The following is a 72,089-nucleotide window of genomic DNA, read 5'->3' as shown; positions in this document are numbered from 1 at the left end:
GGAGATGCAGGCATGGAAAGAGAGGCTGATATTTACATTACATTTGACTTTGAATCGCAAGGAACAGGGGCAGAAGGAGGGAGACATGATAAAAGATGATAAAATGATAAAAGAGAGATAAATAAACTCCTTTATAGGTTATTTTGGCAAATACAATTGATATGGTGACACGACTGTAAATGATACACTTTATGCCAGTCATTATTTTACTTCTAAGGGGATTTATAGAATTTGTCATGTAAACAGAACCCATGATGCACTCTACCAGACTGCATGTTTTCGTCTGCGGACCCAGGGAAGGTTACAGTAACACAGGAACTATCAGCCAGTTTGAACAGCACCAGAAATGAGCACCACAGTCTGAAAGCTGGGGCAGGTAGAAGTAAACATCAAGCTTGGCTCAAAAGTGACATCTCTGCCTCTCCCTCTGTTTCCAGCAGTGATCTTAGCGGGCAGTTTCGACATGACAGAGCGCTTCAGATTGATGCACACAGAGTCTGTCCTTCATGAAGGGGAGAGGTGGGCCAGCGCTGTGTTCGGGAGTCTGGGCAGAGAGAAGGGGAGCTGTGCCAGGGTTTATTTTGAGAGGGGAAGGTGAGAGCACAGCTTCCTGGGGATCATTACCCACACGTGCGCAGGTGTGTGAATGTGAAGACGCGGGCCTGCGATTGGTCGGGACTACTCTAAAGCGTGCGCGCGTTCATGTGACCAGAGCAAGAGAGAGGAGCCTCTGCAGCTCCTGTCTGGGAAGGGAGATGGCGAGCTAAGACAGCTGCCAGTATTGCTGTGACAGCCTAGCCCCCTCTGCTGGCCACCAACAGACTAGCATCTACAACACATCCACGAGGGAAGCTGTCCTTGACATTCAAAAGCACTGTTCTGCTGGTGTGAACCAAACGCGCACAATCCCTGCATCACCTTTGTTGAGGTTTAACGAGGGTCTGAAGTCACAGCGTTCACGCTACCGCCCACCCAGGCTAAGCGGATGAAAGGACAGTGGGCAGAGATCCCCCAGATGGGCACAGTCATTACGTTAATGAGAGCAGCAAAACGCAGAACAAAGGAAGAAAAATGGCTGATTAGCCTGTTGTGCATGCAATAATGGGGCCGGACTTGGGAATAGGAAACACCCGGCGAAGTCGCTCGCCGGCTCCACAGAAGACAAACGGAGCTCCGATATCACCTCTGCAGGACTTGAAGACGGCATGATGACAGAGACTGGCTGAACATCATGCAAATGACCATACTGCGCCCATACATGAAAACAAGCACCTGGCAATGATGAGACAAAGAGGAAACAAGCGTGTTTTGTTTCAGAAAGACGAGCTGTAAGCATCTAGTTCCTTGAACATCTACCATCGCAATTAGTATCAATCCGACAGCATTGCTTTTAAGTGCTATTAATCCACAATTTGCAGGTATGCAAAGCAAGGTCATAATATTTCTACCCCAATGATGAAGCATAATCACTTGCAAGCTTACAGTAATAGGGAGTTGTAATAAACAACTCGGCTTTTGGCTGGTCAATATTAACACATGACAGAACAAATGAAGTTTATCACAGATATATAGCTCTAATCTCTGTGAATACAAATTAGAAGTTTATATTACATATGAACTAGCATTTCATGCATTAATATACATATCTACTATACATAACTTATTAATATACAATAGGTTTAACGCCCTGTTCTTGAGGTTACAGTAGCTTTTTATTCCTATTACATGGATATATTAGCTATTATATATTAAACTATTATTTTTTTCTTCAGAACATGACAAAGAGGAATTGCTTCTTCTTTCACTTCTTTATTTTTATGGTTAGCTGGTCATACATGACTTTCCCATAAATGCTCCAGTTTAAACATCTGTGACTCCTTTCAGGCCATTTGAAGAAAGATGAGAGTGTAATGCTCAGAAAAAAAAATATTTTAATAAGCCACTCACTGAACAAAGAGCAAAAAATGTCATTTAAAATTATGGCACTACCTTTATTTTGTCTGCTGATGTTTGGTTCCCTCCATTTTCAATGAAATTTTGTAAAAATCAATGTCACTTTCTCGAGAAGTGTCTTGCCCCCAGTATGTATAGATCAGCTCTCCAATTATGAGCAGTAAGTGGAAACCAACCAACCAAGCAGTACCCTGAAAAAGGCATCACATGGCTACCTGTAAAAAAACAGCATGCACATACTTTGTCTGGGCACACACTAACTAGGGAAAAGGTGCTAAAGGAAGTTCAGAGTTCCAGAATCAGTGCCCACAATTCTGTGGTTGAGGCCCAGTCTCTAAAGCACAGCAGTTTTTTATATCCTGCTTCCCCCATAACACTTTCGCTTCATTCCCCTATTGTAATATCGCTTAACCGTGTTTTCTGGGCATGTTCAGTTACTCAGGAGAACTCCACTAAACCGAGAGCAAAACAAACACAGATGGGAAAAGGGCAACACAACTTGTTGTTGGGCAACAACAGGTCTGACAATAGAAGAGGGACACACCAAACTGACTCCACTGACTAAAAAAAGCCTGAATATATGAGTCACAAGGGACAAAGCACAACAGCTTCATTTGAAGAGGAACAAAAAAATGTCACAGCAGAACAATGAGTGAACACATAAATAATGAGCGATTTGGTCGTGAAGAAGTCAAAGCTACCTCCTTTGCAAGTACATAAAGGACGAAATAAACCTTGTAGACAACAGTATGTGTCAGTTCCTCTATCCACCAGTGTTTACAAAAAAACACGCACACGAAAACAGCCACACTTTTGGATAAAGGAATCAAGGCTTCACCTCCTTGCAGCCCTGAAGCAATAAACACAACCACATGATCTTTCACTGCAGCCATTTTTTCACACTGGACAAAAAAGACATTCAACTAAATATATCAGTCTTACAATTATCCCTAGCACGCCTTGCAGCAAAACAAACACCATGTTCATCTGTAATTGGATTTTTGCATTATCTCCATCATGTCTGGTAAATAAAGACTTTCCAAGGTTTTTTTGTATCACTACAAATTCATTTAGAACATTTAGAACATTTAGAACAGAAGGTTCTTCTTGAAATAGGACTTGAAATAAGGCATAAGAACACATCAACGCTATATCAAAATGAGATATACTGGTGTACTGGTTGTACTTGTACTGATGTACAATATGCAATAATGCTTTTATAATAATCTGTTTGTTAATTATTTTCAACACACAGGTGATTCACATTTAACCAGTTCTTAACAAACAGTAGGTATCTGCCTCGTGATCACATACACACAGCTGAGAATTCTGCAGCAGAACACAGCCACATTTCCTTAACACCAAAGCATTTGTTTTAGCAGTGACAGACACTGAAGCCCAGAGAGGTTGAAAGGGCTACATCTTCCTCGACTGCCTGTTTCAACCCCATCGAGTTTTCCCCCGACACCACAGATTAAAAAAGGTATCACACTTGTAAAGGCGGCCACACCGGAATGACTATAAGGGGACACTTGGCATTGGCCACAGACAGTGGTTTCAGAGCAGACAGACGATTAAGAGTGGTGACTTACTCCACGCTCCTGGCTGGTGATCAGACTCTGCACACTGAAAGAGATGAGCTGTCACCTCCACAGAATCCTGTCTGTTGAGGAAAGAACGCTGCCCACCCACCCCCCTCACCTTTAAAATGATGTGTTTCTTCTCCAATGGCAAAACAAGCAAAAAAAGACTTAATCTGTCTGTCACACAAACACACAAACTGCTCACCAGAGCAGATGTGCTTGTGAAATGAACAGTGAGGCAGCTCTACAGGGGCTATAAATAGGGTCCTTCAGCCTCCACTAATCAGAGCGTGATGCCGAGAAGCAGAAAGGAGAAGAGCCGTTTGGCCATTTTCAGTTCTTAAGTTTCCCTTTCGGACTGTATCAGGCCCTGGTATAAGTTTCATTGTCCTTCAGCTCTTCGATCGCGGTATTGGGTTAGGACTTTTGTGGGTTTGGCAGTCCTGTGGTCTGCATATGACTTTGCAGAATGGGTCGGGGTTATGATCAAGGTAAAGCCTTCATAAACATGTAATGTGCAGATTCCTAAGGTGAATTGTACACTGCACATATGTTGTTTTCCACACTGCATTGAATGGCACTGTAATATGAATTGGGCTTCCTATTGCTGTCAACCAATTCTCAGCTTCATGGAGCCTGAACAACATACAAGGCTACATATGCTTGCTGCTTGTGGTTATGCAAAGTACAATGGCCTCTTGGGCCTTGAGTGATTATTAGCCATGAATGGTTTTCCTGTTCTAGTCCTTGGAGGATGGAGCCCCCAGACATATTGATACACTGCTGCTGAACCCTCTGGACAATCACTTATTGATTAGAGCATTTTAAAGTCAAGGAGGGCAAGGGAGAGGGAGAGAGTTTGTGACCAAAAGAGAGACAGACAGAGAACAGAGACAGAGTGAAGGGAGTTGTAAAAACTTAATTTTGTCATTCAGGAAAAAAAAAGTATTACATCACATTGTTTACAAATCAGCTTATCTTCTGGTGCACAGCATATTGCCTCATTAGTGCACTATGTTGCAGTAAACTGCAACAGATTTTGTACAGCATGTAAAGATTTAAATCAATTATCAATCTCGCCTGTGCCAACCATCTTAACATCCACAACACATTCTGGCTGCTGTTGTTTCCCATTATGTCTGAATTTGATACATAGCTGTTTTGAGCTCTTAAGAAGTTCACAAGAAGCTTCCCCTCATATGCTTATTGCAATTAACACATACTGTAATGAATAAAAGCTGGAAACTGAGGCAAACAAGAAAATGATAGACAAGGAATGAGATGGGCAGAGAGAGAGAAAGAGAGGATAGGTATATAGAAACAAAATGGGCATACTAGACAAACAGATGTCATTAGGCTTCACTTCCAGTCCATAACTTCAGCAAGAACAGTTACAGTAGACACGCAATCCCTCATTATCAAGCATGCACCCACAAAATGACAAACCTCTTGTCCAGCACTTTGAAACAAAGCCAGCTCATCGCACCTGTGTCCAATTGCGCCAAGCAAGTAGCAGCAGCATGCAGTTGATGTCACCCATTCAGGCTAGCAATCTGTACACTTTTGTCAGAGCCAGTTAGCATCCTTTAGATGTGTAGGCTTAAATGGTGAGCACCCAATGCAAGACAAATATGAGAATCATTCGCTCTACTTACAGCGCAGCACCACGCATCCTGTTGTTCATTCACTCCGGCGTGAAAGACCACTTTGTATGCATCCCCGTCTCCGGCTATAACTTACAGTGACACGCGGGGAGCTGTTGCTGAGACCGGCAGGCGACAGCACAAAGGCGTGAGATAGTGTCTAGACTTTAACCTAGCGTGGGGAGTCGCTACTTTCTGTGAGTGTCTTTCGCAGTGTGGGGAGCACAGGGGGGGAGTGAGGGAGCGGGGAGGAGAGGGGGGTACGTCACAGTCACGGCCCGGGCTGCCTCGCGCACGCGCCCCCCAACCCCCGGGCACGCTTCGCCCCTTTTCTTTCTCCCCTTAATCGGGAATGCCCGGCAGCCGCCGCCACAATGGGGTGCTTGTGCCAGCGTCACCCCAAAAGGCCACCGCGGGGGCCGCCCCCACTTCCTTTCAGCGCATTGACTGAGGGAGGGTGATGCAAACGCGACCATCTGTGCACACGAGGAGAGAGAGAGAGAGGGAGAGAGAGGTAGAGTGAGAGAGAGATAAATACAGAGAGAAAGAGAGAGAGAGGCCCGGCCATCAAAGAGCCAGACAAACAGGCCCTTTGAGACGGACGACGTGAAATACTTGTTTGAATAACAATTTGGTCCTTGGCTGCTCCCGAGCTGAAAGGCAGCTAATCTGCAGGGGCCTTGACCCTCGCAACACATCCGCCTCTGCTCCCCTCTCCTCCCCTGTTGCTCAGAATCCCAGCGGGAGACGTTATCTTCACCTAACTTCCTTCTCCTTTTCATCCGGCCTTAATGCCATTGTTATTGGGGCCTCATATTATCGACATGTCAGCTGTTACTTTTAGGTGGACATTGATTTACAGAAAGAAAGAAATCGATGGTGTATAACACCAAGCTGTGGCTGCGCACATGGTCACGGGCCCCTTCAGAGTTCAGAGTTTTTTCACCTCTTTCACAAAACAAACTCATTTACGCAGCCTTCATCTCAGTGCTCCCAAATGTCCAGACCTATTCTTTCATAAACAAATAACCGCAGGAAAGGGGTTGTGTGCTTATTGTGAAAAGGGTACCCATGGTGCATTTTTAGCTATCAAGCACCTGTACACTTGAAGTACTCAGGGTTATCACTAAACACAGAGCCCTGTGGAGACTTTTTAAATAAAGACATAAAAATAGAAATGAACAAAATCTTGAAACTCAGGAGTGAATGTATCCTTGTTACAGTGTATGGACTTGTATGTATTTTATTAAAAAAAAAATAATAAGAGAGAAGGAGGATCTGAGGATTCATTCTAAAATCTTCTTGAGGCACCTAACCCCCTCTTACTCCCCCAAGGCAGCACAGCAGGTAGCTGGAGTAAGCAGGGGCCACAGCTGTCGGACGGGACGCAAATGAGCCAACGCGCGTTAATCAAACGTTCCCAACGGAGGCTCCAAACTCACCCCCCGTCCCCTACCTCCTCACCCGGCACTGCCAGCCATACCCTACACTACATGTATGCGCGTGTGAAAGTGATTTTAGAGGGACTAAAGTAGCCAGTCATTCATTCATTTGTAACAGCTTACAACAGCAGACATAAACTGAAATAGTTTTACCGTTACTGTTACAGGTAGCTGCCCAGTGTGATGGTTTATACCACATGCTGTGTGCTGTTATTGTCAGATATCATTACCATTTTATTCTGATGTGGTTATTCTCTAGGCCATATAAGAGTTTTCCAGAAAGAGGTGCCATGTTTTCTCTCCCAGTCTAACATTGAGAAGAGAATGCTCGGTGACACTTATTCAGCCTTATCTGTATAAATCCACTCAGCTGTGCTCTGTGAAGATACTGTAGGTATTATCTGCGTAAATGATTTTGTTGCAGTTGTGCCAATGCAATGAGCTGTAAAAAAGGTATTTCATGATGCTTTGAAAAATGGCCCATCAAAACAGCACCAGTAAGTGAAACACATCCCACAGTGGTAAACAGATGTGTGTGTGTTTCTCTTTCCTGTCTCTCTCAATCTCTCTGCCATGTCTCTGTCTCTCCCTTTATTTCTGTGCAGGCAACACAGGGAAAGCAAAACACTTTCTCTTCCTCCAGATGTATAAGTATGTGAAGCTATGTGCTGCATCCTCATTAAAATGTGACAGACCACATTCCAGCAAAGGGGGTGGAGAGGGGTCATCCAGTTCGGCCGTCTGTCACTCAAGGGAGACTCATACCTCCCTGGACCCGTCACCTCAATCACTCACCTCCTCAGGGCGATGCAGCTGCATCAAACTGTTCAAAATTATAAGCCGTCTTTTCCCAGGAATGGATGGACAATTTCTTGTTGTTCTTAGCATCAATGGGAATTCAAGCTCTCTTTTTTGTTAGTACTTTGCACAATAAAGAAAATCAAAATTGCACCTGCCTCTGATGTTACCTAAGCTGAACTTCACCAAATCGTGCTAATTTTTCGTCAGCTGAAAAACCCATGTAAGGAGGTGAGGTTTATACCATTGATAAAATCGAGACGGAGTCAGAGTTCATTCACAAGGCTGGCAAAGAATGCATGGCAGAAGAACAAAGGAAAAGAACAAAGACCTTCCTGTGATTGCTCTGTATGACCAGTGCATGATTTATAAACCCCTGTTCTTTATAGAGTCAGTCCATGTAAATATTCACTATTGTAATAGTGACATTAAGGAAGAACATTCTTAATGTTTCAATAAGAATTACGGGCAGAAAAATAAAGATTACAATATGCAAAACTGGATACATATGTTGAGCGTTCCCATATTCCCTAGGGCTGTGTGTGCCTGAACCATAAGGAGCAGTTATAAGATGCTGCAGTCAGAAGATGAAGACATTCATCTAAACGTAAGATAATAACCACCAGACTGCTCCTCCCAGCTGTGTTGTATTTGGCAGTGTCAGGATTCACTAAACAACCCAGGGAAACGCCCCTGCTTGTTTATATGGTAGAGACTATTTTGTTTGACTTTTGAAGAAATGTTGGTAATAATAAATAATTTTTTTTCCAAACGAAAAGTTTCAGGTCTCAGATGAGGTAGACTCCCAACATTTTCTTGATGTATGATTCACGTGATGTGAGAGAAACGGTGCCCCCACCCTGTCTGTGTGCCAAAGGGTCCATTACCAAAGACAGCCACGTGATGGAGACAAGGAGCAAGTTGCGTTTCTGTGTCACAGGCATTGATCATTTCCAGAATTTTGTCACTCATTACCAGGTAATTTCAAAGTGTATTGAACCTCATAATTTTGTCACTGCTAAATGCAGACTCTAAAGTAATGTAAACAAAAAAGATTACCATGGGTCCGAATCAGTGCTCACCCATATCTCAGTTCACATGCATAATTATATGAGATATATGCCTCCCATGATATGCATGTATGGTCAAGCAAAAGTTAATTACACTACATTATGCTACTTTCTTATTCAGAAGGACTTATAAACTGCATCTAACAGAGTGGCATGAAATCTTGTGTTAACCACCTATGAACAGAAGGTCACAAAAAGAGAACAAAAGTTACACAATGTTTTTATAGTATATGATTTTTCTTTCTTTTCCTGTATGTGGTTTATTTCATATTTTAGTTCATTAATAGCCCTGTTTCAGAACAGAACCTACCATTGTAACTAAAACCTTGACAAGTTGAAACTCTGGTCAATAATTAGGAGTATAGATACTGAACTAAAATGGAGGCCAGTTCTCTCAGTCTAAGCTGCTTATTATAGTATAATATAGCTTAGCATACAGCACATTGCACATTGTACAGATATTTGATATATTGTACTTGTAACAGAGTGCATGTCCGTTCTATGGACCTTTTAAAAATGAACAGGAATATCCTGGACAAACGTACACAAACACCCAAGTTGGAGGAAAAGACATTTTATAAGACCTCTTTCACTAACTCCTTTGTTTGCCTCCTCCCAAACGCACCATGGACTCTACAAACAAACAAGGAAACGGAATGAAATATCATAACATGCAGGGTGGCCAACTGGATATTTAAGAATTTCTAAATCTTAGACATTTTTGTCAGTATGCACCTTTTGAACAGCTAAAGTAAATTAAATGTTTGTGGTTTGGGGGAACATGGCCTACCTGTTCATTACAATGGTACCAGCGAGACAAATGTCATTCAGCCAAATGACCTGAGGGCTGGCGGTTGATGGGATTTGTAGTGTTGGGAAGGCACCAGCAAATGTTGCTGAACAACATGGGCTGTGACGGAGTTTCCTGTGTTTGCTTTTAAATCTTTTATAATTGATTTGTATTGGGTTTGAAAGAGGCAAAATACATATGAAACATTTTAAATATGGTAGGGAGATGCTTGTATGCCAATATCTATTGCTTTATTGCCATTCAGTTAATTGATTTATTTGATGCTTCTTAGATTCTAAAATGGCTGATTTTCTTTATAAGAAGCAGCATTCAGTCAGAAAGAGGACAGCTGGTTAAGAGTGCCTTGGTGTCTAGAGCAGCTGCATAATTGAAGGATTCTCTTTTTGCCTTCCTTAGACAATTATTGGTTGTATTTTGTTTGTTTCGTCTTCTTTTTGTTTGCACCAGCATTTTTTTTTCATTAAGTTTAGTATTATTTTTGTTACATTCACGGTTTTGGGTGAATAAAACATCATCACGACATCACCAAACCTTTACTCTCATCAGTTTTTTTCCCCCATTATCTATTGGCTATTCTACAACAGTACTGCACAGATGGCTTTTATAGATGGAGAAGGCAGTCACTCTCCTTTCATGTACTTCAAGCATGAAAATCAAACTTCTGCCCTGCACATGGTATTTAGTGGAAAAGAATTCTAATTGGAAGGAATCTGGCAGACTCAAGAATACAGCCATTTCATTCCATTTAGAAACTCCCTTGTTCCTGTCGAACTGCAAGGATACAGGCTCTCTCTGTCAATATTGCTACGGTCGTCTTCAAGCCTGACAACAGCAATTGACAGCAATGCATGGAGCCTCCTCAGTCATTCAGAGATATTTATAAGATGGAACAACTAAACAACATGAAAGAGTTTGAACATTTGTATCCCTGTTTTTGTAATCCACAGGCATGGTGGGGCCACCACTGGGGTGGCGAGGGCCCTGACTCTCAAAGTCACGCTATGAAGAATCCTAATGTGTCTTTAAGTGTAGATACCAAATCAAGACAATGTCTAGCATAAGGAGCCTGAGTTAAGCAGGCGATGTCCGGGAACACCACTGTAGTGTATTATGGGAACTTTAGCCATGGTCTCAAGGAACATCCTGCAGCCAGAGAAAAGAGCACCTTCATTATTTATGGAAGGGATTCACTTGCCCTTTTCGCTTCATGGGGCAAATCGCAATTTATGGGGCATGACGAACAATTTCAGACCGTCTAACTGGAATGGCTTCCTCATTTAGGCCACTGTGGATGAAGCCATCTATCTGCCTCGCTTTCCCAAAGGTCATCGCAATCAGTGATAAACAGGCCAAACAGCATCATCTCACTGTACTACGGGCAGAGCTAAAGGAGAGATTTATTTGTCCCATAAGAAGTCCTGTGGTCCATTCAGGTGACAACCAGGAAATTAATGTAATTGTTCCCTTTCAGACTTCAGAGCCTCATGCTGAGATGAGAGCATTTGGCTTGGTATCTGTCTGGCTGTCTGGCTGCATCAATGGGATCGCAGTAGCAAATTTTTACCACGAGAGGTCAGAGTTTAATCAAAGTGTGAGGGTCTGCAATCTCTTCCACTGCCTGTTGCTCTCTGAAGAAGTCCTCTGTTTTTAAAGGCAGTCAAGATGTTTGCCTAGACTTAGTATAAGGCCATGGCTCTGAGCAGGGGTTACGTTTGCTTACACACCACAGAATGATTGTGTCCTAGAATCACTGAGACCAGATGTGTTCTATCACCACTAGGTCCCTCCAGTAAAGCGATTGATTCCTTAGTATGGTGTAATTTCAGGACTTCAGCAAAAAAACAAAAAAAAATCAGTTATTCGTAGCGTGTTAAAGTGGAGCCCATTTCACAATTTGGGAGGAAAGGGAAACAAAAGAGGTGGAAAAAAAGCTTTGTCTTGATCACGTCCGGCCTTGCGAGGGATGCCAGCTGCTGCTCCTGAGGAAGGGAAGCTGCTGAGAGCAGTGCTGTCTGTGGGCAGGACCTGCAGCTGTTCAGCCTGGCAGCAAGCTGCTGTGTTTGTCCACTTGGGTGTGGAGGATTCTGGCAAGGGTTTCTGTCCCTCTGCCCCCCCCCCCCTTCAATTACCCTCATAATGCCCCCTCTTTCCTCCTCCCTACTCTCTTTACCCTCCCTCTGGCTCCCCCATCCCTTCTCTCGCAATCGTGTGACTCTCTTTCTTCTCTGTCTCTCTCTCTCTCTCCTCCCTTCTTTTGCTTCCCGTTCTCTCTCTCTCTCTCTCTCTGTCTCTTCTCTCTCTCTCCTCCCTTCTTTTGCTACCCGTTCTCTCTCTCTCTCTCTCTCTCTCTCTCTCTCTCTCTTCTCTCTCTCTCTCCTCCCTTCTTTTGCTACCCATTCTCTCTCTCTCTCTCTGTCTCTTCTCTCTCTCTCTCCTCCCTTCTTTTGCTACCCCCCGCCCCCCTCCTCTGTGTGGCCCCGCCCTGCCCTGTGCAGAGTGAACGCAGCGTCTCTCTTAGACGTCTGTATTAAACAGGGAAGTTCAGCAGCCCAGAGGAGACACTCTCTGCGCCACAGCTGGATCTCCGGAAAGGAACGACCCGAAACCCTCACACCAGCAGGACCCCCATCTCACAGAGCGCTACAGGTAGGGGGGTAGCATTACCCAGAAACCACCTCTCTCTCACACGCGTTCTCCCTCTATCCTCTTCAGACCCTGCCCTACAGGGACACTTGACATGAGCTGTTGAGAAATCAGTTTACGTGAAAATTGAACCCAGGATGAACTCATAGGGCTACTTCCTTGCCAGCTGCTCGAAAAGAACACTGAGTTCTTATGAAGAGTGTCTCAAACTTAAATTATTAGGGGGGTGTGTGTTTGTGATAGAGATCTTGTTGAGACAAATGTGTCACGGCATGAACTTTTCAGCTAACCTTAATAGAATGTTAGTGAAAACAGCATTTAATCTAATTAATTAATATTTTGTTCGTTCAGTTCTCTCATATGTTTCATATGAATTACAAACAGCTACAGCTATAAATGAACGATGAAGGTTCTTTTGATAGGTTAGCCTATTAGGTAGATTCGTAACCGGTTGCAGTTCAAGGTTTGTGTGATTTGGCAGTTGGCATTTGTTAACATTAACCCTTGTGTGCATTGTACAGTACCTTGGAAATTAGTAGTTTCAGCTAAATATTTCTTTTGAGAGTATTGCAGTTTGCAATCATATGTTCACATGCGCACACACACACATGCACACACACACGTAAAACACACACACACACAAATGCACACGCAAGCTGACAGAATCACAGCAACACAGAGAAACCACACCCTACCTGTATGTTATCTGACACCCTAGCAAGCATCTCATTACTGAGGCATAAAACTCTTTGCTCCTGAGCCAGAACAGAGAGGTATTTTCTTCATCCTTCCCATCACTGTAGTAAACCTATGGAACTGCAAGGAACGACTGAGAGGAGAGTATTTACTTTCAGACAGCGTGTGTCAGAGTCTGGTGGGCGAATGGTGTGAGACTCAGCTCAAGGCTGGAGCCTGGAATTTGGTGGGAGGCGAACAGAGCACCCCTTCCCCTCCCCCCTTACGTCACAGAGATCAACTGTACCAGTGAATCTACCTCACAAACACAAAATGATTCACCAAGTCGTGGGGCAGCAGTACCCACAGATTGACTGCCAGGATAAATACCTGTGTTTAGCTTACCTCTGTAACTGAAGTCTTAAGAAAGGCTAATACTATACATTTCTGAGTAATCCAACAGTTACTGTTGGACGCATTTGGAAGATATTATTTTTTTGACTACAGCTGTTGCATCCATTGTAATAACAGAAAAGCTCATTTTACAGTTGCAGGTGTACAGACTTTTACAAGGACACATTTTTTTTCCATTCACAGCAGTGAATGAGTTAGTTACAGACAGCATCAACATTGCAACATGTAGGAGGTGTTTGCAAAACTGCATCCTGAGGAAACACCCAGCTGTCAAACTAGTGTTCCACACAGTGGTGTACTTCTGATACTGACAGTTTTTTTTATTATAATCCGATTTCCTGCATGATTTTGCCAGCTTCATTTTGGGCATAAGACTGACTGCCCTGAGGTGCATATTACATGGGAATGTTAATTTGCTAAACACAAGTCATGTTCTTAAACTCAATAATGTGACAGAGTAAAGCTAAACAAAATTACATTTCAGTATCAATGACAATTCTGTGTCTCCAGTTAATCTTATTTTCTCTACAAGAGCTAAGGAGTGGTATCAATTTGAAGCAGGCTGCTGATGGCGGGCAATGTGACAGACTGATAGAGACAAAGAGTCTGTGTGTCACTGTGTGAATGCAGATGTGTGTGTGCTTTAATTTATCAATTAAGCCACACATTGCTATTAATAGCACTGCTGTGTGATCGAGATTCAGTGTAAACCAAACTTCATCTTCACACTATAAGCAGAAAAAAAAACCAAAACAAAGAAGATAACCCAGATTCCTTCAGTGATGTGAGGGTGGGCAGCACTAACCAGGGCGCTAATTATGAGCAGGTAGCTGTTAGCACTAATTTCCATTGTTTGCTGTGGAGCCATTCTGTTTGCACTGTGCAATAGCTTCATGGCTACGGCCGGGCCTGTCTTTTCTGCTGTCAGTCCGCACGCCACTTCCTCTCTGCAGTATCATATCCGAAACAGAAAACAGCATGTCAGAACATGAGGTCACGCTGAATGTTTAGTCTGGGCTGTGGAGAAAAGTATGCAGGAAATTCGCCCTTGGACCTCCGAGTTTCAAGTCAGAAACTCTAAACTGGACCTTCTATGGCTCCCTCACTGTGGCTGGAACGCACATTCAGAAATCACCTCCATCAGTAGAACAGGCTGTACTGGAGTACGCTCTCCCTAATCTCTCCTGGGTCTTCAGCCTCAACGAGACGGGCCACCATTAATTCCACTGCTGTTGGGTAGAATCTGCTAGCGATAGCTGGGCATTCCATATAAGGGCATGGAAAGCCCGGCTCCCGTGGAAACGGGGATGGAAATCAGGACGGGGAGGGGCTGGAATACCGCAGGCAATGGGAGCAGCGACCGCAGCAGTGCCCGGCCGAGAGTGATCTCACTGCCGGATGATGGAAATGGCCATGATAACAACAGGGAAGGGAGGGAAACGACAGGCAGGGAGTTCCATTAAAAACACATCCATTCAGTTCCATTCAGCCCCCACCTTGTGTTAATGATTCCTTAATTTCTTTTACATTCAAGATAGGAAAAGACTCCACCTACATTAAACAGTTAGACATGAATATGCAGACATTCCTTAAGGACACTTTGCTGGAAATTACAGGGCAACATATTCAAAACAGAAGACTTTATATGAGGAACATATACTACATAAAACTATATAAAGCTTCACAGGTACTACAAACAAATTAACAAACTTATGCCAGCTGACAGACTGTTATACATAAAAGCAAAATTTCCATAAAAGCATCATCATCAAAATCCAACATCATTGTAATGTTGGTTATGATAAGGCATGGCAGGAAAGCATACCCCATTAAAGTCTATGATGACCTGCATACCTTTTCATGAAGGTTTATGTAGCTCTTACGAAGGTGTTATTTACTGCTTTTGATGGCTTTATGTAGGTCTAATCAATCAAAACTGTTGCCAGACTGTCTAACCACCCATCCAGTAATTCTCTACCTGTAATAGTTTGCATTACTGTTTCTGCTGTATTTTTTTTTACTTCACATTACATTACATTATTGGAATTTAGCAGATGCTCTTATTTAGCTTACATAGGTTACAAGTTTTACATGTTACCCATTTATAAAAGCTGGATATTTACTGAGGCAATTCTGGGTTGAATACCTTGCCCAAGCGTACAACAGCAGTGCCCCAGTGGGGAATGAAACCGGCAACATTTCGGTTACGAGTCCTGCTCCTTACCACTATGCTACACTACTGCCCCTTCACTATTCCCTACTTGTCATCCACGTGAGAGTTTAGTACTAGGCGTCCCATTGAGTGAGTCAGTCTGCTGAGGGGCCCACTGTAGCATTCGGGGTGAATCATTGCTGGCGCAGTATTGCGTAAATAAACCCCATCCCGCAACTATGCTCGTTGTCCCCCACCCCCCCAGCCTTCCCCCCTGCTCCCACACTCAGGCTAGCGGTTCTCTCTCTTTCGACAGGATGCCTTTCGGAGGAGGAAACAAGTGTGGCTGCTGCCAGAAGACCGTCTACTTCGCTGAGGAGGTGCAGTGCGAGGGGCGGAGCTTCCACAAATCCTGCTTCCTGTGCAGTAAGTCAGAGAGGAAAGCCCCGCCATTTCAGATTCTGTCAGCCACTGAGCTGCTTAGGTCAACCATGAACACTACCCGATTGAACCTTATTGAAATTTAATGCGATTATTTCCAAAAACAAGAACAAAACGGTTGGTCAAATAGGTACTTAAAAGGTAATCAATCGCATTCAGAGGTTATTGAATGTATTTACATGCATGCATGTGGCAAAATATGCATAGAATTTTTTCACAGTAACCTGACATGCACTTTGACATGTCAGGAATTTAGTCCTTGTGTCATATCATATTTGCAATATCTTACGTTAATATCCGTAATTATACTCATTTTAGCAGATGTTGAGATGATGTTGTCTGCATCCTTCTGTTTTGTGCTTGTACAGTACAGTAAGTGGTGAAGAACTATGTTGAGAGCAGTAAGATTAAGGTTAGAGTTACCACTGTGTTTCTTCATTTCCTGAAGTTCACTTCTGCAAAAGTAACCAGCATGCCAGTTGTCATGGTTTATCAAGAGATCATATGATTATCGGCAGCAGCATGAAGGATAGAACAATTGTTTATAGTTGATAGATTAAATAGGAAGCAATGGTACCCAAGTAACTCGCTAGTATAGTCCAAGCTCAGTTTCAGCATCTGCTAATTAAAATGCAATAAAAGCTAATTCAATTTCAAGGGTTCAAGTAATAAGGGGGTGCAACTGATCTTTATATGTCTGTAAACCATATATAGGCTAGTGGAGATTTACTTAGGGTTAAGTATTCAATGTTTGCAAGGTTCGTAACTTGACTTGAATTACTTTAGCAAATATCCTACTGCAAAAACGGTCAATATACACAAGCCATGTCATCCACTAAGTACATAAGTACTTAGTCGTGTCTGTACACCAACCAGCTGTCACCAATCCTGGCTGATTTGGCCTCTAGTGCCCCCTGCTGCCCTAAAGCTGTAGCATCACCTCATAAACAATGACATAATTGGACCAAGCGTTCAGTGCTACAATGGTATGCAAGGAATTCAGCTGAAAGTACAGGGAGGATAAGAGGAAAATATACATGCAGTACTTTTCAGTACAATGACATTTTGGTCTGAGAGGAATGAGAAAAATTTTATGAATTATGGTGCTATTCATTCATATCTGCTACTAATTAGTCTTTTACATCAGTAAGGACATTTCAGAAACAGTTCGTTCCACTACTGTGGTTGCCTACCAAACTAGAAAAGTTCCTGAATTGACACAGAAAACCTACCGTAGAAGTGCAACTAAATCTTGAAGGCACTAGTTCCTTCGTCTTGAAAGTACTGCATATTTGCATTTTATTGAGAGCATAACCTTGCATACTTGCTTGCAAAGATTTGCCAAAGATTTTCAAAAGCATATGAGGACATGGAATGGGGTTCAGTGGTTACTGCTATCAAGATCCTCACTGAAGGAATGTGTTTATTATTTAAAAAAAAGGAAGCAGAGCGTTAAGACATTATTCACAGGGGTTTCAAATAAGAATGCCCATATTTGGAGATAGAGGACGAAATATTACTCTGAATTCATCTCCCTTTTAAGGCAGGATAGGTACTGGCCTGGAATGCTCTGGATGTGGCGCTCTGGTTGTTGCATTCCAAACCACACCCACACTCCCATCAGCAACACTGATTTCATACCAGTGCGCTTTGAGGTCATGGAAGGATTTCACCTTGTAAGCCCTGATCAGTGATCAGTGCTATTGAGGGGAAAAGGGGTTGGTTTGTTATGTGACCCACATGTACCGAGTTGACCAGGCCAGACACTGACTAGAACACACAAACAAACTAGCATCTGTGCACACTTTATAAGAAATGTGTGTTGTCGGGGGTCTATTTCTACACTCCAATGCTACATTTACAATATGCTGCTGTGGTGTTTTCCAAAGATTTAATCCCTTTCTTTTGAACCCTTGCCTATCGTCTGTTATTTGTAATCAAGAGATTGAGTCATGCTTGGCAGCTCATCCAGAACCTAAACCAAAAAACTTCAAAAAGTTTCATTATTGTAGACATGATTGCAAAAGATATGTTTCAAGAAATAAAAAGTCTTTAAAGAGACTACAGTTTTCCCAATACAGTGTTTGTAAACTGGTCTCTTATTCTCCAAGCATAGACCAATACTTCTCCTCAGAGAGTCTGATTGGCTCTCTGATCAATGTCACTGATATCCCCACTACTCTGATTGGTTTCAGTGGTGTGCAAGAAGAACCTGGACAGCACGACGGTGGCAGTCCACATGGATGAGATTTACTGCAAGTCCTGCTACGGCAAGAAGCATGGGCCAAAAGGCTACGGTTACGGCGGGGGAGCTGGAACCCTGAGCATGGATAAGGGTGAATCTCTGGGCATCAAACCTGAAGAGTAAGAGCTCCCTCGCAGAAGCATACAACCCCACTCTACCCCAATAACTTTACAAATCCCTTTTCTCTCCAAGACTGAAAATTTAAAATGGAGCAGAGGCGTAACTCCAGCTAAATAACAAAAATGATAACAATAATATAATATGAAGCTAAACACAGATGGTCATAGATTGGCATCTTCCTCTTGTACTCAGAGCAGGTCCACATCGTCCCACCAACAACCCCAACCCCTCCAAGTTCGCCCAGAGGTTCGGTGGTTCTGAAGTGTGCCCTCGATGCAGCAAGTCCGTCTACGCGGCAGAAAAGGTGGTGGGGGCCGGCAGCGTAAGTACAAAAGACACAGGACAAGCCACTTTTACCGCATTCACTAGTCTAGTGATTGGCAACTTTATGTCATATGACCAATCTTGGCCAATCACAACTGAGTTTTGCGAGAAAAGCAGCTCAGCAGGCCTGAAACATACTTTCCTCAAAAGAAATGTGGCTTTATGGAAACCGTGAGGCATCCGCTTGCTTGCACATTGCCAACAGTAACTGACGCCACTCTCCCTGCCTCTGCTGTGATGGCCTCCCAGCGAATGACTCATCCATAGTAACTCATGCCCCCCCCCCCAGCACTGCCCGAGACAATGTTTACCTTCAGCCGGCATGGCGTTAATGAGAGAGTGTGAATGTGTGGGATGCCTGTCCCTTCAGTGGCAGCAGCCCTGCTCTGTGACCGATGCCAGGCCCTCTCTCCCCGCCACAGGCCTGGCACAAGGGCTGCTTCCGCTGCGCCAAGTGCGGGAAAGGCTTGGAGTCCACCACTCTGGCTGACAAGGACGGAGAAATCTACTGCAAAGGTTTGCACAGCTGCATCTGTGTAGAACACTATGTATGCTAATGTGGTGTAGGGGTAATGAGTGGGCCTGGCAACCCAAAGTGCAAAGTTTTGACTTCCAGGTGGGGCACCACTGCTGTAGCCCTGAGAAAGGTGCTTAACCAGAATAGCTTCAGTAAAACATCCAATCGTATAAATTACATTACATTCATTTAGCAGACACCCTTATTCAGAGCAACTTCCATCACAATATAACATAAGTGTAACCATTCAATTTAAATGAGTAACAGTGTCAGACCAGTGAGCATGAGCATAACACTATTCAAGCCCTACCCTACGTTAAGTTAAATAGACAGTATGGAGGCCAGTCTGGATTAGGCTGTGTCTTCTAAGCAAATAAATGAAAATACATCTAGGAGGAATATTTCTCCCAAATATAAGCACTCCAGCTTCCACAGTATGAGAATTCAGGATTTTTTTTACCTCCATTGTTCCTGCATCCACAGGCTGCTACGCCAAGAACTTTGGTCCCAAGGGCTTCGGGTTTGGTCAAGGGGCGGGGGCGTTGGCACATGCCCAGTAGAGCTGTGGATTGCACCGCGAGGACACCCTGGACCACATGGATGCCATCTGGGCGTGTTCCAGTGTTATTTTCTTACTCCATGACATCAACGCTCGCTAAAAGCCCAAGAGCTCTGAGTCACTAGGGCGGACCTGTCCAGTCACAAATAATGCTTCCAGACCATTTGGCATTCAACACGATTGGTTCTTAAAGGGCAAGGATACGTGTTCCACTGTAAATTATTCAGGAGCATAAAAGTGAACATATAATTTTGGACAAATTACTCGGGTGACAAATTAATTTCACCGTGAAGGCCTCTTAAAGACTACTCAAGATACATATTTTATACATTTTTGTGGCTTTAGTATTATGAATCTTCAAAGTAAAAACATGACTCAAGGTCCCTGATTTAATCTGTTTTGGGGAGGTATGTAACAAGGAAAGAAACCACACGGGTTGGACAGGACACTACAGTTGCGTTCCAAATCAACCCCTCCCTTCCTCTGCCCTATACAATATTCCTTACACAGTGTTGCCCAGGGCAGTAGGAAACAAGTGTACACTTTGGAATGGGACCCCAAGCATTATGACAGCACGTTAAAGGCACTCACACATAACTGACTACAGAGCACTGGCTTTAGGTCTTCCCTACATCACTACACTGCATGTCAAAGACTGTCACTGTACTACCAAGGTCCGCTCAACGCTCAGTGCGTCGCATTTCTATTATTCTGTTGCATACAGATAGATCATTTGCAGTTTTGATTTGAAGTTTCCAGAAACCAAATGTCTTGATGCTCCATTCTCTGTGGCTGCTTGGACTCGCACCATGATTAATGTCACTGTCATTTCAATTAATGCATCATTCAAACACCAAGTGCAGCGCATAATGTATATATAATAGATGAATGGCTGAAATAAACTGTGCATATGTGTAAAAAACTGCTATACCCAGCTTCTTAAAGGGCATGCATTGCATCATGGACTATAAATAGAAACACTGTACTGTACTGTAGTCTACGGTTGTCATTTCCTGAAACTTCAATTGAAAGGCTGTCATTCATTCATAGCATTACATGAATTCACACATAGTATTGCAAAGTTGCAATGGCAAATATGCTCTAGGTTGAAGTACCTTGGTGGGACTTATATACACACACACCTCCTAACATGCTTGCCTTCACTCATGAGGATTGTGGTGGGTTATTCTCATTTCAAGATTTTTTATTGCTTTTCCAAACAAAAAACACAATACTCTAGATAAGGAACTGTTTGCTCTTTTATGTAACATCATTCTTCTACACATGCATACAGTCTGATAATGAACCTGAGATGTGCCCTTACACGCTGGTATAGTGAACCAGGGATAAGGAATCTAGCCCAGCAACTGGAAACAATTGTGCAACACTCAATTACACAAACACACACACACACACACACACACACACACACACAAGTTCCACTTTATTTCAGCAAGCACGTACATTTCTGATTTTGTATTATAATGAGCACAGCCCTGTTCAAAAAGGTAAAACACGATTTCCTAATGCCCTCTACTGGCAAAAGTTTAAAACTGCAATTCAAAACATCTGGCATGTGAGAGGAAAGGCAAAGGGCCCAGTTTCCACAGACAGTAAAATTACCCACAGGCCTCCTTGTGCTTTATAGCACCCTTAACAACCAAAAAAACACTCTTTGAGAAGTACTGAATGGTTCTTGACATGCAAGAATCCTTCTTCCAAACAAACATTTTCCGTGCATTTAATGTTCCAAATATTGTATTAACAGAAAGGTAAAATTTCATCTCAATAACATTTCAGCTTCAATTAGACAAATATGGTGAATAATAACAGTAATGTCAGGCATTTTTATATGTTTTAAAGAAGACATGCACAAGTAGCAGAAGTGATATGAAAAGCAGTGGTGGAAGAATGAGGCCTCATGAAACCCCAAAGTGAATGCAGCCATGATGTGTTATTCATTGACTCACTAATTTTACCCAGTCATAGTGTCTTGCTGTAAAGAGCAAAGTCTTTTGATTGATCATCATACAGCAGCCATACCCATGATGAGATTCACAAGTGTCACTCTCCCATCACTAATGCACATGAACTTTTGTGGAAAACATAAAGCAATAAATGGAATATAGCAGGCTATAGCAAGAAAGCATATAGCATTGCGTAATATTTGACAGAAAAATCGGGGTTGAATTTTAGCTTGGGAATATTTTACTATGTGAATAAAATGAGAAATGGTCCCTTTGTAAATGACGGGTAAGCTTGTGTCTGACATTACAAAGTATAGCAATAAGACTTTTTTAACTGCTATTAACTTTTTAACTTCTGCAGTAACTATGAGTCAGCAGAAATGAAGTGAACCATTAAACTCTTCCGCAGGCCTTTCCTGCCAATGTCCAGCTGAGTGACAGCTGCTCACGAAAAGTTAACAATCTCCTTTGCAGTTGTTTCCACTCTAGAGCTGTGGTCAAGGTGCAGTGAGCCAACAGCGACTTTCATAGAACTGGCACTTACATGTGAACTCATTTACAAAGCTATGCAACATCTCAGGGTTCTTATACTGAATAGGCAAACTTATCCAATCAAAGCTGGAACACACACAACCAGGATCAAATATGTATACATTTAACAGCAATGAGGCAAAGCACTTTTTTAAAGCAGGAGTTCCCTACATTTAGATTTTATGTGTAATAATTTATCAAGCACTCTTACCAAGAGCGATGTCCAAAAATGGGTACAAAAAGGTCAGGCTAAGAACTGAGACAATACCAAATCAATGTTCCAATTGATATTAAGAGTCATTACATAACATACAGCATTCTGCTAAGTTCTGCTGTAACTACTTATCAGTCTTGACTTAGGTGAATACCAGCACTAACACTAATACCTAAAAATCATTATGCACAAAAATGCACAAAAGTAAGAACAAGGCAAGTATACTTAAAACAGGACATATTTTATCTCAGGTCATTATCTGAACATTTCACTTCAATCAGATTAGCTGCAAAATGAGTTGTGTCTAAAACTAGCGGGCACACTGGGTTCCCAAAACCAGGTATCCCATGCTACGTCAAGATAACTATACATAAGTGCAGGCCTATTATTATTTTCGTACTTTATTCATTTAGAACAGAAGTAAAGAACTGCTGTGGAACTGTCAGTAGCACTGCCTCCTAAAATCTTCAGGGTCACAGGTTTGAATCCGTTTCATTCTGAGCAGATTGTGGAATCTCCGTGATTTCCTTAATTACGCAAGTTCCATCCGAATTTATTCCCATCCAAAGTTAGTAGCTAGTAGAAGTTATGTAGACGACACATTTATCTTGGGTGAGTTTATGTTGCTTTGTTTCCATCCGATTTCCGTTTCGATTTCCATACAGTGAGTTACAGCAAAATACTGTGCAGTGAAATTAATCACGTTAATTACACTGCTCCAAATGTACAGCAGTTCCAAGCCCAGGATTTGAACCGTCAGCAAACTGATTGAGTTCACTTATGTCTATGCAATACTTACTCTTACACTTCCTACAAACTTTATTAAATCCTTTACAGACTCACACATGTTATGTAAATCTAAAAATTGCTCTCGACATGACACGTGACTGTGTCCACTTACGCCTGAAATACAAGCCCTTTTTTTCAAACTACCGTCAACATATTTTGGTTTGTTTGATATTCAAAACATGTTTGGTATGGCTATGACTAATGTCTCCTTATCGGGATTCCCAGAGGAATGTTCTACAAAACTTTCGCTCGACATGGTCAATAAGCGTCAAAGCGCCAACCGTGGATAATTCCCAAAGAGGTGACCCGCGGTGTCTGTCAAGTAGCGTTAATATTTAGGAAGCAACTGACGTGCCCTTTTACTTTATTACTGCTGGAGACATTTGCAACACCCGCCAGTCAGTCAAGTGGGCATGCTTTTTTGTGAATGGGTATCAGCTGTCACACTGACAGTCAGCAGTAAACTGAAGCCGGGAAATTGTGTCGTGTTAAACATAGGTCTAGATCGCATGACATCACAGACCGGGGCTGGGCCGACAATCGGGCTCTGAGGAGGGGAGGAAAACCTAAGTGCTGGGCAAGTACAAACATATCCTGCGGACTGAGGCTATAAGCAACGCCATCGAGTTGCTAAAACTGGACAATTTACGATGTAGAGGAATTAAGACTGGTTTGTAACCAGCGGTAGTTTCTGAAGAAAAGAGATTCGCGAACTTGGTTTAAAAAAATAAACGGACCCTTAGTTGGAACTCAAAAAACAAAGATATCGCCATCATCGAGAGCAAAGATAAAGAAGGAGTCCGTTTTCCGTCAGTGATCTCTTTTACATCTGGATACGCCGTCCAATGAATACAGATGTTTCGAAAGCTCTGGATATGAACGAGAGCTGACAAAGACCGCTGAAAAAACAAAGATTCCATCATTCTTGCGCAAAATAGACTGGACACATTCTGGAACGATGGATGCACAGAAAGTGATGAAAGAAGGATTGCTGGAGAAAAGGAGCAACGGACTGCTGCAGCTGTGGAAGAAGAAACGTTGCGTTTTGACGGAAGATGGACTCCGCTTATATGAATGGAAGCGCAGTGGTAGCGGCGCGTCTGGCTCCGGCTCCAAAGCAAAGGAGCTGCGCTTTGAACGGATGGCCACTGTGGACTGTGTCGAGTACAAGCGAGGACTGGTCTACTTCACTGTTGTCATGGCAGGAGGCAAAGAGATTGATTTCAGGTGCCAACAGGAGGGGACTGCCTGGAACGCAGAGATAGCCCTTGCCTTGGTACGGTTTAAAAACCTCCTTGCCGTGCAGACTGGAAGGACCAGACATCTGTCACATCTGGGCAGCACTGGGGAAGGCGAGACGCCCGAGTCGTGGTGAAAAGGGAAGTTATTTGATGAAGGTACATGAGTGGTACTGATACACATTATATTCCATTTATAATACTAGTGCATCGCGTAATTGTGTCTCTCTTTGAATCTTAGAAATATACAAGGATGGTCATGAAACGTCAGTCCTACTGTACGATAGCCACATCTTGCTGTTGCTGTTTTTTTTTTTTTTTTTTTTTTTCAGAAGGAACACGTTCTTGGGGTGGTCCAATGAAATAGTGAAAGCCTTTATGGTCCATTCTAATTGCGCAGCATTTTTTCTTCAAAAAGAACATTCCTCATTCCCCCAGGAATTAATTACAGCTGCGCGTTCCAAAATAACATCTGCTTTTAATTTGCAAGCCAGTAGCTATTTGGCTTTGAAGACTGGCAAAACACGGTATTTTAAAATGAACTACACATGCAGACAGCGTCATAAATATGAAAAAGTTGACCAGCGAAGTGAACGGCTCAGCAGCACCGCATAAATTGAGCACATGTCAACAATGAAGCCCCTCTTATTTGTACCTCTTTTGGGAGTACCAGTTACTTAATACAATTCTACAACATAATATAGCTATAATCATTTTGATAGGAAATAGAAATTAAATTATAGGAGCAAAACCTGGGCGCCCCCACATGTCTGTGTCACTTTCAGACGCACGTGGTGTCACCCACAGTTGCATTGATAAACTGGGCATTATTGTACCGCTTGCCTGCTTTGTAGCGGTCGCGCCAAGACAAAAAGGTGTAGCAAATTCAAAATTCTCAAGCAGATGTATTTTCATCTGACAGTATGACACCGTGTCGGCCACTTTGCACCTTCATAATGTCAGGGGATGGAACTCTGCAACAAGAAATATTTTAGGTTCGCGCTGAAAGCGGTACGGCTTGTTTTCATACATGAAAGGAGATTGATAAGGAAGTCCCCAAGCACATTTTCTTGATGATTGCTCATGGCTAAAACACGTAGCTCGTGGGAATAAAAGGGCAAGACTTAAAAGAGTTCTCAAAAAATGCCATTTAATTGTCATGTCTTGCATAGTGTATGTTCACCCCAAGCGAAATGCAAATAGCTGTCTAAAATAAAAATAATAATAAAAAAATAATAAAAAACTTGTCTTACTTGCACCTTTATCTGTGATCTATTCACGACATTTCCTTAATTCAGCTGAAACGTCTTGGCAGAAGTATCAGTAACTCACATTTTTGCTCTGACAATAAATCAGTTACGATCATTTACAGTGGACATAACCATATCCTGCAGTGAATTAAATTAGAGCACAAAAACTGCGCCCCCTTTTAAAAAAGAACTAAATTGACTTTTTTCCCTCAGAATATTTTCCAATAATGGCGCCATTTTCTGTGATGTATGAGTCAGTGCTTTTCTGGAAATCTCAAATACAACTGTGTTCATTGCCAGAAAAGGCCCAAGTCCGGCTGTATGCATTTGTGATATCCAGCATGTCTGCTTTAATGTAAATTGCATGACAAATTTTATGTGTCATTCTGTATTCCCCAGGCTTTTCTGACCCTGGGCCTGGAATAGGATCTGAGATGGTGAGAGCTCTGTCAGAGGGAACAGGACTAAAGGATGTTTGGCTTACCCGCATGGTATATCGCATTTCTTTAGCGTTGTCTCGGAGGGCTGGACACTGACGCCACGGGAACAGCGCCCAGTTCTGAGCATGCTTGTTTGCTTCCTGTCCGTCCACACCCTGCTTTGCTGGAAATTGACCACTGACGCAAAACTCCTCGGAGTTCCAAGCAAGGGGAAAGAATCAAGTGTGTGAAACTCCCATGGTGCAATGCTAGGAAGAAAAAAATATCCAATATCCAGGGACTGGACACTCCATTGATGGCTGCTTTTTACAGTAAAACCTATTTTATTTGTCAGTATGAGTTAATTCACTTAGCATACAACAAAACGTGTTTATTTAGTGTTCCTTTGCTGTGTTTATGCGAGCAAAAGGACATGGGCCTCTCTGTGATTCACGCCATGTACTATGTTTCTTTTCAATAAAATCTTGAGCTACTAGTACAAGATGGGCTTAGAAGGTGTTTTTGCAATTTAATCATTTTGGCCTACATGAAGCCTTTGGCTGAGGGCAGAGAAAGTAGAGAATGACAGCCTTTCTTGAACAATGCACCTGTAGTTTCCTTGAACGGAAATTCCACGGTCTTGGAATTTGTGGGGAATTCTGTCTTCTCCAGAATCTTAATGTCGTAACGTGTGACCCCCGAGGTAAATTTCAACCAAAACTTTTTGACCGTCAGAAAACACACTCAAAGTGTTCTTGCCCATACCCTTGGTGGTGACCCGGCAAAAATGTATTATACAATACAAAACGTATTGCAGGGCTTAAATACATTTTAACAGAAACAGGGTTGTCTGTGTTTCAGTTTGACAGGGACTAAAATGGATGGTACAGGGAGGGGAATTCTGACCGCACATTTATCTTGGAATGTCAGCATTATATTGCATCTGCATTGCTTGGAGACTGTTCAGTCTTACAGACAGCTGGTCTGAGAGACAAGGTTAGGAATGGGAACCACCAGGCCTGCATAGTTTCCTACAGCAGATAACAGACCCTGAGTATTTCATTCACGTTCTTTCCTTTTCATTCCATTGAAGATGCCAATTGTTCTTTAAAAACATGTGCTTAGTATCTGCTCATGGCGATTTGTACTCATTGTGGTTTGAGGGTCTTCTGGTGTAAAGGAATGTTGCAAAATCTCAAAGAAAAGATAAACTTTTGTCAACTGTGTTTCATGGTTTTCATGGTATGAATGTACTGAGGAGTTCTGTCATTTCATTTAAAGATGTAATTGTGGCCTTTCTAATGCAAAGTCTTGGTGTCAGCACTGTTTGGATATGGAAGATTAGAGATCATACCAAACAATGTTTCAGTCATGAGTATTTGGCAACTAACTGAAAAAGGAAACTGACCCCAGGTGACCAGTGCACAATTAACATTTCTCAGCAAAAGAAAAGAAAGAGAGTAAAAACATGGAGGAGATGATGTGCCAAATAAGAAGTATCTTTAAACCCTGTAACCATGATGAGAGCCATATTAACCCTTTCATACGTGACTTATTTTATGCCATGTAGTGTGCGTGTTATGTTACATGGTTTGTTATGTTTCCATTAGCGTTATTAAGCTTCTCATAGTTTTCACCGCCACATTTGCTATACTTTGTAGCGTTACATCACTGTTTCCTCAAAGCTAATGTTAGCTAAAATTTTTACAATATAGTGTTCTAATTACACCGGTTTGACTATATGCGCAAAAGGGTTAATACATTCTGGCTGTCCCCCTGGTCGGGGGAAAACAAGCATTCAATCAGGTGGTGGCAAAGTTTTGAATTTCAATATTGTTTTTGCAGGGGATCAGGTAGTGTCAGACATATTCATTCCACTACCTGAATGGACTACTACCAAAGCAATGGTACCAGTGAACGGCAGTGAATGTGAGAGATGGAAAATACTGTCATTGGAGTGCTATATGTTGTGTATCAGCACAGACACTGACTTTCTCTGTAATGTAGGTAGTCTGATAAAAACAAATAAAATGATAGCTGAGTAACAGATTACGTTTTACCAGTTTCCAATCAATCAATCAATAAATCAGTCAAAGTTAGTCGATTCATTCTGCAGCAGTATAAAAACGGTGCACACCATGCTTACCAAAGAGAGACATTTAGAATATATATTGGAAAAGAAAGTTAAGTTCATAAATTCTGTACCTCGTCTTAATTATGCTGCAGCTGCATATTCTTTTTATTTAATGCAGCTTCATCATGAGGCACTTCAGAGCTCGTTCTAATTGGCTCATGGTGCAGCCCTGGAGCTTTGCAGCAGCTGAGTGGGAAGTCGGCCGTTTTTAAGGCTAATGAGGACGAGCGACCTGTAGCGCTCAAAGGCTGCCACTTTCGGCTCACCGGACACAGCTGCGCGTCTTAAATGTCGGCCGAAGTAAGCGTGGGGCTCCCTCAAGGTTCGGGTTACGAAACATAATTTTCTCAACCCGCTGGTCCTTTCTGCCAACACATAGAAGCAGGCTCTTCCCATCTCTGCAGTGCATCACAAATAGAACTGACTTCAAAGTCCTCGCCGTAATGCGGTTGTCTTATTTGCCTATTAGCGGGTCAGGAGTGCCATTTTCACACCCCCCCGAGTGAAAGCCTCTTTGTGTTCTTCCCCGGCGTTTGCTGGCATGTACAAGGTATGCAGAACCGCAGACATGTTGAACACATTCAGCTGACAGACACAAACACAGTGTATGTGCATCCGATTGGTATCGTCGTATGCTTACTTGTAGCCTTGTGCTAAATCTGAAAGTATTCCAGGCCTTAATGTTATTTTATTGTGAGAAGGGGTTTAGTAAAGGTTGTACCTTAAAAGTGGAAGGGACAGTTTTCATTGCAGAGGAATGTGGCAGCGTTTGGTAGTGGGAACCTGATCATTTGCCATCAGAGGGAGTGACAAGGAGAAGCCAAGGTAATAGTATTGCAGTTCTGTATCCTAGGAGCAAATATGTACATGCGCACGCCGAGAGACATCAGTGAAATCAGACAATTCACCCATTAACCATATATTCCAAAGCACTAAAATTACAGCTTGTACATATCCAGATTTTTCTTTGTTACTGTCTGTTCATCTTCACTGCTTCAGACCATCCTGTATGTCTCTGGTTTCAGTGGGTGTAGCTTCTGCCCTTATAAACTGACCATGGATCAGTTTCAGGTTATCTTCTGCAGTGGTATGAGGTAGGGATTAGGGTCAAGTAACCTGATCCTGAATCAGTTTCACAAAGCCTAGCAGCATGAGCCGTTGCACAACTCCTCCCCATCGCCGGATCATGACGGACAGCGGACAGTTAACCCCGCCCACTCAACATAAATAGGTCAAAGCTTACAGAGGTCTCTACCACAGTTTCCCATGGCACTGAGAGATCATATCCCACCTCGGGTCACCTGTCCTGGTTAGGGACCGTGCTGGCTGGCCGGCCCAGCACCCGGATGCTGCCCACGGCTCGCTTATAATGAGACGATTGTCTAGCTCCCGGAAAGCCCCGGATACTGCAAAAGTGCAGGGGGAAGAAAAGAACAACGCGGGGATGACTCAGTGTTCTCCCAGATCATCCAACACTGCTGCCTGAAACCATGTGCAAAAGACATTTTTTTTCTACCCCCTGCACTCGGTGACCTTGCCTCTTGCGGTTTTGGGGTGACACGCTCTGTGAGATGCAGACACGGGAGGGTCGTGCAGCTTCTGCTACACGGATGGTCTGTCACAAGGCAGCCCTGGAAAGACATGCAAGGATGGCTGCTATGTCGCACCCTCCTCAGCCTGGCCACAGCATTCTTAAAACTGGAGCTGCACGGAGGCAATAATGGCTGCCTTGCTTTGCGGTGTGAGGACGAAACATTCCATAACGTTCACAGACAGATGCAGGGAGGAGACTCACATAGTTACTGTATACACTGTCTCAAGTCTGTCTCAATCAAGTGTTGCTATAGCAGAGGGTGTTTCCCGGCCACTGCAAGGCCTTCTGGAAAATGGTGGTGTGCTGATGCCGCAATGTAGCAGCGATGTTGTGTTGGCGAGGCAGTGGAAGGGGAACCTGAAAGCCTGTGTGCGGAGAAGGGAGTGGGAGGACTGCCCTGTGGACTTCTCGCTCTGTGTGCGGGTGCGTGGGTGTGGGCGAGCCAAGAGAAGCCTGTGGAATGTCTAATCCAAACAGCACAGGAACAGCCTGGAGAGGCTCCTCCATCTCTGCATTCTATCAGTCACAAGTAGAAACAGACACGCATGCACACACACAAACACACACACACACACACACACACTCACACACACACTCACACACACATACACACACGCACGCACAAGCACACACACATACACAAGCAGAAACATCACAGATATACACACACACACAAAAACACATGCATGCACATACATACACACACGCACAGACACGATAAGGGCTGGTCAGAAGCCTAAGCACTGGGGTGTATGCTCTATGCAGAACAGAGCCATTGAGTGCTGTTCTTCCTCTTGCAGATGTGCAGTGATAGTGTAACAGAGCACCACTGGATCTCAGAGAACATGTTTGTCTCTTAATGAATGTTAAGAGGTTCTCTTATGAGTCACTAATAAGATTTTAAAATAAACTGTAAACAAGGTCTCATGTTATTTGAGAACAGCGCTGTAATCCAAACCTTGTTTTTTTCCTTTCTTTTTTTTTGGGGGGGGGGGGGGGGGGTTAAAGTGACTATCTGTGGGTAAAAGTAAAAAACGAAAAACCCAAAGCCACACAAATGGCGAAATGAAATAGAAACGGAGCACAGATGGGGCGGAAAATGAGTGCAGCGCCCCGAAATAGCTCCTCTTATTCACGCTCTACAATTCATCATTGTGGACTAACTTCAGAGTCCCCACGTGTGCAGGAAAGAGAGGGTAGTATGAAAACCTTGTGTCTGAATTCATATTGCTTAAATGGGCAGCAAAACCATGGCTGCTTATTACGGGTGCTGCTTTTGTCCGCTTCTAATCCATTAGTCTGACCAGCTATCCCGGATTGCACTTTCATTTCCTTTGTGTGCTTTTAGGCCACAGTGTAAGCCGTGTGCAGGAGAGGGAACATTATTCTCAACCGCCACTGACATTCAACTGATGTTCCTTTCTGTTTCCCTCCTTTCTGTCAGCTCACCATCAAGCTGCCACTGCAAATAAAGAAGCCTTCAACTGGCATCTTGAACAGGGGCCGAAGGGCGTCTTATTTTCCAAGAGCGACTTCCTTTTTGGCCAAACCTACTGACCGCCTTGCATGCCAAACAGCTGAAGTGGCCCATGGGAAATTTCCATTGATTCCGAGGCTACGGGGGGAAGAGAGGCACTGAGGGAACCGCAAACGGGCGCGGACAGACTTGCTCGGTGCCGCCGTCTGTGGCCTGACCTCACACATGCTTGTATAAGCCTGGCCGATATGAATCCCAAGGTGTGGGTAACGAACCTCTGTCAGGGGGGCGATAACAGGGGGAGCTGACTGAGGCTCTGAGCTCTCACAGTGTAGTGCGAGGCCAGTGCTGCCCTGAATGAATGAGCGTGAGTGTCCCTCTCACCTCGGCTCTCAGGACAAACAGAGGGCAGGCTAGGCAGGCCAAACCGAAATATTTTGCTGAAGATTTTTCGGCCGGCATGCTGTTTGATGGGGTAATGGAGTTACGTGTTTTGGATGTGGTCATGCTAGGGTGCTGTGTGACCAAATTTACCCACTGGCTTCATGGATCTGGTCACTTTATCACCTTAACACCTTACAGTCGAACCTCACTGGTTCTTATTAGCCCTGGTCTAGGACCAGGTCTTCCATTTACTCAATAAGCTAAATGTTTGACCAAGTCCTAGATTAAGCTGACTTGAGATCTCTGGAATACATTCACAAGAAAAGTGGTGGAGATGAAAAAATAAAAGCAGAAAAAATGCAAGTGTGGAGGGAATTTTCATCACTTCATGGAGAGCATAAAGGCGGCCAAGTTAATGATTTAAAGAAGGCTTAAACTTTGAGAAGAACATGGGGTTGATAATGCTAAAGGTCCCGGAACGTCTCGCTTGAATTTCCCACACCCCTGCTTGTTTTCTGGATATATCCAATTTCCACGGAAAGCTCAAATTCTCCACGGTAACAAAAAAGTTAGGTTGCCCTTCGACACCACCAGACGTGATGTAATGGGAACATGAGAGGAAGTGCTCCAGCAAACTGTGTCGACCGCCTGACCTTTGAATCTAGGACGGGTCTGGAGACAGTGGTGCGGCGCGTTCGGGGTTAATGATTCCCGCTCCAGAAGGCGTGGGAGCCACAGGGGGCTGGCCGCCGCAGCCCGCGTGGCGTCGGCGTGAGAACGCCCCGTCCACCCAGAGTAAACACCCTGCACCCACGCCTCAGCTGTGCTGCATTCCCGCTATCCGCCAGGCGCTCGGGGTTAACCCTTTCAGAGCAGGGGGTCAGCTGGCTGGTGAAAACAATATCATGGCAGTTATGTTCTTCGAACGCACACACACTGAAACACAAACACACTCTCTCAGGCCACATTCCCTCTCTCTCATACACACAAACACACATTTATTACACAAACAGAACACCAGTCACACTCTTGCATAGTTACACACACACACACACACACACACACACACACACACACACACACACACAGGACCACACACAGACACATTGAAAACAAACAGACTCCAGACACACACACACACACGCACACACACATGCACTCATCAATACACACATACACACACAAAGAAAGAGATGGAGGAGACAGAGATAACTGCCATGAGAATGTCATTATACTTCCCATATATGGGTCTATACTATTGTCATAAGACAAACATGCTCTCTCCCTGGAGCAGTTTATGAACTGCACATAATTTTCAGGAGTCAGTGCTAAAGTTCCTAAACCAAAGACATCTCAAGCAGCAAGGTGAGCAGATTATTATGACATCATTGAAAGGAATAAAGCTTAACGCTACAGAGTCAAGAGTGAAATATATGTGAGATGGCCATTGAAACCCATTCCTCTCAATGTCAATAACCCGTCCTGCGTCATGCACTTTATTGCAGTGTGGTTTCACATCCTGTTTGCTTTGCTGAAGAATTTCAGCAATGATACATACCTGTGATAGGAGTTTCACATCATTTGATTTCATTCCATACTATATGCTATAACATGCATAGTACCGCAAGATTCATATATTTTCAGTACATGATGTATTCTGACATACAGATGCACCGATGGAGGATGGAAGTCGATGGAGATTTCAGCGGGCTCCACTGGCCTGGCGTTACCGCTGTCACCGCCTCGTCTCTGTGCCATGCGGAGACCGTGCTAGGCGCGCCGCTGCGGAGCCATGTGTCCCGAGCCGCCCGCCTCTGCCCGACGTCACGGAGAAAGTGACAGCCGTCTACTAATGCAGCGGTGAGCGGAGGCACCTAGGTGTGACCGGACAGCTGGGACCAATTCACGCGTGCTATGCGCTAAATTTGGGATACAGAACTGAAATAAATTCGCAAGTGGAGTGCGGCAGTGCGCGCCGTCTGACCGACCATCATTCAACGCAAGCCAACGGACACTCGGCAGCTCTAAAATGTTTTGAATAATTGACCTTCTATTTTAACCTAATGGAAAAAAAAACCCTTGACGCAGTCACTACACACAAAATATCCCGTGTATAAATATATAACTAAACTAGGGCGTTGATGTTTTTGTCAGTTTTTTTTTTTTTTTTTTTTTTTTGACAAAACTTTCATTCAAACTGTTCTTTCCTGGCTTGAACAGAAGCCGTGAAGGAAGAAATTAAGTTCAAATATTTTTATGAAAAATATTCTTTTGAAATGTCTTATATCCTATAATTTTGACTGTTTCAGATCTAGTCTTTCACTACACGTTTGCTATCTATACCAGAAGTAGTGGGACATCCCTAAAATTGTAGGACGTAGGCTACAAGGAGACTTCCACTTTTTACTATGATTCATTTACACAACGCTGAAAGACAGAATGAGTTATCGCTCCACACTCAACAGCAGGTAATACAAGTAATGTATCCTCTAGCGGTACAGCACTTAAAATTAAGTCCACTGCTCTAGGGTCTGTATGTTTTTGAGGTCGCTCATCTATGTATAAAACCAGAGACTCCTACTCCTTCGTGTATTTTTGTTGTGAGCTGCGTAATCCTGCTAAAGTCGGTCGCTGTGATGTTGTTAGAGCTGCCCCCTTCTGCCCAATTCCGTCTCAAAACCGCAACATTCCAGCCACTGCCCAACGTCACTGACCGGGGTAAGTGAGTGAGCCCAACATGGATGTTCACGCTCGTTCGGTGTGAGAACTTCAGCGCATAAACTGCACATTCCCCACTCCATGAAGACGTCTCGCTCTTACTGTATATTACGTGGAAACAGTGTTACATGTTGCAAACCCCAGATTTCCGTGCACGGCCTGATAGATCTAAATTACGACTCAAATTATCATAGCACACTTCTTGGAATAACTTCCCACGAGTTTCGGAATAAGGTCTACCCTCAGATAATCGTTTAAATATGAGATTATGATTTATTACATAGAGGGGAGGAATTAAAATGAGACCTTTAATGCGAGGGTACTATTAATAACTTGTACACTACTAATGGACGACTACAATATTTAGGATTAAGCACGAATGAATGAAAAGTCCTTAAATTTACCGCCAGCATCACGGGGGGAAAAACAAAGCACATAACTTGGAGCAATAAAGGCGCCTGAAGTTATGCAAACTGCATATGAAGATCCGACCAGCAGAGGGCGATGGTGTTGAGTGAATTCAAAGTTAGATTACAGTTAAAAAAAAAAAAAAACTTTATTCTTAAATTCCAGAATTTCAAACATGATGGAGGAACTATTTCTGTATGAACCGAATGAACACTGAAATCATTCATTCATTCATTCAGTTTTTGTTTGTTTCATTATGTAACCTCTTACAGTATTTGTTTTGTATTGGTATTATTTTTATTTTCATGTATTGTTCAGGCATGTCCTACCATTTAAACAACACAATATCTAAATGACATGGAAATACATCTTTGTGTCATTTCAGTTTAATTCCTGCATTAAAGTTATGAACAGCACTTAAATTCTGCTTTGGCAGTTTATTCAATACATGCATGGATAGAATTAACGATTGTCTGCGGTGTCCTGCAGTGTTGCTCAATCCAGCAACAATTTTTAGACCTGGAGGCAGCGAGAGAGAGAGAGAGAGAGAGAGAGAGAGAGAGAGAGATTGTGCAGCAGGGGGTCAGGAACAGTCAGGGGAACAGATACTTTTAGCCTCTGAGTCAATTTTAGCCACTTTTAGCCCTAGGCCTAGAGTCTCGTAGATGTAGATTTGCTAGATTGGATACGCTGGATGTACACATGCCAGTCATATTACGAAGATCCAATAAAATCTTTGCTCAACCTCAAATGTAATTCTGCACTTACAGTGCAATGCCATAATCCTGTTTCTCTGAATGATAATGTTGGCAAGATTCATCACAACATTGAGTTTCTACAGTACGTAGTGGTGATGGAATTAAGTTTACACAACATTTAGCAGGTGCTCTTATCCAGAGTGATCCAAAGTGCATACAAGAATGTTAGGAGAAGAGGAGAGATGATACTAAGGAGTCATTACATAACATATCATATTCAGCAAAGTGCCATAGGAGGTGCAAGAGGAAGTCTGAGGATATAGTGAATGTGCTTGAGGTTATAGCATGGATGCTTAGACGTCTGTGTTAGTTGAACCAAGATTCTGTTTGAACAGATGAGTTTTCAGCCCATGACAGATTGTGGTCAGTGATTCAGCAGTTGTGGGGAGCTCATTCCACCACCGGGGGGCCAGAGTAGTGAATAGATGTAACTGAGAAAATGGAACTTTTGGAGAGGGATGACAAGGCAACCAGAGGTTTCAGAGCAGAGTATTCTGGCAGGAGTAATGAACTGAAGGCAAGAGGGTGTGCTTTCTCTTGTTGCCCTGTGGGCTAGGACTGGAGATTTGTGTTTTATTTTGGTCACGACTTGTAACCACTGGAAGGAGATGAGAAGAGGTGTGACAAATGTCAAATGTGTGACAAAGTTGTGACAAATGAAATGAAATTTTCATAATTCCAGTGCAGAATTTATTAATGTTATGGTATTACATGTTGCCTCAGAACAGTTCAATTAAACAAATTTAGTATCAACTATTTTTTTTCCACCACATAATAAAAAGCTGAACATGCATGCCACCGCTGTGACATGATGTCATCTTGAGTCTGAGTGTAGTAAAAGCACTATAACCCTGTCCCTTATGCTTACTGTAGTAAGTGCACTGCTGTGTAGGGACTATTTATGCTTATCCGCTGTTATCTGAATGGTGGGCTCTGGTATCTGGCCCAGAGTGCCCCGATCCCAATGATTTATCTTTAAACCCTCTCAGCCTGCTCTCTGCTGACTCCGAGAATAGCGTGTCCGCGTGGGGAACGGTTCGCAAAGTAATCCAAAATAATCCCCCCCACCAGGCTGGTGGCCTTTCTCCGCCCACCAGGGGAGCAGGGCCGGGATTCGGCAGCCAGCTATGTGGGCTAGTGGCTGCCCGCGGTGCCCTTGAGGTGTGCTGTGGGCCGGACCAATTTGGAGCAAAGCGGGGGGGGCATTGGGTCACCCCCACACAACTTTTCCATGTCTGATTGCCTTCTTCCTTTTCCTTGTAACTCTAAGCATTCACTCCCATCATGGTGAGACCAATTACTCCAGACAAAGCAAGATCACCAGGTGTTGACACAATGACCATGATAAAATTAACAGAGTCACATGTCAGTCTGCATTGGGTCTCGCTGTGCACAGATGGGACTTCAAACAGCCCGACAGCCCGCCCTCCCATTTGTGGGGGGTTCTATCATATTGCAGACCCACATAATTTGAGAAATATCAGAAATCATGGGACCTCAAACACAACATCTGATGTGAGTTTCATCATTTCAACATCACCAGGAAATCAGTTTCAATATAATCAATTTCAATCCAGATTTTCCTCTCTGATTAGATCATTTAAATCATCTATCATAAACGACGTTCAACTGCAGTGACTGTAAAGTGTTTCTTTATGAAATTTTTCATATGTGTTATATCTAATATTACTTGATTTGTTTCGATATAATATTTATATGATATATGATATGTTGATATATGATATTAGATAATGTCTTGATATGAAAAATGCTTTGTATAAGTGATATCAAAAACAGATTAATGAATATTGACTGATGGATTGAATTACTGATATTTGGAGCAATATATCAATATTTGCTTCCCAGATCAGTTGTCTAAGAATTCAATGTGGCTTTTGGCATCAGAAGTCTGAAGTGCCAGAAGCATTTGTGAGGCAATATTAATGTGTGAGCAATGATTTACAGTGGATTAGCATAACTGGTTCAATAAAATATTCAGCATTCACTAAATGGCTAGTGATTACAGCAGGGGCGGTTCTAGCTATTAAAAAGATCTGGGGCTAAGTCAAGGTTTTTTTTTTTTTTTTTTTGAAGAGAGAACGGCATCGGTAGGTTGGGGAGGTTATATCGACCTTTATAATGAATAAATCTTATCACACCTTCGGACACTGCAAGTCAGGTTCCGCTCTGTTACACAATCTGTCTGGTGTGTTGCTATAAACACCTCCTTTTTCAGGGCGAAAATATTCGGGGCTAGGCTCAAAATATTCGGGGCCATAGCCCTGAATGATCGGATCTAACGACGCCACCGGATTACAGTTACAGCATCAATAAACCTCCCTAGCTTCACTACATGACCTCTTATGGTGCTCTCTCTACTCAGCCTGAGAGAAGAGATAGGGGAGGAGTCACTTTCCCTGACCTCTGACCCTTGGTTGGACACAAGGTGTGGGTGTGTGCATGTGTGTGTGTTTGGGGCGCAGGGGTTGGGTACATTAACTGCGTTTACTTACTTACACATGACCCCTGGCCAGGGGAGCAGATTCCTGACCAAATTGTTGCCTGGCTATCGTGTTGGGAAGTGAGAGCTGTCCAGATTGATTTGCTAGGGCTTCCAGAACGTTCTCTGTCTATCAAGGAACGATACTGACAGCCGAGCAGGGCTTTGTCCCTGCATGTTCGAGCTGCAATCATTGGTGGGTCTCAGTTGTGAGGTCACTCCCAACATACCCCACACCATTCTTTGGTGGCTTGTGCCATAGAAAAAATGTGTCACTCTTAACTTCCATTTGTACCTGGCTCTTTGCCTTTTGAATCAGTGTAGGGCTCCCATAAACACATTACTGTTGCCTGTTGCTGGTCAAGATACAGACGACCTTCTTGCCACCCACATTGTTAAAACCATGGTAAAGATATCATTATTGTAATATGTATTGTAATATGTTTGTATATATTGTCTTCATATACCTACTTCATGAGACCTCATGAGGCTCAACAAAGTCACAACAAAGTAAGCTCCATTTACTAGCTTCCATATAGCCCTAAAATTTATGCAGTTTGAGTCTTTGAAATTATCATCAGTTTATGTACAGAGTTTAGATATATGCAACAATATATTTGAAAGAACATTAAGTGGGTGTGATTTCAGGTTGCAAGTCAACAAAATCATTAGGGGGTAGTATTTAAAGTAGATGTTGCAACTCACCAGAGGCAATTAAAATAAATAAGCTGAAAGCACACTCTGCTGAGCTGGTGAACCACTGACCCCATGGAATACTCTTTACTCCTTTTTAAGTATTTAAGCAACAACCTACATATCTATCATGGCCAACAATGTGATAATGGATAACTTAAATAGTATGTACACATAAAATATGAAGATGGCCATACAATGCAGGTTCTGTATGTAATTAATAACTTTGCCTCTCATCTCTGTATTAAAGCCAATGCAATAAATTGCATGGGGTGCTGAGGGGAAAGAATGATCGAGCCTCCATTTATAAACAGGGCATAAATAGCTGTCATAAGCTGATAGTTCATCAGTGCCATAACTGCACCTACTATGCAGAAGCTACAGAGCTGCTGAGAAGACTGTATTCCTAATTCCTTATGTGTTTTGCAAGATATTTTGCATTTCTTTTCACATGATACTACAAATACAAATAATATAATAAAAAAGAGATGAGGAAGAACATTTATACATGCATATTATTTCTTCTACCATTTTTTTTTTTTTTTTTTAATGAAAACTACTTATAGTTTACCTATGACACCTGACTTGCAGGACAGCCTAATATGAAGCTTTGAGCGGCTCACAAACAAAACAAGTTCCAGAGCCTTCCATGGGCAGGCCTGTGGGGAGAGGCTGGCTCCTCTCTCCCATCACTGTAAACATCAAATAAAAACAGATAGCTGGGATGTTGGCACCATGGCAAGCGCGGAGTCCGCGGGCAGATGCCACGCTGCCATCGCCTCTGATTTACAACCCTGCAGGGATCTCACGGACGACAGAGCTGACCTTTACTGGCCGCTCAGGACCACAGATCGGCTCTCTTCTGACCCCGCCAGCTACAGAATTATAACGGGCGCCGTGACCTTTCACAGAGCGATAGCCTAACCTACCTAACAGACTCTCATGGTTATACTGAAGGACATCAGGAAATCCCCAGATCCCTCACCTGCACTAATGGAAATTCTTTCCCAGTTTTTCCTGACTTTATGAGAAAACAGTATTACTGTATTACAGCCTCTTCCAATAACCACTTATCATTAGACTGCCCAGTCTGTGTTTCTTCTTGCCTTGACTAACGAATTCCAATCACCAGCTAAACCACTAGCCTAAGCAGTCCTGGTAGTGGAACTTGTGGAACTCAGAACAGTGATGCAGAGGCCAAATCGTCATCATAAAATACTGTGCATCTTGCTGTAAACAGCATCTTTGGGAGATTTGGAAATGGACCCCATTCATTGAGAAAACACACATGTGGCCCATATGGCTGCACAATGTTTCAAAAAGGCATTTGATCATTCAAAATGGCAGTCATACAATTTACACGCTCTCTCGTCACAAAGGACCACGCAGCGGCTATAATGAGGAGGTGATGAAGCTATTAAGCGGCATGTATGAGGTGGATGAAAGTGTCCTGCTTAATCTTTCTGCACACCCGTGTTTGGAACTGTTTGGTCTAAAGGTTCCGCGGAATGGCGTACGTGTGCGACGGATGCCGGCGGGAGAGCTCAAAGCAGGGTATGGAATGCGGTAAGGCTCGAGGTTGGCAGGGGGAGTCTTGGGTTAAGAGGGACAGGTGGTGCTTTCCATCCCCAGCTGGGCCAAGTCCCAGGGGGACCACCCTGTACCCACACGCACTGATATAGGGGTAAGACAATCCTGTCTGGCACACAGCACCATTTTCCCTTTTCCTACATCTATGTGGTCTCTGGCCTCTCCATGCAGGCTATTTCAGGAGTTCAGCGGTGGCCAGTGTTACATCCAGATCCCTCCCTCCCCTATCTAATGCACAGTTTCCTGTACTACCAGATAGTGGTATTTGCTCTAAAACACCAAACATGGACAGAGCCACATTGTCTGCTTACTTTTTCTTAACCTCGTCAACTTTATACACGGAGAACAAGGGGGGGAGAGTGACTTGGGCACAGTTCCAGAGGTGTCATTTTAAAGATGGATTGTCATGACCTGGCTCAAGTCACAACAAAAAGAGAACCACCACACCAAGCAATTAACTTCAATCCATGTTTATTAAAACACTAAATGCTAAAACTACATAAACCAATGATGATGATCCATCAGTAATTCAGTGTGGCTGCAGAGTGTTGCATGGGTGATGGTGTAGTGTATGTGGGATGCAAAGAGAAGGTAACAAAACAAACAGACAAGCCTGCCCATGTCCAGGAGACTAAAATGGGGAGGGAGAAACCCCCCCTAGGAGGCAAGGACCCAAATGAGCAGGCAGAGGTTACCACACCCAGAGGCCTCATAGCTTAAAAGACCTGGTCCCAGGTGACTCCAATAAGCAGTCAGCCACTAGAGGTCTGCACACAAAGAGAACACAGATTAACAAGCACTAGTAACTTCACTGGAGGACATGGCCTTGACACCATCCCCTTTAAGAGGGCACTGTAAGCAACCACAGCTAAAACTCCAGCACCAGATCCCAGGTTGGACCTTGCCCCACGCTGAGGTCACCCCACTCCCTTCACCAACCACCTTGTTGACCTAGAAGACTTTAAGAGGAAACAGGCAAGGTTAGAGAGGGAGCCAGGAATAGGATCTGGCAAGTAAGACCACCTCTCATCCAAATTGGAAAAGAACTCCAAATCCTTTAACCAACCTTGCAACTTGGTGTCAGCGGGGGACACACACCCTCCCAAGAACTCTCAGCTGCAGAATTCAAAGCAGAAGGATCCACAGGATCAACTAACAAAATAGGCTTAACCTTATGACTCTGCTCCCTAGCTACTGAGGCCTGAGCACCTGGAACAGGAATATAAGTTCAAGCAAGTTCACATGGCAAACTTGAGTGGCCTTCCTAGCTGGAGTTGATATCAGTTAAAATCAGAAATCTGCTTTACCACCAAATATGGACCACTGAACTTGGCCTCAAAAGAAGAGCTTACAATGGGAAGCAGAACCAAATCGTGGTCCCTGGGACTAACCTGATGTTTCTCTGACCTATGGTCAACGAGCTGTTTCATCTTGTCCTGCAAGTTTCTCCTTTGCTAGATCAGAATAAGATCCTTTGCTAGAAGCCTCATGCAACCTACACTTAAACCCACTTACATAAGCCAAGACATTTTCATCTGGCTAAGTAGCTTTCAAGCCATCATGGAGGAGACTGAGAGGACCACAAACAGTTCATTTGGGCTAAAACCAGTGCTCTCCTGAGACACCTCTCTAGCAGTCAACATGAGCCATGGCAGACCTTCCTCCCAATCCCAGCTCAAATCAGCACAATTGGTTCTCAAATGTGATTTCAGTGTCTGATGGAAGCACCCCCTGACTTTGGGAATGATAGGCACTGGACAGATTATGCTGGACCCTGAGCTGTTTTAACACCTGAGCAAACAGACAAGACGTAAAGCTAGAACCCTGATCACTTTGAATGATCTTAGGAATTCCAAATTTTGAAGTGAATTAAGACCTTCACAATTGATCTAGTTGTTACAGAGCAAAAGGGACACAGTGAATCATCTGAAAAGGACCTGCTGTCACCTGCAAGTCTGCCCTCCTGGATCAAAATCAGCCTGCTACACTGCAACTCTACCTTCATGTCCAACTTTTTGCCACTAGATAATTTAAAAAAATCCTCTACCTTACTGCTCATTTAAATAAGACCAGCAGATCATAATTTTACAATTTAGAGCTACAGACACAAGCAGATGCCAACATTACAGTGTCCAGTGCAGATACAATTAAGAAAAACAAAGCCTATCCCCACCCTAACTACCTAGCCATAAACTAACTACTCTATGAACTAGTCTTCAGTGTTGTACTGGTGGCAGGTACTTACACACCCAAAACCCGCTTATACTGGCAGCAGCCAACTGCCCTACCAATACTACGGAGGTGTTCCCGGGCCAACTGCCGAAAACCACATGAACAGCAAAAATAACAAATTAAAATAACAAACTGGCAAGCCCCCAAAGAGACAAGCCACTAAGCCTAACAGGGGAAAGAGTAGCGTAGCTCAAGCTAATACTATGCACAGAACTACGCACTCACCTGTTCGGGACTGCAGAGTGCAAAACCATGGGTAACTCAATACCTCAGAGCAATTACAAATTTAAAGCACTGCCCAAGACAGCTACAAAAGCTCATGATACTACCAAATTGGACAAGCCCCCAATTTGTCATGATGTGGATGTGTGGTGTTTTTGTTTTTCCCTGTCCATGTGCTTTTTTTTTCCTTGTGTTCTAGCCCTGCCCCGCTCCCCGCCTGGTCTCCGCTCACCTGATTGCCTCATCGCCTTCATCTGCCTGCCTGCCCACCTGCATCCCATCTCCTCGTCATCTCAGCCCTATATCTTCTCTGCGTGTATCTGTCTTGTTGCCAGTTCGTCTCAGTGTGTTTCACCTGTTACGTCCCCGCTGTTGCTTCTGTCTGTGTGTTTTTCCCATTCTCGACCCTGCCCGTATCCAGACCACGTTTTTGCCTGCCGCCTTGCCACTATTGCCTAATTGCCTGCTTGCCTTGTTCCCGAACCTGATTCTGTCCACAGACTGCCTTCCGGTTTTCGATCCTGCCTATTTCTGATTTGCGATTTGCCTGACGATTTCAATAAAGACGCTTGGAACCCAAAGCTCCCGCGCCTGAGTCCTTGCCTGAGCCCTGACAATGGGTAATGACATAGTGTATGTGGGATGCAAAGAGAAGCTAACAAAATAAACAGACAAACCTGCCCATGTCCAGGAGACTAAAATGTGGAGAGAGAAACCGAACCATGTATAAAGAGAGTGAGCTCAGGCTGTTGGGAGGCAGTGATCCAGATGAGCTGACAGAGAGAACCCAGACGTAGAGGCCTCATGGCTTAAATGACCTGCTCCCAGGCAGATCCAATAAGCAGTCTGCCACTAGAGGTCTGCACACAAAGAGAGCACAGATTAACAAGCACTAGTAACATCACTGGAAGGCATGGCCACAATACGGAGACAGAAGGTGTTTACGCTGGCTGAGGTTCACCTCAAGTTCAAGCACAGCCCTGTATTAAACACATACGCACGCACGCAGACACACACGCATGCAGAGCGAGTGGCGGTGTCAGCTGGTGCCAGGCTGAGTCTGAAAGGCCAGGCGAGGCTCCCCCATTCCTCCCGTCGGCTCCTAGGCCTCGCTGCGAGCCTCGTAAACAAGTCAATTACTCGGGGCCTTTTCCATTCCTCAGAGGGCAACCCGACACCTCGCTGATTACGGGGCATTCGAGACGGCTCCGTCATTTAAGGTCTCAATCCAGCGCAATGCTAGCGACGGTACGACGATAACGATCATACCCTCACCCAGTCACCCACACAAACTGACAATTACAGCTGCAGGCCACCTGTGGCCAGTTAATGGGTAATGAGAAAACATTGGTTTCCCACTAGATCTTCACCTATATCCCAACAGGGAGAGGATGTACTTTGTTAGCATAGGAGGTAATGATTTGTTCACAATGTGACAATGACAATTCATGCTCTAGGATGGCAGATTACACTCTCAGTTGTGCCCTGGCTATAATGACGAGGCGGAGTGTGATTGGCCACAAGGAGCTGAGGAGAACAACATGGTAGAGGTGGGTTTCTACTCATTTCAGGCCAAACTGATTAACTGATTGGTGCTAACTTGACAGCAACTTGTACTGGCAATCCTAGAGGCACCTTTCACCAGTTGCTTGAGATCACTCGGCGGCAGTATAGCATAGTGGTAAGGAGCAGGCCTAGTAACCAAAAGGTTGTTAGTTTGATTCCATGCTGGGGCACTGCTGTTGTATCCTTGGGCAAGGTACTTAACCCAGAATTGCCTCAGTAAATATCCAGGATAACAATTGTAAAAAAAATTGTAAAAAATTGTAACCTGTGTAGTTTGCTCTGGATAAGAACATCTGCTAAATGTCAATAATGTAATTGAATTACCATAATTTGCACTGGAAGTCAGCTCACCTAGTATGCCAGGTGATCGCTGAAGTGAATGCTGAAACATGCAGGAAACCATTGCTCAGGATGTAGAACTGAATACTCCCAATCTAATAACCTCCCCCTTCCCCTGTTAAAAAAGGACAAATGGGACTTAAGAGACCTTCTTCATGAGAGATAAGGGCCAGGCCTGGCTGCAGCTGGTCTGTGCTCCCGCTGGACTCAGACCAGGGCAGAAAGATTTTAGGGGAGAGGCGTTAGGCCCCCGGCCTTCCAGGCAGCCCATAATCAGCAGGTGCGGAGAGACGGGCTTTGACCCATTGCTGGCGTTGGAAGCTCCAACATTTCAGGTGTTGGATGACAAAGGCTCCACACCGCACGCGCTTGTGTGTGTGTGTGTGTGTGTGTGTGTGTGTGTGTGTGTGTGTGTGTGTGTGTGTGTGTGTGTGTGTGTGTGTGTGCAGGGGTGGGTCGTTCTATTAATACCACCCAGTTGTGGACGGGGAAGACAATGGGAGTCTGGGTTAAATAGTCCAGCCACATTCTTTCACCTCATCTTTGTTCCATCCTCTGCCTGCAGAAGCCTCAGCCACAGCAGTGATCGCACCATACAGGTAGGATGCCTTTGCTTGTTAAGACTGCTTTCCAGAGACATCTTTGTGCCACAGTGCTCACTGCGGGAATGGATTGAATTCTCTGATAATGACAGTGGGGGTAATAATGAGGACCTGGACCTGAGAGCTTTGATTTACCATAAATGTTTCAGCCAACATCAGCAGTTCTGGAAGCATTTTAGTCTGTCATCAGGATCAGAATAGATTCTTCAGCATCCAAGCCAATAATTTGCTTTGAGACATCATCATTGCTCATTTTATTTGCATTGATCAATGCTAGGACCATAGTCATGACATCATATAGTATATATGAGACATTGCTTGTGTTTTATTAACCCCGTAAAAATATTCATTCTTCTTTTACTGGTATTCTAAGGCCAACAGCAAAATATCTACACTAATTTACTAATTATCTATACTAATTTGTAAGCCTCACTTTAACCAGACATGTGTGTTGCATTTGAAACACAAAAAAGGCAAACATTTCAAACAAGCTATTTGAGTGCATTTGGAATGATGAAATAGTTGGAAATGATCTGAATCTGTTAAAATATCCATGTACCATGTACAGTACTATATGCTTTACAATATATGCCAAAACTGAAAGAGATCAATTGGAAGGCATTTCCCTCTGTATGCATCAGAGTCAGGGTCAGTTCCACTTCAATTCAGTAAGTTCATGGAATACAAAAGAGGTGAATCGCGGATGGGAGGGTGTGCTCACTGAAGGAAACTCATGCTGCAAAGAGTAGATGAAAATCAAGCTACAAAGTGGATGCTTTTCATTCCACAGGGAATGCTGACATATCATCATCTGATTAGCCCTGTTATGCTAACAATTTCTCAGAAAAATCTGAATATGAAACCATTCATTTGCAGATTACAGTACATGCATTTTTCAATTGCATTACCCTTGATTTGATAAACTGAGTGAGGTGTCATCTAAAATCTGTAAGACTACAGCAACTTTTAAATAAGAGCTTATTCAGTATATGTGTTGATCTATCACGATCACTATCATCTATCACAAACTGCAATAGAATTTTCATTCACTTCAAATACCTATGTGTGCTTAATGGTATTGTGTTTCTACCACATACATCTGTAGCTTGCATTGATAGAAAGAAGTTGGTCCATAGATGAACATTTGCGTGGCTATTCAAGAATGCCGCACAGGCTTCTACACTGCAGAGACACCCCACACTGAGATAGCAGGGCTGACAATGGGCTCTTTCCTGTGCCTAACTGCCATACTCAGATTTCTGCTCAAGTTTGGCTATCTCAACAGGATCCTGATCCATAAAGGCTACAGAAACCCATGCATCCTTTCCCTCTGATCCATGGTCTATTTGTGGAGCCGAACTGCTCCGAATTCCTGCTGACTGGTTAATCCGCAGGAGAAATCGGGGGCCGCTATGATCACTATCGTTCTGAAGCTCTCCTAAGGCCCCGGGCATCCTCTAACCCCACCCCGTAATGCCTCTTTGTGTCTGCCCTAGCGTTCTTTTTTGGGGTGTGCTGTTATGGGGGAATCAGACCACAGGCGACAAGTGCTCTTAAATCAAAGTACGCACCCATTTCCAGAGTCCCTGCAGTCCCTGCTGCAGGTTTTTCAACCATGGAATCCACAAGGACTGATTGTCAAACTGAGGTGGCTTTTGGAATCCATGCATTTCTCCTACAGTCATAACATTCAAAAGTTTGGACACACTTGATTAAGATAATGGAAAACATGCATTCGGAGACATTTTGATCTTAAGGCTTATGGTTAAATGCTTGAAATTTGTTTTTTAGACAAATATAAATAGTGAACAGTCAGTATGAATTTCTTTCCAAAAAAATGTAATTTTAGAAAAATACTTTTTTGGCTACTTTGAAGAATCTAAAATATAAGATTGTTTTGAGTTGTTTAATGCTTTTTTGGTCACTGCATAATTCCATCTGTGTTATTTCATAGTTTTGATGTCCTTACTATTATTTTCAAATAAAATGGACCACATAGAAAATAGTTTAAATAAAGAAAAACACCTTTATGAGTAGGTGTGTCCAAACATTTAACTGATACCATATATACCGTATATGAACAAACATCGTAGCCCAATGCTGTATGGACATACAGTATGAGTATTCATGTAGGAGTAGGCATCCCTGTCCCTGATGGTGAGAGAGTTTGCATGCTCTCAGATGAGCCAGGTATTTATTCACCTGATCTAGCATACATTGTACTGGTTCAGTGCATTTATGGTCCCTCCTGAGTTATAAGAGGATTAGTGATTTCAACAGTTCTGCACAGAGCACACATGTTTGGTAGGGAGGCCCATCAGACACAAGCCCCCTCCTCCCCTGGAAGACCACAGCTTGGAATCTCTAACTTTTAGAATATGCGCTTTGGGAGGTGCACTCAGTCCGTCCATTGCCCTATGATTCATTGCTTATTAGTGTTGTTGAGAGCTTACTTAAAGAATAATGGGAGCTGCAACTTGAGCCAGACTGAGCGCATATTCTTCCAACAGCTGAGAATCTAATAAAGTTGCCAATTCATCTGGCTGGTCAAGCCCAGAGACAAAAGGACTTATTTTTGTCTTCCAGGGTCAGCAGCCAATACTACGATGCCAGAACAAGTGTAAGTATATTGTGTTCTGTCTACTTAAGATCACCCCTCAACATCTTAGAGGCATTTAAAATGGCAGCTGTTGTGCAATATTATACAACATAGAGTGCATGAGACATTTATCAAAAAAGCATGCAGTATATACTGACAGCTCTGAAACACAATACAAGGAGTCTCATGAAACTACAATGCATGGGATATTTGAGATGAAAACACAAAAATAGATGGAACTCTAGGCTGCAGGCAACCACAAGGATTTCAAGACAAACAGCTGGTGATTCTGAGGTACAGTCAAGAGTATATCTAGAGACAATGGCTGAGATATGCGGAGAAGATTGGGTAAGTGAGTGAATGCCAGCCTGAAATGAATTAAGGATTTTGTTCAGAAAATAAAATAAAGGTCATCTGGAGACAAGAGAAGCACATGCTCTGTTGAGCTTAGCTGGGTGTGACCAATGTCCTCCAGCCTTGATATTGCTTATTCCTGCATCTACAGTCCAATGTGCCAAAAGTAGATTCAAATGAGTGCACGCTGTCAAAGGTTACTGTTGTGTGAAAATGCATTTGGCAGCCATTATGAGCTGAGAGGAGTGGTATGTTACACATGCTTAGAAACTACTAACAACAAATGTGTTAAATGTGAGCCCAGTCAAAGTTATGTAAGAATGTGTGTTTATGGACCATATTAGACAAGACTGGGCATGGCAGGGACCAAAAGTCATACGAAGCAGTCTGCACACATGCACATGTAATAACAGTAAAAATTGATGATATTCCTCAATCTTGTTTATAATAATTACATATTTTCATTTGGTGATGATATTTCATGTAAAAGATGATGAGGGGCAATCCGTGACAATTTATAAATATAAAAATGGTTGGTTACTATAATTATTATTTTCACAGAACTAGCAAGCACTTATTACATGTGGTGTCATATTGCCAGCTAAATCTGAATATAGTCCTGAAGATTTAAGCAAGGAAATACCTTTGATATTCAGTGATTAAACTATACATTTCATATATCTATTTTTAAACAATTTATTTCTCAGAAGCTTTTTCCACAAATTTTGCATTTGACCTTCTTCAATGATCAGATTCCATTTAGCATTTTTCTCCTCTAGTGTTTCCACTAACTTCATTCAAAGTGTATGAAATTTAAAAAGCTGGACATTATTTTCAAATGATAATTACTTTTTACTGAAAATCACTGAGAGGCACATAGCTTTAAGTGAATTTACAGGAAGACTTTTTAGAAATCACAGTAATGTCCTGATAATTTATCAGTCTAACAATTTCCTTCTGTTCCTTTACAGGCGTGAGGTAAGATTTATATAAATATACATCACTATCAGTGGCCTCCGTAGTTGCATATGGGCACACACATTTGTAATGCACTTACTTTTTTGTAACCTACTTACAGGTATATACTGCTCATGGATTCTGATGTTAATCTACCCTTTCCAACAATGTAAAAGTTATGACACACTGTGAAGTATATAAGATATTATTTTACTGATGGTATCCATTTATAAGCATTGCCACTACATAACTGTCTCTGTATCATCAGCATGGAAAAGATAAAATACATTGTACATAATTGGTATTGATTGCACAATAGTCATAGCATAGCAGGATCCATATTTGTTTTGAGCTTATCAAAGATCAAAATAAGTCACTTAGTGCATTATTATTGTTCAGTGCTTATGCTGGTAATTCTGTGTCATTATTTTTTTTCCAGAGAAAGCCCAAAATCTCAGCGTCCCGCAAGCTCATGCTAAAGGTGAGTAAGAAAATAACTAATGTAATTAAAAACCAGATCTGAGATAAGAAGTACTGGCAGCCCACAATTCCTGAAGGTGCAGTTCATATCTCTGCCAGAGGAGGGTGAGCAGAGCTTATTGAAAGCACAGAGCTGGGCCTGTCTAAATTGTGCTGATGCCTACGTTAGGCAAAAATAAATAACACGTGTTATTTTCCACAAGGTGCTTAAAATCTTGTAAAATGTTCCTAAGCTCCCTTGTAAAATGTGTACGTGTCTGTGTTTGTGTGTGTGCGTGTGTGCGCCTCTGTGTTTGTAGAGCTTGATGGTGGCCAAGGCGAAGGAGGAACTCGAGCAGGAGATTGTGGACAAGGAAGAAGAGAAGCAGAGGTACCTGGCGGAGAGAGCGCCCCCTCTGAAGACCAGCGGCTTGTCCTTCTCCGAGCTCCAGGTAACAGTGCAAGGCCCCCCCCCCCATCACCATTGTCTCCACAGGCACTTTCCCTTTTGCCACACACCTTCAGTCCTTCCATGCCTCCATTCCCACACTCCTCCCTTCTGCTCAGACACAGCTGGGTTTAAAGGCTGCTTAATCACCACAGCTTATGCCAATCATGATTGGAACATATTAGGCCAGTTAATCAATAACAGATGATTCACTGAACCTAAACATTCATTTAATTGCTGACTATGGAGTTGAAAGGAAGTTCATTTCTACAGAAATGTTTGGGCAAGTTTCTTTGCTGGGAATATTTACATGGCAACTGTGTTGTTATTTTCATCTTGGCCTAGTGATTGTGGTACATACGTAGGTGGGTTCCCCTGGAGTTTCAATGCCACAAAAGAACACAGCCAATGAGACAAACAGAAATGTTATTTATAATGAAAGATTTCCAGCAAAAAAGTGGACCATTTAAGGAGGTGCACCATAACACAGCAACTCTTACTGGAAACCTGCTATGAAAACTGCTCCGTAGTTTAGTTAAGCAAACTCACTGGACAGGCAGCTCTTATCTACCGCCTGTGCAACACAGCCACAGGTCTAAACTAGTAGCCATTTCAGTAAGCCGATGTTTCCCGGCCCTGGGCCTTATGACCCAATATGCATGCTGGGTATCGTTCCAGCCAAGTGCTCGGTTCACTGCAGTGACATTACAATGATCTTTAACACATTTTTTAATTATACACCAAGACATGCTGCCAAATGTAGCTGCGCATCAATTGCACCAACAGTCATTTTTGGAATTCAAACATGATCGTTGTGTTGTGTTTCTCTTTCTCTTTGCCTGATGGGGGCCCTAAGCTTGCTGCCGAACTGGTACACTAAGTACAAAGACATTTCCTGCAAGTAAGGGGATAACAATGAAGACAGAGCCAGGCACTAAGGCTACTTCATTTAGTCTTTGATTTGCTGATTTAACATCTCGTTTGGTCTTATTTATTTTCATATTATTCATCGTTCATAAAAATCTGTGAAGCACTTTTCTTCAGTCAGCAAAGGGTTTTATACAGACAGGAAACCTATCCGTAACGATCGCTGGCATGGAACACCGCTCTTTACACAAAACCCATTATGTGTCAAATTCCAGTGTTCATCACACGTAACCTGGGCAGAGCCAGATGGAAATGCACTGATTAAACAAAGAAGAGCACGGACAAATATTTGATGAATCCTCTGAAACATAGCGGGGCCAATATTCAGACTGTCAGTGCATTGTTGGCTGCTCTGCAGTGAAAGTAGCCTGATTTCCAGACCTCTTCCAAGCCTTTTCACATCTAACTGCATGTTTTCTCCCTGTCGCTGGCTGCTCTCTCCCTGGTAGGAGCTCTGTCGGGAGCTGCACGCAAAGATTGACGTGGTGGACGAGGAACGGTACGACATCGAGGCCAAAGTCATGCTCAACACCAGAGAGGTACAGTACTGGGGGAAAGTTCAGTGGCACCGTCAAGCCAGATTTCAATGGGTTTAGTTTTTTTCTTTCCAGCTGACTAAGTGAACTCCCCTCCCTCACACCCTTACCACGCCACCTCTCCTCCCAGATCAAAGACCTGAGCATCAAGGTGCTGGACCTGAGAGGGAAGTTCAAGAGGCCCACGCTGAGGAGAGTCAGGGTGTCGGCCGATGCTATCCTACGCTCGCTGCTGGGCTCCAAGCACAAGGTGTCTATGGACCTAAGAGCCAACCTCAAGTCCGTCAAGAAGGAGGACACCGAGAAGGTGGGTCGCTCCAGGCCTCCACATGGGACAGTATCAAAAGCGTGTTTTCACAGCTAAGATATGACCAGTGTGAGCAAGCTGAAACACCTAGTTGCTTAAAAAACCACCAGCCAGGCATATTTCCTAGCTTGAGCAGGGTGATAAAACAGGAATGACACTTTGCTTGGTTAGTATTAGATATAAGGCAAATTTCTATAAGAATATGGTAAATATAATAATAATAATAATAATAATAATAACGGAAATATTGTAAATAAGACACGACTTACAGGATACATGAGGAATTGCATGATATTTCCCAGCATGCACCACTGAAAAAATGTTGAGGGCTGCCTTTTGCTTCTTTGTGGTAAAATTCCATTGCTGACTTGTTGACTTTTCACAATAGTTTCAATAATTTCTTCTGAGGAAGGGTGGAGCAACAGGGTAATGTGAACTTTTGAACGTGAACTGTTTGAACTTCATTTTAAATCCACACAAAAAACATCCCTCATGCTACACTTCATTGCAACTGTGACTCCCTGGGTGAAACTGTGCAGTGTTAGGATCGCACAGATAGGTTGCTGTTACCCTCACCTTTGTAGTTGTAGGAGGACAGTATATGAATTTAATAAATAGCATTTAGTGAAAAACATACAATCTCACTCAAGTGCTTCCACTGAGATATAAAATGGAGGGAAAACACTGCAGCATGTCCCTTATTTGAAGCTACAGGAGCAGGGCAACAGCTGAACTGAACACCTCCCACAGAGGAAAGGTCAAGCTTTGTCCCTCGAGTGCCCTCAGTTTCACCTTAAGGTGGGAAACATGGATGACATCAGCCACTGAGGCTCTTTCAACAGCAGAGGGAGGGTGTAGAACAGCTGGGTGCAGCACAGGCAGAGCTTTTAATGGACAGAGGGAGCCTGGAAGCGGCTTTTTGATGCTTGACAGGAAATGGTGTCGTTGATAATCCCGGGCGGCGGCCGCGCGAGATCCACGGAGGCCGACAATGAGCGCATTGTGACTCTGAGGTGGGCCTTTGTGCCGGAGGCCTCTCAGCCAGCCCTCCCTGTCGGGTCCTGTTTTGTCTGCGTTATGCGGGCTCCTCTGATCAGCTGTCTAATGTGAGTGGAGAGGGTTTAGGTAACTCGTCAAACCAGTACGACCGTAGATCTCACCTCCCCTGCTAGCTCTGCGGATCTGGCTTTTGTCAGCAAGACAAATAAAAACTGTTAAAGAAAGCTCTGTAAAGTGACAAACGTCACTTTACAGAGCTGTTTCAGAGTGATCCGAGATTTATTTCAAAAGCAGTATTACATTTTCATTGAGGGGATGTAGACTGAGAAATGTTTTGTTTGTGTCATGTCGATGCTACTCCACAGATGAACGCACAAGAAAGAAAATCCTGTTCTCTAACGTTGTTTTCTAGCAAACCATCCTGCAACTTGTTATGATTTACAATAATACAATGGCTGTGCTTCAAGGTCCTCAGAGACATCTGACAGCCATTGAAGGACCTAAATAAGATAAGGAAGAGATAGATAACCATCCATATAATGCGGTTAGCTGTGTTGTCTAAATGCATGGCATGATGAGATGTTCTACACAATCAAACTCTCAGGAAGTGTTATTGGAATATGAATTCAACAGACAATAAGAACACCTAGAAGCAACTATGCTAAAAGCACACATCTGAATGCGGGAGACAGCTTCCTTTCCATGTGTTGCAAATGCACATTGAAGAGCCCGTGTGAGATCTCAATGATTCAACCCAAGCTGGGGATATGTATCCATCTCTCCCTCTTTGACTATTAGCCCCAACTGCAGTGACTGAATGGTTACTGGAAAGGGGTGTGGAGAGATGACAAAGTCTTCTGTAACCATCTTGTTCTATAGTTATGCGTACAATGGTAATGCCATGTGAAGGGTTTAGCTGAAATAGAGGCCTGGCAGAGGGGCCTGTTGTACCTCTGGAAGCTCCCTGGCTCTCACTCATTCTGGGTCTCCATCTCCCAACCCCACACTATCTCTCTCTTGTTCCCTACCTTCCTCTGACTCTTTCTCTATCCCTCCCTGTGCTCTATCTCCCTTTATCTCCTTCAATTCCCTCATATTTTCTCTCTTTCTCCACCTCCATCCCTCCCCCATGCTGTATCTCCCTTTCCCTCTGTCTCTCATTATCTCTCTCTCTTTCTGTCACACAGAAAAGGCCGGTGGAGGATAGCGACTGGAGGAAGAATGTGGAGGCCATGTCTGGCATGGAAGGCAGGAAGAAGATGTTTGATGCCGCAAAGGGACCTGCCCAATGAGGAGGTGAGCAGAGGTCATGTGACTGTCATACATCACTTGTATGGCAATATTGAGGTAATGGTCAACAAGAAGGGTGCTTGGACACACACCCCTGTATTTACCATCCACAGCAATTCTAGTAGATCCAGTTTATTTACAGCAGCTCCTGAAAGCAATAAAACATGGCCCTATCCTTCTGAAGACACATCGAAAAAGCAGTGTCTGTAAAAGGTCATGCTCTTAACGCTTGACCCTCCTCACTCATCCCCCTGTATTTTACAAGATGTATCCAATTGGTCATTGTTCTGTCAATCATACATGTCACATCATGAAGAGAGGTGATTGGACCATCACTCAGATTATGATATGATGATCATTTATGATGTAGACAGCCAACTGAAAAAGGGTGATTATTTCCTAAATAATCACGTATCATATTTTAGATATGTGTTTGCTAGGCAGGGTAAGGGAAAACAGATACATTAAATAGACGTTAAATAGCAAGTTTCCTTGACTCAATTTAGAATACTCGCTGGTGCAAAGAGTCACGCCCAATGATGAAAGCCCCACCAGGCCATAACACTCATACCATGCTCAAGTACAAATGAAATCTGTAAAAATGAAAGCCCACACCCTCATTATTTTCCTAAAATCTTAAAAACAGCCACACATGGTTTCATTTTCAGTTGGGGAACTCCCTTTTCATTGAGAGTGTTGGAAATATTGTCATCAAAAGAACACTGGGCAAATCCCCAAAAGTCCCTCCAAGGAACAGGTTTGATGTGTTTTCTAACGTACGACCAGGTAATTTGGCACCCCTCTGTATTCTGTTCCAGACTTGCCATGGACCTCTTTAGCAGTTTGCAGCAGGGATAGAAATACACTATTGCTTGCAGGCAGGCTTCCCATTGGTCGATCTTGTTACCACACTGATCGCCAGCTACCAGTCAAGCCTGTATCAACATCCATTAATATTCACAGGATTAAACAAACAGATCAGTCCTTTTATGACACAGGAACTGCACTAGCATGTAGACCTTGATCTCATATTTCACCAGAACACTCTCTGTCCCTTGTGCTGGAAGTTCTGAAGACTATTTCTGCTCAACTTATTGACACAACATAATGATACAACATAATATACTGCCACATTCCATTTTAAAGGGTGGTCATAGTAGTACTTGTCGATAAAGTGTAAAAAATACACAATGCACAAATGGAAAAAAAAACAACATAAAGTAGCTGTATTAGGCAGTGATTTGGTTTGGTGTTTGGGCAATTGGAATTACAGGTTGCAGATTCAGCTCCTGAGTGGGGCTTAATCATTGTACCTTTAAGCAAAGCACTTAGCATTACAGATTACCAGAGTAAATATACAAATAATCTGTATGATTGGTGTCTGCTAAGAAAATAAATAAAATTGTATGATGCAATAATTTGATTTGATGAAACCTGACATCAACATACACACCCATTATATGAATTGGAGTATGCTGTGCAGCAAACTATTGTTATAACACAAACTGGAATGCACTGTGAATTCATAAAGGACTTGTAAGAGGGTATATGGATTCCATTTTGTCATTTTTGACACAGCATCCACAGATGGATAGGAAGGAATAGAGGTTAACAATTTTGCTCGAGGATGCAACTGTCATCTACTTATCATGTCATACCAGGGATTTGTCCCTCTAGTCCAGTGCCATAACCTCTAAAGCACACTGCTGCCAGTATTTTTTCATGTATACAGCCTAAAAAACAGGTATTTGCGGTTTTACAGCTTGGGTTGCTGATATTCAGGCTTCCATTTTATCTGAGTTTAATATTAACCAGTTTAATTCCATAGATACTGGACAGGAATCTAATCTGGTTTCAAACCTTATTGTCCAGAGGTCTGAGACAGAAAGTGACTCTGGTCATACCACAACCATAAACATGTTTTTTTTTTTTTACATGGTCATACCCAATGTGTCTATAGTACTATATGCATTATATGCATATAGTACTATAGATATTACATGCATATGCATTACCACTGAGACAGCTTCAGACAGTTAATTCAGTGGGGTTAATGCTCATGCATTTCCTGGGTTTGATTTATTGTCCTCTCTTTCACAGGTATTGCGGAAAAAAGATGTGGCAGAGACCCTAATCTCCACCCTTCTGCTTCTCTCAACAAATCAGTGAAGCCATGCACCTAGTGTGACTTGGTTCCCTGGCACTAATCTGATGTCAGTCTGAAATTCATAGCCATAAGTGACAGCTTCTATTTCTCTTCCTGTATAAGCAGTCTCTGGTGTCTCAGATGTGTTGTGATGTGAATGCTCTGGTCTTTATTCTGTTACTGAAATAGAAGGTTCTGTGGTTTCCTTAAGCCCCGCTAGAATCCAATATAGTCAAATATGCACTCAGACTGCATGACCTGTTGAATTTTCATGTCCACAGGACACTAATACATCATACATTATATTAGCATGTAAAATATGTCTGTTATCATCTGTGAGAACTGGATTGCCTCACAAAGTGTTTTGACATTATGTGCTCTTATCCTTCAGTACAGCATTTAGAGCACTTGCATGCCATATAAGTGGAAAGTGGTCGTATGTTTGCTGCATCAGCTGATGTCCTATAACTAATAAAATGTTTTTCTATAAACAAAGACCGATGACTCTTCATGCCTTTATCACAATTTCTCCACACCTGCAATCTTTCAGTGCGGCTTGGCAGTTAGGTGTTGTGTCGTCTTGTTTTTCAGTTAGTCTTTTGAAAAGAAACCCAGGGAAAGTAGTCAGCTGGACATACTGAAAGCACACCATTGACTAAAGCACCCCCAAAAGACAGATAGATGTCTTTGATGCTTGGTATGTGAATTCAGATATTTTACCTGGGCTAAATGTCTTATCAATAAATACATGAGAATAAGCAATGAACAAAAAGAATGAAACAAATGACTGTCACTGAATGACATCAGACAACAGGGAAGACTTAATTTGAGGGCTTCCTTTGTCTTAAACCAATGTTTTCCATTTTATATTAAATTCCATCTTGCTTTGGCTCTTCTCTTCCCTTTTAGACATGGTGTATCTCTTAATGGTTCGCTCAGCCACACCCCTTCCTCTTTGAAAGGTGACAATGCACACTGAAACCCATTACAAACCAGCCCACATTTTAAAGCATCGATTCAGCCTTTATAAGGCAATTTACATAACTAGAACTCATTCTGTCAGGAACGTGACCAGCTATACTTTTCATGGGAGTCATAATTTAGGCAAAGCGGCAGCTACAGCCATTCCTGCACAAGAATGAGGCTAAAACGTGCTGCTTTCCGTTTGCATAGTAATAAAACAATTTAGGCATCTCTGTGTTGCTCTTTTCTGATGGCCTTATCCGGTAATATGCAAATCTGCCTGACTGCTCTATCAACCACTGATCGAGTGTGGACACTGTCAGCTGTGGAACTTCACGCACGATAAGCCATACGACCTCAACAATGCCGCGCTTATTCTGTCATGGCAGCAGACAGAGGGCTTCTGAGTGACCCTCTCTGTCCATTTGCATGCATGATATCACTGGCATGACTTCGGGCGTGGCACCGCAGACCAATGCAAATCTGACCTGCAGGAAACCATGTGGAGGTTGTCAATCTAGCAGCTGTATAACGTTAGTTTTTTTTTTTTTTTCTAATGAATGATGATGAATGGCTGAATATTCTGGAACACAGTGTCTTCATTGGAGGGATGGTTTCTATTACCCAGGTGATCAACCTTATCAGCTCATCCACTAAGAACGCAGAAGCTTCACATAAGACTTTCATATGTGAATGATGATATGCACAACTGTGTACCTCAGGGGTGTAAAATGGCATGAGAAATAAATTATATTTTCATTGTGTGTTATACATGTACAGCTCTTTTCATGTCATGTTGAATTAACAACCGACAGAAACGCAAACAGAATGATTTTTAAAAATGATCCATGTATGCACAGAAAACACTTAAACATCTTTTGAAATATTCATCCTGGACATGTTCGTTAAGATGATCCAATCACCTGGACACTTTCCAGAAATGGTACTGCACATAATTTCAGTCTCTACACATGTGTAATCCACTCCAGTCTGGAATGGGGGAAAGGCCTAGGATACAAGCTTAGAGTCACAGACAGGAGATGTTTCAAGCCACAGTACTTGGACTCTCCTTGCATACATGTGTATGTAAAATTTGGATTGTCAACATGGATTCCATGCTAAACACCTTAATTGTGAATGTGCATGTGTCCCTTTCTTTTCTGGTGTACAAACTAGATTTAAAGAAGATGGAAAAGTCATACCATACAAAATTGCCAACAGGTGATGTACTATTGAACTATCCTTTCTTTCACCAAGTGAGTCATAAAAATTAGATGAAAAACTGTGCAAAGACAATGCTAATTGAACCTGGAGGGAACTAGTAAGGATCTTTCATCTGTTCAGGGAACTGGAACTTCAGATATTTTTCAAGAAGCTTCCTCCTTCATTTGTTTGATGCAAGTTCGATGCATTGCCCTGGTCAAAGTACAGCATATAGTTCATAATAAGGGTGTGGTCACGGCCAGGAGAACAAACACACTGATTCACTGGTTCAGGAAGAATGAACTGTGAACTCTTGGCCTGATCCTATTGTCTTTTCCATAAATACATGAAAGGTGCTTCTTGGTCTGTGCTGTTTCTGTGTGCCCTTTTGCGTTTTTATTAAGGTGCAATCTTGCATGACTTGGCTTTTGTTAGTTTTATCTTTAAAAAAAATCCTTATCTTCACAACTGACTGTGAAACGAGGGAAAGAACAACAAACATATGAGTATTGTTTTTTCCGACTATAAAACAATACATAGCTACATGGCTTACTTTTATATGGTATTTACAGCGTACCATTCTTGATTTTTTTCCTTTATTTATATATCCCTTCATTAATCAAGTTATGCATACGTCAAGTTGAGGATGAAGCCTACCCTGCTGTTTGCAAGTAGACATGTCATTGCCATGGCTGGGTATATGTTTTGCAGTTCGTACATTCGCAAACCGCTTTCTTTGAAGTGTGATGAGTACAAGCCACTCCAGTAATTTGAAACAAATTGAAGCAATTTGCTTCGGAAGTGACAGAGCAGGACGCCTTCTTAGTGCTAAATAATGTCAGTAAGGTAACGACGATGGCAAGGCTTTCACCTGACATGCTGTCGACATTACCTTAAAAAGCATTTACAAGCTACACGGAATAGGTAAATGACCGTTCCGAACAATGATATCGCAGAAGTCATGTGATCTCGTAGAGGTGCAGGGTAAAGGTGCACTTACAGTACCGCTGTACAGGGGTTATGAATAACACGGGAGTCGCTGCGTGAGGCTCTACACACACATTAAGACCGTGCTTTACAAAAACTATTCTTCGCGAGAGAGGAATAATTACAAAGGAAGCTATGTCCATTGGAAGAAATGCGTGGTCGGCTCTGTCCAGGTAAGACGCAATATTTTTAGCTTTTTAATCGTTTTTTATGTGTATTATAGATCAACTGAAGTCTTGGGAAACGTTTACCACAGCATGCAACTGGAGAGACATAATGGGATATGGGATATCATTACTTTAAATGTGACCGGATGGTGTTACCCTATATGAGTACAGTACACCGAACAATGTGTTCTGTATAATCGAGACCAGACATTTTTGGACTTCAAAATAAACCGACAACTGGACTTGGTACTTGCAGAAAGAATAAGTATGGCACGCATCGAATATAGTCAGAATAATAACTACTTGCGGTTTATGACATCGGTTAATGAATAGAGAAACTGCTTGAAAACATAAATCATGTGTTCTCCTTATCGAACGGTTATTATGCTTACTAAAGTGACAACACAGCCATAGTTTTCTGTGAACGATGAAGAAACGTAAACCTGACGGTAAACCGAAGCGAAGAAACAGTTAGGGAAATACCTGCGTAACTGGGAAGTTCCTCTTCACTGGACAGGTGTCAACGCACGCGTTGTACGACTTTAAGAACGACGAAGAAACGGCGCTCAAAGATTTGTTTGAATGACTGCAAAAGAACACTATATACCTTGTATACTTTACTTAGAGGACTATGTTGAAACGTGCCCCATTATGTTTACCCAACATGTGGCAAAAAATAGTTGCCAGGTAGCCAGTAGCCAGGTTAAAGCCAAGCTACAAAAACGTGTGCATTGAAATCACATGAGAAAATGGGGCTTTGTTGAATCCGAATTAATGAAATGCCATGTTGATGTTTATTCTTATTTTAGTCATTTTGATTGAGTGGAGATGGTCCCAGAACAAATGGTTCATTAGGAAATTGGTTTTGTGTTAACGTGATGTCAAAAATGGTGCCGCATCAAAAGTTTTTTTCATAAAGGAAATAGCCTAAAAAACAAATACGTTCACGTGTCTTTCTCTGGCTGCTTGTTGCAGAGTAGCCGGCACCTTTATCTTACTACAATGAGAAAATGTGCCGTCAATAATTTTTTTATTTTTAATTTTTATTTTCCCCAGTGTTTCTATTGTATTATATTGCCAAAACCCAAATTCATTTTTATCAGTTACAAATGTTTTAGTGTTATCAAAAGGAGAGCTGTGGTAATTCTGTTGGACATTTTTAACTAGGTAGGATATTTCCTGCACCTGAATGGTGGGGAAAAGGTTTTTGACAGGTGTTTGGATGATGCCAAGACTCAGGGTTTTGTACCTGGCTACAGGAGTAGCTACATGCTTCTGTTATGCATCTTCCACCAGCACTTATTTATGTAAAATCACTCATTTATCTGTGCAGCAGGTGTGTGTCAAACATACTGCATTTGATATGTTACTATCTTAGCAGTCACTTTAGGAGACAGTCTAAAGACCAATGCAGATGCATACCATTGTGACATTCAGCAAGAAAGTCAAATTAGGTTCTGAAATGTTTGCAGTACAACAGGCTGCAAAGGAGCTGTGTGGAGTATTGTATGGGAAATATGCTGTCATATCTTTGTGTAACAGTAAAGTGGGGACAGAATGAGATATCAGCAGTGAGCATTTCATATGGCAAAAATGCTCAAAGCCCTTTATGTAAATTACTGAAATATCACTGATCTGTGGTGTTTCATATCAGACTTCTGTACAGATCAGCATTAATGCTGTTGACAGTACTATTAATAAAAGAACAAAACTTTACCATGGTCAAGAGCTTATATTTTATGAAAAAGAAAGTTATTCAATAGTTTACTTTATACTGATCACTGTACCTGTGTATGTACTGTATTTGGTGCTTTGAATGACTTTTAAATTTTCTGGTTAACAGCCAATAATTATTTAAAGCAGTATTTGAAGAAACTGCACACCAGAGAAAGCACTGAGCTTACCAAGCACACACCAAGTCAAAAGCCTTATGAGGATCGTGCATCAGCACCTCTTTTCCCCACAGAAACAGCCTGCAGTGGGTGGCACCTCACTCAGAATCGTGTGGCTCCACTGACTTACCATCAGCAGCCTGGATTGTTCATTTTGTGTTTCTGTAACATGCTGTATTAATGGTCCAAGCAGTTAGGTGGCGTTGGTAGTTAAGTGTCTGTCCTGGAGTTACTGATGGTCTGTTCAGTCTGTAAGGTAGTATTGGTGCTTTAAAACTCAATGCTCAGCTCAGCTCCTCCCCCAATGGTTGATCTGACAGAAAAGAGCATTTTTAACTGTAGGACCAAAAGTACAAATTTGGGAGGAAGGAGGCTGTAAACAATCTCGTGGCTCGTGGCATTTTTTATTGAGCACAAAACTTTTATTTTGTATTTTGTAAACTCTTCATAGCATGAAAACATTCAAAAGCAAAAGGGAAAAAAGGGCACAGGATCTTTCGTTGCTACCTTAAAAAGCTAGAGTCAGTCAGAAATACGGGTTAAATAATTATTTTCATTCCCATCAAAAGAAAGATATGGCACTGATACCAATCACTTTTTGGCATGTATAATTACAAGCAAGGCGGTCAAGTCTAAAACATACAGCCACGGCATGCAAAATTCCACCCCAAATGGCCAGTCCTTGATAACAGCTATGGTTTGATTGGTCTGTTCCCTACCCAGTATGGCGCGACAGTGGACGATGGAGGATGAGGAGGAGATTGAGCGGGAGCGTCGGAGGAAGACTCGAACCTTCAGCACAGAACCTGAGGACGGCTCGACTGAGGACACGCCCTCTGCACTCAGTAGGTGAGGCCACATCTGTCCAATCAGGTCTCAGAGGCGCTGCCACTGCCTCCTTAACACAGTCTTAGTTCAAATTCATCTGCCACATTTAATTTGGGTGTGGAAATCAGAACAACGACTGTGATCTCCTTTGGATAGGTAACACTATTCTTTAATACTGTCTATACCTTTAGCCATCAAAGGCCTCTGTGGGGAATATACTTATATGATAAATTGACTGGAAATCCAGATACAAGTATTATATACAAAGAAGAATTAACAATGTCATCAATATGGCAACGCAAAACATTACCGGTATGAATCAGAAGTCAATTGTTGGACAGTAATGGACTTTACCAGTCAGACTCACTGGAGATTTGTAAGTGATGACACTCATCATTGGACAGAGCATGCATAATGTGACTGACTCTACTGGAAGGTCCAGTACATGCATTGTCACAGCTCTAGTCTCTGGTCCTCTGTCTCTGTCTGCCTAATGACAGGATGTGGTTGGTGGCTTCAGTGTGATGTCAGAGGGGGAAGTTTATAGTGGCTCGTTCAGCATTAGAATTACAAACCCCCATTGCTGTCAGCTCATTGACATATATATATATATATATATATATATATATATATATATATATATATATATATATGTGTGTGTGTGTGTGTGTGTGTGTATCACATTAATCACATTAGTTATGCATATTAATTATATAGTAGCTGAATCTTTGACAGAATTACACATGATTGCTGAAATGTATACAAGGAGAGCGACAAGGATTTTGCCTCCGTGGTAAGAGGAAAGGGTGTCTTGTGTCAACTGATGGTGAAGCTGTGTGACTATGCAACGGAATGCCAACACTGTACGCAATCTAATTCTTCCTCACCTAGCATAATCTCAAGCAATGTGTCTAGTGGGTGAAAGGATATGGTGTATTGGAGGCTGTGTAATGGATAATCTTTTGTGAACATTCCATGTAAATAGCCTTGACTGTGGTGTGTATATAGACTATACAGATATGTATAGTGTGTAGTAATTTGTGGTGTGTGTAATTATCCTTGCACCATGTGGCAGATATTATGTAAATGTTAGTTCAGGGTGTTTGTAAAGGTTAGGGCAATTTTACTGCCAGGTTTATGTATGCATTGTGGTTGTGGAGTGAATTTTAGACAGCTGGTAACATGGGCTGTGTGTGAATTATTGTAATGTCAGTGATGTGTGTATCAGTTGTTAGTGCAGAGTGTGCATGTACAGTTGTGTGTGTGTGTGTGTCTGTGTGTGTGTATATGAGGATGTGTGCCTGTGAGCATGTGCATGTTTGTAACATCTTCACTGTGTTCTCACACAGTATGCAGGAAGGATCTGAGGTGGGGGACACCGAGCCCTCTGGGTTTTCGGTGGATTTTGTGGAGATGTTGCGGGTTCGAGACGAGCGAAGGAGGAGGAGGCACGTGGAGACGTTGACACGGCAACGCGAGGAGGAGGAGGGGCAGGACGATGGTCAGAAGGCGCAGGGGGGAGGTGACAGAGAGAAGGCGGGGCAGAACCCAGACCCGCCCACATCTCCAGTCAGCTCGTCAGCCAGCCCCAAGACGGGCAGTCTGGTAAGGCCGGCAACTAGTGCAGCAGTCAGTAAGAGGGTAGCTAGTGTGGCTCTATCAGAACATAAAACTCAGAAAAAGTGTTTGGCTGTACAGTCCAAGAATGCATCCGTCAGCCTTGTGAGGGCCATAAATTTGGTGTGTGCTTTGGCATCCAACTACAAATTTTTCAGGAAATTATTATATCAGAATTTTTTTCAACTAACAATAAAGTGTAATTATTAGGTGAATTTCTAGATCTTTTTACAGAAAAAGCCACAGATGTGTTTTTAATAGTCCCACTGTTAGCCAGGTGCATTTTCGCAGCATATGGCCAAAACATGTCTGTGACTGTGAGCTCTTTCCTGTGATACAGTTCTGCTTTTATATAGGCAATGCAATACCCCAAAAATTGTAAAACAAAGTATTATTTCCATAAATTAGTTATTCCCTTTTTGGTGATTGCAGAATTCAAGACCATTATAAATGGAACTGGCCACATACAATCACTGGAAATTTGACCATCCCTCAAAATAAATTAAGAAGATCAGTGCTGTGGAGTTGTCTTTGACAGTTGGAGTTACATGCCTCTGTTTTCAGTAATTATTTTGAAATAATATATTAATTATTAGTTAATTGGTTATTAATTTAATTAACGTGTTTAAACCTAGCATGAGCACCAGATTCAATAGCACATGCTGTATACTTAATAAACAGCTAGAGTGTTTGACAGTTTTATGCTAACAGGGTATAATAAAGCAGTAAACATCTTAGGGTAAATATTATTCACAAACATAAGCACTCGCTTGCTTAACCCACACATAAAAACAGACTTTCCTGCCGTGACTTTTCATCTGAAGAAACACGGTGTTAATGGTGTGTCCAGAGGTCACCGGGGAGAAGAGGGGACCCTGCCAGAGCGGTGTTCCTGCTTCTGTGTGCCGCGGTCAGCTGTTACCACACGCTGACCTGTGCTGGCAATCATCTACATGGGAGGCCAGCAGGGGGGGTCTGGTGGGAGGGCCACACTGCCTCCCTAAGAGCGCAGAGATTCGAGGAGGAATCAGTCTGTTCCAGGTTCCAGGGAATATCTAATCTTCTGCTCTGAGGTCAGACGGACGTGCATTCTGACCATTCATTTACCCCCTGCAAAGGGGGAGGGCATTTAAAACTGTCATTGAGCTGTCATCTGACATTCTGTCCTGTTCCACTCTGTGGTTTGTCCCCAACGATAGAAAGTGGCCACATGATATTGTGTGACACATTAACTCTGCAGAGGCCCAGGTCTGTTTGGAGAGAGGGAGGTGTAATTCACAACAATGTCTTTGTCTTTTATAATATAGAGTGAAAATGGCAGATCTCAGCCTGACCAAGACGCAAACACTGAGACACCGAAAAAACCATCAGGACTGTTTGTGAGGTAATCTCGAAAGACCTGAACTTTACTCCCAGGAGGAACAGGATAGAAGTGGTGACCCACATGGAGTGCTTCACACCCTATTTATTGTGATCATTATCAGTGAGGTCATCTGAAAGCGACACCCTAACCAGTGGCAGAGTAGAATAGCAATACCGTGTGACTTGTAGTCGTTTGCCTAGGAGGAACCCTGTCATGAAACTCTGCTTACACCACTAATAGGCATCTCAGAATGTGGAATCAAACTGCTATATAACAGTCTAGATTGTCCCGATCAAAGTGTACCTGTAATGTGAATGCAGCAATAAAGTTATTTATAGAAATGGCATTTAGGGTCCACCTTTAAAAAAGAATGAAAGCCTGAGAAAGTTTTTGTAAGACTTTATAGAGCTGGTATGTAAGGGCTGTTGATCTATTGTATCACATTATGTTTAATAATATTTAATCTATTTAAACATGTTTCTTGGGGATACTTCCCAGTTAGAGAATTCTGGCCCTGCCCCCCAATTTTAAAAGTGACCTGGCTTGACTCCTTATCACCCCCTACAGCTCGCTGTCCGTCTCCTTTGATAAGAGCCCCACCTCGCCCACAGAGAGGGGCAGGGTGGTGTCACCCCTGAGTCCCACCGGCTCCTTCAGAGCCATATCCCCAGAGGAGCACCCCAGCAGCCCCGTCCGCGAGGTCTCTTCCCCCGTCACGCAGAACGGACAGGTGCAGGTGACACCCAAACCCAACCTAACCTCAGTCACACTAGGGGAACATCTGTCTTCATTTGTGTTCACCTCCTGTACTGTGGTTTGTGTTTGGTGAACTTTGAACTTTCTCCATGTTTGTATTTGAATCCGGTAATCTGGGACCAACAGCACCCTCTGGTGTTGTTCTGGTGAAGAACTTCTTCAAGAGAGTATTCGGAAATATCGTATTTCCATTGTGAATAGAAAACCTAAAATGCTGAAAGCCTTTTCGTGTACCAAAAAACATCAAATATGATGACACAAATAATACATTTTGCCATGTACTGGAAATATATAGTAATTACTATATGCAGGTGTTTAAAAAATTATAATGAATGTATTATGTGATCGATATATAGTAATTATGTATTATTTGTATTATATAATGTTGATAATAGTTACCTAATAATTAACTAATAGTTAATAGTTATAAGCTAAGTATAGTAAATTAAAATCTTGATGGAAAGAAAAGAATGAACCTTGTGAATGTTGTGTTTTTTGGCAATGTGACAGGGAGTGGCATGTCAGAATGGGTCACCAACAACAGAAAGTGTCACCAGCTGGCAGCAAACAGAAGAGACTCCATTCCAGAGACAAACTTCTAGAACCGTGTCTTTCAGGGTAAGTCACACTTCTCTCTGGGGTTATCACCAAAATGATAGATCACAGAATATTTAATTTGAAAATATTTGTATTTAGTGTCTATAAAAGACACTAAATACAGATATTTTCAAATTAAATATTTTGTAAATACTCTACGTGTCATGATTTTTCTTTTTATTTTCTCAATGTTTTTCTTTTTTGATTTAAGTTTTATTTTGCCTTTTGTCCTGAACATGAATATAATGTCTTGGTGATTTTTTTCCCTTTGCATATCCTCTTTGGACATTATGTGATCTATTGATGAAAACATGTAAATGCTCTCCTGCCTGTCATTAGTCCATGCATGTTAATTTGTGATGTGCTGATGTCTCCAAACACTTGGAGCAGTAGGAATGCACTGCTGGTGTCATTGATCTTTTTGGCAGCTATTTACTTGAATTTACTTTGCTGCTGTTGCTTACCTCTTCAGATGTCACCCACTGATAATAAAAGCTGTCAAAGCACTTTATCCCTGATTTACCTTGGCTGTAAACCCTCTTTTTCTGCAGACGGTGAGAAAGATAGAGGAGCCAAGCACACCTTTACAGAGGAGGTACAGTTAAAACACTGAAATATATATATTCAAAATATACGTGAATAGGGAAGCACTTGTGTCAAGAACAGAGGGTAGCATTGCTTTGATGTGCTTATCCAAGGCAACATACCTTTACATATCCATTAATATAGCTGGGTAGTTACTGAAACAATGCAGGTTAAGTTTACAACAACCCTAGCTGGGAATTGAACTGGCAACGTCCTAGTTATAAGGCTGGTAAATGATCCACAATTACATAAATTAACTTCATTATTGCTTGTAGTATTGCTTGTTCCACAAACTACTTTTAATAAATCCTTATATTTCATTAGTTGAATGGTCTAGTGCACCTGGATACCCACTAATGGATTTTTCCTGTGTTTTTTGCAGTGCCAGTGTCAGAATTACTTCAAAGACCCAAGCCAGTAAGGTAGGGCAGAGTAATGTACAGTTTTACAGCTGATTGGGTAGAATATCTTCTTTAACAATTCTAACATGAATCCTGTTTTTCAGTAGCACATATTGATTTTCTTTTGTTAATAAGAAATGTCTTTATAAGGATACAAATCTCAAAATCAGAGTAAGTCTTCTTTTCGATTAAAATTTCAAATTCATAGTCCATCCAGTGATTCTGTTTTTTGGTCCATTCACAATGCAGAATGGGTGTGTTTTGCTGCACACTCCAATATTTCTACTCTCACTCTGAACGGTGATCTTTACTCAAAGAAATGTGCAGATTGCATTTGACCCAAAACAAAAGCACATGACACAGTTCTCCTTTTCCTCTGGAGGATCACTTCCATCTGTATGATTCAGTCTTGATCTTTCCCATGAAGTCATAATAATGCATTTCCTGTCAGCCAGGATGGTTGTGGAGTGATGAGTCTTGAGGAGTATTGTTTTGTTCTTGCAGACACCCAATGAGGGCGAAGAAAAACAGTCACCATTTCAAAGGAAGTGAGTCATTCCACTGAACAAGAATTTGGCCTGTGTTCAGTTGATCTGCATTTTGCTCCGTCTTTAGTTCAGAGAAATAAACTTAAGCACATTTTTAAATTTCTTTTTTTTTTTACTTTTATGATAATTCTGTTGGCTGCCAAGAATTATGATGTAACATAACATTTGCTTACCGATGTACTGTTTTATAATCAAAGTTCCTGATCACAGATAAATCACAAAGCGTTCTGGCATTTGACCCCAGCCTGTATTCTTGAGTTCACCTGTTCAAAATGAATTTTAGGTGAATTAGTGTTAGGTGCCTCGGCTGTTGACACACTCATTCATAGCCTGAAAACAGATTTCAAAATGTGCCATTACGAGTTTTCTAGACCATGACATTTGATCACGGAGTCACTGTAACTCTGCGCTCTGCACAGCTCTAGACAAAGAATCTCCTCCCGCACCATCCAGGAGAAGATGGAGAGATTGGCCATGGCAGTACAGGTAAGGAAGGAAAGAGGGGAGTCGGGGGGGGAAGGGGGGAAGGGGGGATGGGGGGGAGGATTCGGCTGTGCATTACTTAGACAATGCATTCCTTTATAATTATAACATTTGTCCTGATTTAAGTCTTAGAGAGACTCTAAGAGTCTTATGCATGGATTTACTCATTTTAAAATGTGTTGGATTTGATCCTCAGATGTTTCATAGTCTCTTTGACCTCTTCAAGCACCCTTGCATGGTGTGCCTTACGCTCTCAGGTGCTTCAGCTGTGCTTTGACTGGGTACAGTACCTCAATGTCCTGCTTCTCTCCACAGAGATCAGAGAATGTGAAACCGCCCTCCGTTTCCCAGAAGGGCATGTACGTGCTGGTGGACGAGGTGTCCAGGAAAAGGGGCCTGTTTGAGAGGTTCCCAGAAGCTGAAGGCAAACAGGTAGCGCCCTCCCTGATAGCCCTAGAGTGAAAATTCCTGTCTGTTCAAATCTGAATCATGTGCACGCAACATGGTATTATTTCATTTTAATCTATGAGCTTTGACTATTAATATAAGAGGAAAAGAGATTAGCATTTTATGAAACTTGATCTCTTCAGTGTTTTGACATATGAGGTATTGATGTATAATCATTTGCCCTCAAAAAAGTGAAAGCTCTAGGTATTGTTATTATGGAAATAACTGTGTGGGTTATCGAGTTGTAGCTGTCTCACTACACTTCCCGTTGAGACTCGTTCACTGTGCAGTGAGCACTCACGTCGCCACCTTGTGGTCTGGATTAGCAGGACTGGCGCAGCTTCTCTGTGGGAATCTCCGAACGCATCAACCGCTGGGTGACCAAAGCGCAGGGGCCCGGCTCGCCCATTACGGCCCCGGTGAGTGTCAGAAAACAGCACATGACTTTCTGGGGAACAGCTTGGTGACATCAGCACGGACAGTACACTGACTGCTTTTGTCACTTGACAATTAAAGCGTGTACATCGTACGTCTGGAATGAGTCTTATGTCAAAGCTGACTGCATGATGAAGTATAGTGGATCAGAGCACCATCACACTCAATTGCTTTCACTTTCAGAGCACAGTTTGTCCATGCAGTAGCATTAGCAGCATTGAGATACTAGTGATATAACATTGCACATTTTCATCCTTAGCTGCTGCAGTATCTCATATCTGGCTGTAGGTGCCAGCATTGTTCCATTTTTTTATTAGTTCCACAGTGGTCCCTACAGGTTATCCTATCTGCTAGATACCTCATCTCTGACTGCACCCATAACACTCCGACAACAAGGATGGCTGGTGAAACAGAATGTTCTTAGGCTATTTTTATAACTGAATTTTTAAATTGAATTTTGACCCAACGTTGTCACCATCACATCAAATGTACACACTTGTTTGTTCATTTTACTGCAGTTTGCATGAACAGCACTGTCAGCTTGACAAACTAGAATTGCCTTAGTGAATTGGGAGCTGCAGGAATGTATAAGGATAGCTTTCAGTCCATATGCTTCAGTGTGATGTTGGCTGATCCCCCCACCTGTTTCAGGATCTGAGGCATGTAGACATCACTAGTAAGAGGAGCATCTGGGAGAACCGTGCTGAAGAGGTGTCTCCCAAACCGCCTAACAGCAAAGTCTACAAGTAGAGGCTCCTCCAGACCAACCCGTAAGTCCATGTACATGATAGAAGCTGCAGATCTCCTCCGCAGTCTAGTTTTTAAATGACCAATTTCACTTTCTGCAATCTACTTTTAAAATGACCAAGTTCACTTTTTTCCTCATATACTGTACTTCCTGAGACCTGAGTTATACTTCAGATTGGTTTGGAACAGTCTCTGAGAGCAACATCTTCACGTGGTTCATTGAAAGCATCATAGAAATATGTTGATTCAAAAGGATCAGAAAGAAATTAACACTGAATTTTAAGGCATTGTTTTATACATCTGTCAAAGGTATCTCAGTGCCAAGCTTCAAAACATAGTGTACAACAGGTTTTTGTTTGTGTATGTGGAAAGCATGTGTATAGAATCTAGTGTTCAAGCAGAGACATTTCAGTGTGGTGTACTTCCTTGGATTACATTTGAAGGAGATGGGCTCTGGGGATAATTCTTTCAAACATCAGTGTGGTCACTGAGTATTTTGCTAGTATTTATCATGTGTCTTGCGGAACATTTCTAGTTCATTTCAGTAACTGCTCAGCTCAATACCTCCTGTAATGAAACATTTTTTCTGAGTCCTTAAAGAAAGATAGAAAAGAATACTTGCCCACAGTCGTTTTTCAAAGCTAAGGACAAAGTGCATAGCTGTCAGATTGGATAGATGCCTTCAGTCTACCAGCTAAATGTACGTGGAAAGCGGCAAGTACTTGCTGCAACATGAGAGTTTATTAAAGGTCTGGTTCGTTCAGGCATGCATGGGCACCAGTGTTGAACTGTGCACCATGGCACAATTCCATGTCAGATCTTACCCATGTGGGGCCACGTATTATTATGAGGGCTTATTCATAGAGTTGGCAGGATTATAAAGACTATTACTGATAAGCTGTTATGTGTCCCCGCCTACCATCGCTAGGCCACCACAGTAACATAGTGGCATTGCAAACACGAATTATTGAAAACAGCATGTGTTACACATTAGCACACTATTGTTATTAGTACACATAGCAATCTTACAAGCATGAAAAGAATTATTGAAAAGAATGAATCCCAGGTGTATGTACCTCTGTAAACGTACAGCCTCTGATTTAGAAGTTGCTCTGGCCAAATGGCTTATGTAAGTTAAGGTGAGAGCAAACTGATCGAGGGTGTCAGACACAGACAAAACAATCACGAACAGGATATGTTATCTTCAGTAAAAATACAGGCTTGGCAATGGGTGTGACATAAATGAATCTTGGATAATGGTAAATACTGAGCTAAAAATGACATGCATTTTATATCTTTTCGCAGTTCTTATATTCAAGGAATACTAACGCCATAAAACATGTGGGAGGACAGCACAACTGATGGTTTCGTCGTCGTTCTTTTTTGCACTACAGGTGATTTCAAGCTTTTTGGTGAAGAGCTCAAAGCTGGGAGATTAATAATGTATGCTTTCACTCTGAATTAGCAAGCAAGGACTCATCTTCAATTTCCATAATTGTGGGGTAATTTTCCTGCTGCTGGATTTTAACTATTGTTAACCAGTTCATATATTATTGTGTCCTATATTACGTTATTGTTTCCCACAAGACAGAAAGATGACTGCTGAGAAATAAAACTATCTTTTCTATACCTATGCATGCTCATTTTGTGTGTTTCTTTTACTAAACAATTGACAGAACACCAAACCAGCCAACACAGAACACCCATAACATTTAATTAAAAAAATATAAATAATAATAACCATGCTGGAAAAACCTGTAATGCTGGGATGTTTTAGACTGAACACTTTATTCAGTTCTCCAACAAAGCAGTTTGTCCTTAGTATAGAATATGTCATTTTTACACAACATTTATTATTTAATATTGTTATTAATAGTATATAAAATGTGAATTTTGAAACAAAAGGTAATGCTGCCCTTAATATGTCATTTGAAGGTGAAGCCAAGCCTCTGGCCCTCAGTTCCTGTTCAGTGTATCTGCAGCATGTTTTTTTAATGTAAATAAAGCACATTAAACTTACAGCATTATCATTA

At 42.5% G+C, this 72,089-nt stretch overlaps 4 protein-coding genes across 4 annotated transcripts; all 4 read left to right on the top strand.

The window, feature by feature from the left end:
- The first annotated feature begins 11,711 nt into the window (after window positions 1-11,711).
- Window positions 11,712-20,312, top strand: csrp1a (cysteine and glycine-rich protein 1a). Its single transcript, XM_036533409.1, has 6 exons — window positions 11,712-11,946; window positions 15,501-15,610; window positions 17,821-17,989; window positions 18,183-18,312; window positions 18,737-18,830; window positions 19,315-20,312. The coding sequence occupies exons 2-6, from the start codon at window positions 15,502-15,504 to the stop codon at window positions 19,389-19,391; spliced, it is 579 nt and encodes a 192-aa protein (XP_036389302.1). The 5' UTR covers window positions 11,712-11,946; window position 15,501; the 3' UTR covers window positions 19,392-20,312.
- A 3,140-nt stretch (window positions 20,313-23,452) lies between these two features.
- phlda3 (pleckstrin homology-like domain, family A, member 3) lies at window positions 23,453-26,612 on the top strand. The gene is made up of 2 exons (XM_036533410.1): window positions 23,453-24,288; window positions 25,779-26,612. The coding sequence occupies exon 1, from the start codon at window positions 23,850-23,852 to the stop codon at window positions 24,264-24,266; it is 417 nt and encodes a 138-aa protein (XP_036389303.1). The 5' UTR covers window positions 23,453-23,849; the 3' UTR covers window positions 24,267-24,288; window positions 25,779-26,612.
- Window positions 26,613-44,923: 18,311 nt separating this feature from the next.
- Window positions 44,924-56,342, top strand: tnni1a (troponin I type 1a (skeletal, slow)). Its single transcript, XM_036533095.1, has 9 exons — window positions 44,924-45,012; window positions 47,602-47,635; window positions 48,940-48,946; window positions 49,365-49,406; window positions 49,705-49,836; window positions 51,209-51,298; window positions 51,426-51,602; window positions 53,789-53,897; window positions 55,992-56,342. The coding sequence occupies exons 2-8, from the start codon at window positions 47,622-47,624 to the stop codon at window positions 53,891-53,893; spliced, it is 567 nt and encodes a 188-aa protein (XP_036388988.1). The 5' UTR covers window positions 44,924-45,012; window positions 47,602-47,621; the 3' UTR covers window positions 53,894-53,897; window positions 55,992-56,342.
- Window positions 56,343-59,223: 2,881 nt separating this feature from the next.
- Window positions 59,224-71,631, top strand: lad1 (ladinin). Its single transcript, XM_036532857.1, has 14 exons — window positions 59,224-59,363; window positions 61,973-62,098; window positions 63,427-63,682; window positions 65,002-65,078; window positions 65,625-65,793; window positions 66,324-66,431; window positions 66,962-67,005; window positions 67,378-67,417; window positions 67,901-67,944; window positions 68,364-68,430; window positions 68,743-68,859; window positions 69,201-69,293; window positions 69,961-70,079; window positions 71,362-71,631. Exons 1-13 carry the CDS (start codon window positions 59,326-59,328, stop codon window positions 70,057-70,059), a joined length of 1,278 nt encoding a protein of 425 aa, XP_036388750.1. The 5' UTR covers window positions 59,224-59,325; the 3' UTR covers window positions 70,060-70,079; window positions 71,362-71,631.
- The last annotated feature ends 458 nt before the right edge of the window (window positions 71,632-72,089 follow it).

Source organism: Megalops cyprinoides, chromosome 7, assembly GCF_013368585.1.
Source record: "Megalops cyprinoides isolate fMegCyp1 chromosome 7, fMegCyp1.pri, whole genome shotgun sequence".
Taxonomy (NCBI): domain Eukaryota; kingdom Metazoa; phylum Chordata; class Actinopteri; order Elopiformes; family Megalopidae; genus Megalops; species Megalops cyprinoides.
Note: the sequence above shows the minus strand (reverse complement) of the source record. Positions and strands in the feature narration are given on the sequence as shown.

Coding starts and splice junctions, on each gene's coding strand:
- csrp1a (XM_036533409.1), top strand. CDS start 15,502: ATGCCTTTCGGAGGAGGAAACAAGTGTGGCTGCTGCCAGAAGACCGTC. Junction 15,611..17,820: donor CAAATCCTGCTTCCTGTGCA/GTAAGTCAGAGA, acceptor GATTGGTTTCAG/TGGTGTGCAAGAAGAACCTG. Junction 17,990..18,182: donor CTGGGCATCAAACCTGAAGA/GTAAGAGCTCCC, acceptor TCTTGTACTCAG/AGCAGGTCCACATCGTCCCA.
- tnni1a (XM_036533095.1), top strand. Junction 49,837..51,208: donor TGTCCTTCTCCGAGCTCCAG/GTAACAGTGCAA, acceptor TCTCCCTGGTAG/GAGCTCTGTCGGGAGCTGCA. Junction 51,603..53,788: donor AGAAGGAGGACACCGAGAAG/GTGGGTCGCTCC, acceptor TCTGTCACACAG/AAAAGGCCGGTGGAGGATAG.
- phlda3 (XM_036533410.1), top strand. CDS start 23,850: ATGGATGCACAGAAAGTGATGAAAGAAGGATTGCTGGAGAAAAGGAGC.
- lad1 (XM_036532857.1), top strand. CDS start 59,326: ATGTCCATTGGAAGAAATGCGTGGTCGGCTCTGTCCAG. Junction 63,683..65,001: donor GCCCCAAGACGGGCAGTCTG/GTAAGGCCGGCA, acceptor TTTATAATATAG/AGTGAAAATGGCAGATCTCA. Junction 68,860..69,200: donor CAGAAGCTGAAGGCAAACAG/GTAGCGCCCTCC, acceptor GGTCTGGATTAG/CAGGACTGGCGCAGCTTCTC.